Raw genomic sequence first — 72,089 nt, 5'->3', positions numbered from 1 at the left:
CCTCGCTTCTCCATTGTAGACATACAAAAAAATACCCTCTCTTCCTCCCATCCTTTGTATCTTACACACACACACACACACACACACACACACTCACACTCAGTTTCCCGTCGTGATAACAAGATGCACCTCCCTCTTCATCAGAGCATCGGACGTATTCAGACCCAGATAGTCTCCTTTTGTATCATCTCTCACGTTTTAACACGTCTTCTTATTTAATGTCGGCTGTTATTGTAAAGTAGATTCTGGTTGAAGTGAAAAGAGTTCCCTCTGACTGCTGTTGTGTAATTGAACTACTTTGAACCACTTTGAAGAGGTTAGGCTCTGTTTGATGAAAGCAGCTGAGGAGAAAAAGAGCTGACTGCGTCTTGTTGGGTTAGAGATGTGGATAAGATCGATGTCTGTGTCCTTTTGTTCCAGAATACTGCAAGATTTCCACCATTTGACTGAAAATTGAAATTACAACCTTTCTGCCAAAAGTGTTGCTGATGTTGATGCATGTGGGAAAGTGAGGCGTCACTAACTGTTTGTTAACCATCTGCTTACAAGTCTTTTTTTAAGAAGGATATTTTTAAAGTGTCAAAAGCTACGGAAGCCCTGAGAGGACAGTGAAAAACAAAATCGAACTCCGATCTAAATAGTTTTCTCTCTTGTGTTTACTCAAGAAAAAGTTAAAGACTACACGTTTTGCCATTATAATCTTTTTAAGTTCTTTACATTTGACACAAAGTTTTGTGGGGATAAATGTCTTCGTGAGTGTTGTAGTACTCATTTTAGCCACAAGAGGAAGAAGTGCACCAATACCCCAACTCTTTTTTAAAAAAGGACTAAAAGCATTCATGTTTTCTTCAAGGTGAACTTATATTTACATAAATTGCTAACACACAATATATGTACTTTGTGTTTTATGAAGAAATTAAAACTCCCGGCAAACAAGAAAATGTAACTTTATTTCCCCACTTTTCTCTCAGATAAAAAAAACATCAGCAACCTTTTTTTCACCTGTTCTTAAAAGGTGATTTACATCCAAATATGGATTACCAGAATCTATTTTCTCACTTTGCAAACTCTCACAAAGAAAAGCAGTAAATATTGAGATTCAGACTTTTGACTCATCTGATTTTTACGTTTCCTGTTTTCATTTACACAAGTCTTCTCTCTGTCTGGTTGTAGGAGGTTCACAGCCAGCTGTGTAACCAGAAGGCTTTGCTGCAGCGCATCATGGAGAGCCTGAAGATGAAGTACTCCGACATGTACACTCTGGTCCCGGTGGAGATCGACAGCCACATGCAGGAGGTCACACAGTCGCTGCAGCAAGTAGAAGTCAAGGTACACGAGGAAAATTGATTTTAGCAATATACACAACACAATGAATCACAAAAACAAAGATGTACAGGGAAGAGTTAGTGTTTGTGCCATAATACAGGGAGAGGTGTTACACATCAGAACTACTGCACGAGGTACTTGTTGTTATTGTTATACTAGTGGTAGCTTGAACCAATGATCTGATGGGATCACATTTGTAAGTTAAGGATAATTACATCCAGACATTGTTCACAATGCTGGACACTCAATAAACTGACCATTAAGACACATGCATTTAAACAGTGTAGACAGGATGATCACGTGTCAGAGCTCTACAGACCTGACGACTAAAACAAAACCTGTTGTCCTCGTGTATTTGTTGACGTTTGTGCTCGATTCATCCGTCAGGTGGGGGAGGCTGTGGAGATGAGCGGCCCCATCTACAGGCTGGGGGCCAAGCTGTCTGAGATCCAGGCCGGCCTGACGTCGGTTCAGAAAAGACTTGAACAGAGAAGTCCCAACGTGGCTCAAGCTAAGGTCACCCAGAAGGTGGGCAGCTGACGTGGCCGGATTATTGTCCCTTCTTTCAGATAAGAGAATGAAACGACTAGTAATGTGTAGAAATCAGGTGGATAATTAAGTGTAGGGACAAACTTTGCTTTCAGATGCTGCCGTTTAAGTCTTGGAAAGCTTGTAGCTGCATAGCAAAGCTTTCTCAGAGCTGCAAAGGATGAGGAATGTTAGTTCTGCATTCAGTCATTTGGAAGGGCATGAAAAGACTTAAACTTAGTCCTGATAGTTTTACAAAGCCTGTAAAGATTTCAATTTGGTTTATAGTGTATTTTGGGGCTTTGTCAAGAACAAATAGGAACATTACATAAGGGACATGCACCTGATTCTGTTTAAGTAGACTCACATTCTCACGATAATACCCGAAGTCTCTCCCAATGCAGTTTGCTTGTATTTCAGATTAACCACCTTTGTAGGTTTGTGATCTTCGACTGGTTGTTTTTGGCTCATGTGGATACATGATTGATTCATTATGTTCGTGTCCAACCCTTGTGGGTTTTGTAAGACACCAAAGATCCAGCTGCAGCGGTCAAACATTTCATTACATTACAGAAGGAGATGTTATATCACCACTCAGTCTGAAATGAAGTATTCTGCCTTCTCTCCCGGGCTTGGCCAATAAAATGTGCTACAAGAAAGCTTCCTTTCCTGCAGCACAACTCAAGTTTTCCGTAGTCCTCCAGCCAAAAGAAATCAACATAAATTTAAGCTTACACATAAACCTCAGAATCTGAATGCTGTTTAAGAGCTTGACAGTTTTTTTTGTTATTTTAAATAAATCTTGACGTGTGTCTGCGCTCAGCGTGCGTGGGATGAGCTGGACGTGTGGCACTCGTGTGTGGCGGCGATGGAGGTGGACATGCAGGACTTGGAGAAGCCGGAGGAGGTGCTGATCCTCACCGAGAGGCTTGTGGAGGTCCAGGAGCTGCACTCCCTTCTGGCCAAACAGGCGGAGCAGAGGACCACCCTCATCAGCAAGGTCAGAAGGCGCCTCATATCCCATCAGTCCTCTTTTCTTCACATCTTACACCGCTTGTGTTTAATGTTATCCGTCTAATTCCCTGCTTAAGATTTCTGAGTCATAATTACAGGCTTTCAAGTCTCCAGATTTGTTTGGTGTCAAACAACAAATGTGTGTATCCATTGTTGCCTAAATCTTAAATCACGCATCCCAGAACTGTGCATTTCATTCATGTTTATACGGGCTAACATCTGATGCTTAGTATCACTCATATTCTTCCATCAGCACTCGTTAGCAGACCATCTAACACTAAGACCGCCAGGATTCAGGAAGCTTTCTAAGAAGAATCCATGAAAATGAATCCAACACTGAATGTTTCCTGTGATTATTTCTAGATGTTTTTCTGTGATGAAAGCGATAATGGAAGCTGTTTTATCTGATCAAACTCCCAAGTTATCGATAATAAATGTGTGTCAGTTGTTTGTTCTTTCTCGATGAAGGTTTTAAAGTGAATGCTGTTTTGTGTTGGTGGTCAGATCCACACGTGGCTTCAGCAGCATCAGGAGATGATCAGCAGCTCTAAGAGCTGGATGACCGAGGCCAAGTCGTGGCTCGCTACCCCCTGCACCTACACCACCGCCAAATGTCTGAGCAGCCATGTTCACACTCTGCAGGTCGGTGCTCCACCTTTTACTTCACTCTATTTCTAAGCTACTCTATGTAGCGCATTCTGCAGGAGAATTGTCTGTAAAGAAATCAAAAAATACTTCTCGATGGCTCGTAACTGAAACACGTTTGTCTTGCGTTGCAGATGGTGCTGGACGACTCGGCACAGATCCGAACCACGCTGCAGGGCTTCGGCTCCGTCCTGAAGGAAATGTCTCAGGTTTGCGACGTCACAACTCTCCAGGAGCAGCTGGACGAAGCCGATCACCAAGTGGCCATCGTTCAAGACGGCTTCACCGCTCCTCTGTCTCACCTGGGCCACGCTGCTGCTGTGAGTCGTCCTCTTTATCCTTTTTTATTATTATTTGAATCCTCTTTGAACTCTTCAACCCCGAGATGTCTCGCTAACCCCTCTGCTCGTGTGCTTATCTGTTTTGGAAATGGTCAAATGTATGGATCGCTGTCTAGGAGGTGGAAGCCATTGAGAGTGAAGTCAGACGGATGGAGAGCGATGTGGCTGAGGTCAAGACCTTACTATTGTCTCCAGAGACTTTCCCCAGCCCCAGAGAAGAACGCCTCAAGGTGAGACACGGCGAAGGAAACATCCTTTTCATCTGAGCTTCTCCTTTTATATCAATGTGGTTGTGATTGAAACTGATAAAGTGATTTTCAACTCCAGAGTCAGTCAAAGGCGAGTTTCTGAGGTTTTTGTCCAGTGTCTGTTTTTCTGAAGGCCCTTGTTGTGTGTACAGCTCATCGAGCAGAAGATCCAGTCCATGAGGAGGACCATAGCTGAGATCCAGAAGTGCAAACCAGGCCTTTGTCTTCCAGAGAAGGCTGAAGAGACTTTGGTTGTCTTTACTGTAGTGGACCAGCTCCAGACTCATCTGCTGGAACTGGAGAAGGTCAGTCAGTCAGTCAGTGAATCAGTCATTTAGTAAACTAGAAGTGGCCTTCACTGAACCCTCTGCTCTACTCCTCTTGTAGAAAGTCCCTGCTCTGTTCTTCCAGCAGCCTGCGACTCCGGTCCAATCCAAAGCTCCGTCAGCTCAGCAGAAGACCTCTCAACCTCGACTCCTCAAATCCGCTTTATCGGAGGCCGAGGTGAGTTTACTTCACTTTCCATTTTAAAAAGTCATAAATGTTGTCAGTGTTTGAGGAGAAATATCAACGTAACTTTTTTGAATGTGTAAGTTTTATCCAAAGTACAACGACTGCTTTAGTTAATTCAGAGCGTTGATACAGCAGCAATAACTATTTTCTGTGTAAAGATTTAGTGGATTGAAGCAATTTAACAAAAGCTGCACTTTGTGCGTTCTCTCAGAAGAAAGACGTGGAGCAGGGACAAATCAGAGTTGTCCATGTTAAAGAGGACATATTAACGGGATCCGGAGCGTCGCTGCTGACCGTGGAGCGGTCCTCACCTGAGCAGACACCTGGCAGCACTCAGGTAAGGAAGCCACAGAGCCACGCTTCTGCTTTTGTGAAGCACTTTGTTCTGCTGTATAATAAATACTTAGTGTCACCAAGCATCACGGTGAAAGAAGACCTGTGATCTCATCACCTACAGTGTTGAAATGTGCCTCTCTGATGGTGGAACACAGTGTGGAGGGATTGAGACTAACATGCCAGCTAACCCATCCGTCCATGCGTTTTAAACAAAGTTATTTAACAAATTGTAAATGGTGTGTTTTTCCCTCTGCATGCTTTATACCGCTGTGTTTTGTTCTGTTGCAAATTGTTACGGGTGCTCCGATCGATCGGCCAATTTTCAATCGATTTCTATTTTGCTTTTATTTTGCCCGGACGCATCGCATTGAGATCTATAAGGGAGGCCTGGGCAAGACGGCAGCATAAAGAGTTTCACATAAAAAGAACAAACAGACTTAAAACAAACAGCAAATTACATCAAACAATGAATTAACCGTGTTTAGCAATAGGAAACGTGCATTCAGTGGTCAAATACTCCTTAATCCTGCAGTTATAATCTTCCATGCTTACTTTATTGGCTCATATTCCTTCATATTACTTCATAGTTTGATCGGTGGTCTCTATGAAGGCCGATCAGAGTACGCAGAACAACGTGAGACAATTTCTCTACGTGACGCTAAAATGAGTTGTGAGTCTTAGACAGAGAGGAGAATATGTTGCATTTGTTGACTGCCAATAAACAAACAGCTATACAATGCTGTTAAGAATAGTTACATGAATAAATAATGCAACATGATAACCAGAGGGCGTCAAATAGACCCATGATCGGTGTCCCCCCAAAACATCCTGATCGGAGCACCTTTAGAAATGAGTGTGAGTGTGCGCTGAGTCTGTGCAGAGAGAGGGACATCGAGCTGCAGTCCGTGGTGTTCTGTGGACTTTATGAGCAGAAAGACATTAATAGTGAGATTCTAGTTGAGATCTCAGAGTTTCTAAAATAAAATACCAAATATTTTCGGCTGAATTTAGAGCAAAATTATTTAAAACTATGTGCAAAGTGTTTAGATGTTGTTCATTTGAACGATAACACAATGCAGTAGTTCATAACACAATGTTGCACACCTTCCATTTTGTTTAGTTATTTTTCAGTGTTATTATTTTGTAATAATTGCTTGATCTGCATTTTATTTAAATTTCCCGAACCCTCACAACCTCTCTTCAGAGGCGATGACGCTTCAGTTCTAACGTAAAACAATAGCAGTTATTAGCAGAAGCAGCTCACTGTTGACCTCCTCCCCTGTGACTCTGCACATGAGCGTGTTTCCGTGTCAGCAGAGGGAGCGTCCCGTCGGGCTCCAGGCTGACGGAGCCACAGAGAGATCAGGGAGTCAGGAGCAGAGAGTGGAAGGAGGTGGAGGAGGTGTTTTGTGGTGGCTCTGGGATGCTTTCCTGGCCGCTTCGCCAGAGGTAACGAAGATCTAGAGCTTCTGTGAAAAAAACAAAAACACTTTCATCCATTTTTTCTGTCTCTGTCCTACATCTGTTGTTTTGGTCGCCCCCCCCCCGGAGATCCTTGTGACCCAAGGTCAGCAATTATTGCTAATACACCTGAGGCATTATGACTAATCCCATTGGCATAAACAACAATCTGGTTCCAAATCAATCATTTCTAACAGCTATAAGATCTGACCTTTTCCCACCTGGGTCACTCTGTTCTCCACGTCACTGCTGGTCATGAGTTCCCTCAGCTTTCCTCACCTCTACTACCATCTCCCTGCTCATCACATCAGCTGCTTCCACAAACCTTCTACTGTAACCTCCCTGCACACGTGTTTCTGGATGTTGTTCTGCCTCTAGAGAGCAGTGTTGAACAGTGGTTGTAATTTGTGGCGCTGCAGAGTAAATGAATCATTTTAACTCGTAAAATGTCACCAACATCTTTCTCTCTTTCAGCCATTAAGCATATCGCTGTGGTTGTTTGTATCGACTTTAAATATATGTCGTTGTTGGTGTTAGGTACCTGAAGAGACTGAAGGTGCCACTGGACAGAGCACTGGACAGACTGGAGAAGATAGAAAGGTAACTCAACTTTTAATAGGATAACTGGTGATATTATCTATTTTCATATTGGTAACAAATCTTTTCAACAGACCAAAACCAACAATGAATTGATCCAAGTAAAGATTCTAGCCTAATATTCTATAGAGCTCCGCTATAATCTAAAAACTATTGAAACTCACTGTTCCTTCATCGCCATGAACACACACACTGTGCTTTATATTGACTCAGTCCCACACACACCGCCATGTTGCCATGTATGCTCACTAGAGCACCAAATCCTACCCAATAGTGGAGCAACAGGTCATGAGGCTCACGGTTCAGATCAGATCAAGGATCAGAGTCACAGATCGGATCAGCACAAAACAAAGGAGCAAATATCACATTTTAAAAAACTACCAATGAGAGACATTGAATTTGTTTCTCAGTACAGAAGATTATACAATATAACAATGTCAATAACATGATGTAATACAATTCCTTAACAGAGTGTATCAGTAACTGTGTGAATCCATTGCTGGTGGTAACCCTGAAGACTAAATGATCCTCGTGTTTAACTGACTGACCTGACTGATCTTCTAACCCTGCCTCATGTTTCTTCAGGATGTTGAGGGCCCCACTGAAGCAAGTTCATCTGAAGCTTTATCAAACCCCCCGGGCACAGTCACAACTCAGTCCCTGCCTGAGAGCATGGTAAACACTGCAGCCTCCACCGTTAAAGTCTCCAAAGCCGTCTCTGGGCCCCAGCAGAGCTGTGTAGTCTCCTAGATCTAGAACCTGTATCTCTAGAAACTTCTTCTTGTTCAAAGCATTTGGCTTTCAGCTTCTTGAAGAGCTGAGTACAGAAAGGCCACCCTCTAGAAGCAAGCCTAGATTCCACTGCTTCTTCTAGAATCAGATACTTTTTTTAAATGTGTTTCTCTAGAGCCAATCAAACTCCCATTTATTCATTCTGAAACCAATCCTAGAGCCTCCAACCTTTTCTAGAAGCTACCCTAGGATCCCCATGTGTTCAGACCTGCCATTCCTTCTAGAACCAAGTCTAGAACACCAATGTTTACAACCTATCTTAGATCTCCCACCTTTATCTAGAACCAATCTTTAAATGCCTCTTGAATTATGTCCTCTAGAATACTAAAGAGGACACTTAAGAATCCCCTTTCTTCTACAAGAAACTAAAGTAGAGATAGATCCAGGTCTAGAATTACCACTTCTCCGAGACACAAGTCTAAAGCTCAGTTGTCTATTAACAGTACAACCTGTAGATCTCCAAAGGATCTCTTCTAGAGCCAGCCATAGAACTCCCAAAGTCTTCTAGAATCAAGCCTAGATTTCAGGACTTCATCTAGAATCTTCTAGAACAAGAACTCCTACAGTACTTATTGTGGGATTCCCTAATTCTTCTAGGCCAAAGTCTATACGCCCTTCTTCTACACTCAACTCTAGAGCTCAACATGTCCAGTAATGTCTTCCTAGAACCGATGCTTCCTTCCACAACCGAGCCTCCGAACTCCTCACATGTTCTAGAACCAAACCTAGATCCTCATTTTCTACTAGTGTCTAGAATCCTTGTAGAACAAGTCCTTCATTTGTTTTCTAAAACCGTTTTCTCTACAACCAAACTCATCGCCTTCTAGAACCAAACCTAGAACCCTCATTTTCCTAGAACCAAGTCTAGAGCACCTGAAACATTCTAGCACCGAGTCTAGTCCTTCAGGTTCTTCTTGAAATGTCTGAACCCTCAGTGCATTTACATGGCAGAGATATTCTAGATATTGGCCTCCAACAGTTTTTACATTTGAATCGGTGTGTCTTACTGCACTAAGGAAATAAAGCTCATCAGATGTGTGCCAAAGATGACTTTGTCCTAAATAACGTGTGTTCACTTGAAGGCTTCCTGAGCTTCATCCTTCATGTGGTTCAACATGACAAAGCACATTATGTTTGAAGCTATGTGGGAAGTGGTTGTCGGGGTTTCTATTTTACCAAAAAACAGACAGCAGACTGCAGCTAGTCAGCATGTCGGGTGGAAGGTTTTTGGTCTCTTATAAGCTTTTGCATGGACCTTAATTCTGATGGGTTAAAATGTTTTTTATAAAAGGCATATTTTGTGATGAATGGTGATTTGAACGAGTTTTACCTCTTTGATTGTTGACCTTTCATTTGCTATCTGAGCTCATTTACCGCTGGTGCAGAGCGCTATTTGTTACAATAAAAGTTGCTTGCCTCCACGCATTTGAATTTCCATAAGCTGAACATGATAATAAATTGTTGTTTACAGAGTTTATTGATTAAATTGCTCAGTCATTGCCTGGGAGAGAGAGATTCCCGCTTTGTTATGAATCAGAAAATTTACTTTCATTCTCCACAGCGCAGATTTAATACTGAAAGAAAGTTGCCTTCTCTTAGATGACTGTTGGCCATGAAGATGCACTGGTTTGACATGATTACTGATTAACACGCAGCTGTTAACAGGTGAAAACCATGTAACTCCAAATTCTTTTAGTTTAGCATTACTTAATTGGAGTAATTATACTCTAATAATAATACAAATGATATTGTTTTTCTTGCTCTTGTGCAAATAATTTTAAGGTTTATTTATAATTTCATCAATATCAACCCAAGAAAAGTAATAAGACAAGGTTTTCACCTGGAAGCAGCGGTACTGAGATGTCTTACGTTACATGGCATGTGCTGTACTTTGTACATTGTTCCACTTTTGTCTTTCCATTCTGTCTACATCCAAACAAGAGCACAAACACAAATAAACCCGCAGCAGTGATCCACTCCTCCGTCTCTCTTTCTCTTGTGTCAGGAGCTCATGAAGGGACAGAGGGGGCTTGCATGGAGGGGGGACGACCCAGAGGGGCTGAGGACAGTATATACACAGAGAGCACACACACCTGCCCAAAACACGCTCACAAAGGACTCGCACACACCGAGTGAGGGAGTCACAGCTGTAACAGCTGGAGGACCAGAAAGCAGTGAGGTGGACAGCGGTATGCGGCCAGTCCTGCCAACATCTGGAGAAGTTCTGGTAAAACCCAGAAGTCCTCCAGTAACGGCAGCAGCACTGCATGCATACACAACATCTCAGCCACATATAACACCAGCAGAACGAGCAGAGGCCTCAGAGCCTGCAGCCTCCCCCACCTGCACGTTCAGGCTGCAGCATCAGGACGACGCTGAGGGTCGGTGTCCTGCAGCTGCTTCGGTAAGAGAATAAAAATAAATAAAAGATCACACTCAGCGCCACGGTTTCAGTGTGACACACGAGCAGAAAGCACCGTCGTCCTCCTGACCCTCTAACCGAGCAGGAGTGGGACGCACAGTCGGGACCTGGTTGCACATAAATAACTCACTGGTGGACTCAAATGAAATTACAAGATAACCACCTGATCTTTATGTTTGACCAACAATACAACGGTTGCACCATCAAAGCCGGTGAATGCTCTATTTCTATCACTTGCATTTACCTTCAATGCATTTTGTATTTACAGAATGTAGGAAATAGCAAGAGGAGCACTTTAAAAAATCAAATCAAATCTAGAAATTGATTTGTAAGCTAAAATGACTACTTTGTACTTTTAAAATACTTATTTTGTGGCCTAAATTAAGTCATTTGTACTCTTAAGAACAGGTGAAAAAATTAACATTTTCTAAGTTTATGTTTTTCCCACCTGTGAAACAACTTTTGTCAGGTGACTGTTTTAGTGAGGATCATTGTTGGTTGTTGTAATACTTATTCTGGCCACTAGAGGCTAAAGTGCACCACCTCTCCATTAATAGGACAAAAGGCATTCAAGTTTTTTCCAGGTGAGTTTTATTTTTTCCTGTTTCACAGAATTTTAATGTGAGGAACACAGAACGATTTGCTGGCAACTCCACATCTCACCTGCTCTAAAGCTAAGAACACTGTCGATCAGACTTTAAAGATGGATCACCACAATCCTGTCCTCTCATGACTTTCTAAATGAATTGATGCACCATTCATTCTTGTTTTTGTAACCTGAAGTTAGTAAAACTATTTCCTCTGAATATATACTTAGTAGAGACAAAAGTAACAAATGGAGCGCTCTGTATGTTCACATTAGACTTCAGTGACATCAAAGAATGTTTGTCACAGGGAGAGAGAGGCCTCAGGCTGCAGGCGTGGAGCTGAGACTCACCATACAAACACTTCTCTGCTTCCTCCTCAAACTGTTTATAGCTGCCAATCATCTAGAATCTAGAGGTCCTTTTCTTTCAACTTTTGAAAGAGTGAATTATGAGCATTTTGCACGATGCAAGTTGAAAAACTCACATCAAATGTACATCCAGTTGACCAGCGAACAAGTGAGGATTTGAGGTGAACACCAAGAGTCAACAAATGTGCTGTGACAAAGAGTCGCTGTCACTGGAGCCCTGCCAGGAAACCAGGAAGTGGTTTCTGCCACAGGTGGGTGGAGCAGAGAGGGAGGGGAAGAGAACCTAAGAGAGAGAGAGAGAGAGAACCAGGCAGAGGGAAGAGGCTGGAAGTTGAGGTGTGAGAAGCATGCTGAATGATCCGTCTGGATCAATATTAGAGCTACAACTTAAAGCTGCAGCCGCTCAAGAGCCAGTGCCGCTCTCTGCCTGTGACCCTGGAGCGCAGAAGTTCAGCCGTGTTTGTGTTTATGTCCCAGGCCCCGGAGGAGCCCCGGCTCGGGCCCCGCCCCCGAGAAGGCGTCCTCCATGTGTGCCTGCAGAGGGTCGGCCAGCTGGAGCTGTGGCTGCAGGAAGCCCGGAGGAGCCCGGTAGCCGGCGGAGCCGCTGGCTCGTCCGCCATGCAGGACAACGTGGAGCAGCAACTCCTCACCTGCCAGGTAAAGCCCCGCCCACCAGGGGACTCTCAGGTCAAAGGTCCACAGTCAGGTCCAACTGGGTTAAATGAGGCGGAGGAGTTGTGAGATGTCTCATAGATTTTTGTTTCAGTTAAGGTTTGAACTTTTAAATAGTATCTGTTGTTTTCATTGTGTTGTTTTTAACGCTTTCTTTTGAAGAATCATCTTAATTGTTCCATTAATGACTGTGTCATTTTACTTTATCTTTATCTTTATTATTGTTATTTGTTAACTCCAGGAAGAGCAGCAACCACTATGTGACTCTAAATCAGGAATATAGAAGTGATGTCAGTATACCCCGTCTTTTCTTATTTTAAATCCTTCACCTTGCCAATTACCAAATCCCTGCCTCCTGAGCCGCTGTGTGATAAAAAGAAATTGGTTCTTATTGATGACATTTTGACAAGATTAAATGTCTGCTTAGAAATTTACATCAATTTAATGAGCACACTTTTAATATCATGAAGCTCTTATCTAGGAAAATACCCTCTTTAACCTTTTTGGCTCGTGAAGCCTCAAAATGAAACGTGAGAACGTGAGACGGCTCGTCACAGGTCGACCGAAGACGGATGTCTTTCTTAGTTGTAGTGTTGCATGTTTAAGAGGCCTGAAGAAGGGACATTGTCTAGTAATTGGGGGCGGCCGTGGTTCACGGGGTAGAGCGGGTCGTCCTGCGGTTGGATCCTTGGCTACGAGTCCTGTGTCATAATCACAGTAATCTTACATCGTTGGCTAACACACAATATTTCCACTTTGTGCACAGAGTATAAAGAGAAATTAAAGTCACCTGAGAGGCATACTTCAAGTTTAACTTGTTCAGATCAACAATAATGCTGCTACTGTTACAACGAGCAGCTAAGAATAGTCACAACCCCGGGTCACTGGGCGAGTCATGTGACTTTACTAACATTTCAAGTTGCACAATGTCGTGTCTAGAGCAAAATATGACTCATGGATCATTTCCAAATGATTGCCGACTGTTTCAGATCTTGCAAAATGACGTTTTTGCAGCTCAGAGGTCAGAATGTTATTCCCGTGTCTCACGTATGATGTAAGATGTGAGGACACGTGTGGCTCTGGTCACGGACGAGTCAAAGTTCAGTCGGTTCCAGTTGAACACATTCATGACCGGAAGCTTCCTCCAGCAGCTGCTGGTCGTTACTATCTCAGTGCTGATAACACGATAATGAAACAAGTGTCATATTCATATTTTGGTGCTTCCTTATTGCTCAGAATGGGCAAACATTGCACCAACAAAAACATTTTTAAACATTACATTTTACAATTTGTTAACATTTTACACAACGAGCTGTATTTAGCTTTTTTACCACATCAAGTCTTTATTATTACTATTTGCAATAACCTTTTAGAGATACAAATTACTCTCAATTCCGTGACATGATTGTAATGTAAGATGTCAGCAGTGCATTGACACCACATGATATCCAGATGAACCCTGACCCTCAGCTGCTCCCATTGTATTGCCTCTAAAGTTGCTGTGAGTCTGCTTGTAAAAGGAAAAGTGAAAGAACAAGCGTCTCACTAAACATGACCTCAAACATCAGACCTTTTAGAATCCACTCTTAGACGTATGGTAGAGTAATGCTTTAGTGAAGTGACCCCAGTGTTCACTGTGTTTACCATCAACCCACAGAACAAATGACTGTTGGGTTCACAGATTAACACACACTGAATGTCAGCTGCTGCTATTTGCATTGAGGGCGCAGCGTTCTTGCAGAGGTGGAGACCAAACTGTCAGAGATCTGAGAAATCGACCAATCAGATGTCGTAGATTTGAACTCTGCCAACGCTCCATGACGTCAAAATAAACACATGAAAACAGACGGCAGACCTCTGCTACCAAAGCCATTTTTAACACTGATGGACAATTCATATCCAATATCTGACTCTGTGTATCTGTCAGTCAACACTTAGTTGCTTCTGCTGTCCAGCGTCAACTTTCCATGAGCCACAACAGACATTTCTTCTTTTCTGATAATCCGAAAGGATAAGAAGTTTATTCAAGCACCACAGGGACAAACATGCACCGATTCATTTCCAGAGTTTGGTTTAGTTTGCTTCCAGAACATCTTTCAGATCCCAAATACACGTCCAGGTCTTTATTTCACTACTTTGTCTGTTTGCGTCTGTAGATTTCTACTGAATTCACCAAAAGTTCAGATCCCAAGAGTTTGTTTTTCTATCACTTGCCTCTCAGTGCGACATGCTCAGCACTTACATTCTTGTTAAGAGTAAAGGATTTGACATACGTGTGTGTGTGTGTGTGTGTGTGTGTGTGTGTGTGTGTGTGTGTGTGTGTGTGTGTGTGTGTGTGTGTGTGTGTGTGTGTGTGTGTGTGTGTGTGTGTGTGTGTGTGTGTGTGTGTGTGTGTGTGTGTGTGTTTTAATGTATAGGAGATGTTCCTGGAGATCGAGCAGAGGGTTTCCGGCCTGTCGGCGATCGGTCATCCAGCCGACCGGCAGCAGGACGAGGCGGCCGAGCTGCTCTCCTCCAAACTGGAGCTCCTGAAGACCAATCTGGTGTCGTTCCAACAGCTGCTGCAGGACCGACAGGGAGAGGAGAGGAGAGAGCCTCAGGAACAGGTACACACATAGGTCGAGTCTCGAGTCTTCATCTCTCGTGGGAACAAAGACGAACATGATCGGGTGTTTGTTTTTACTTCCTCAATCTACCAAAGACATAACGTATCTCCTTGTGTCTCCTCTTCACTCGTTCCTCCTCAGACGTCGGCTCCTCATCCAGAGCGTCGCTCTCAGTTGAGGCGCAGCAGCAGCGTTCAGGAGATCTTCTCCTCCCCCAGAAACAAGCTGCTCAGACAGAGCAGCCTGCAGCAGCAGAAGGTAGCGGACTCCACTGCCGGCTTTGTTAAAGGGTTTCCACTGATAGGAGCTGTGGGATTATTATTCAATACTGAAGTCGATGTCAATACATCAATGTCATATCTTTATATTTGACAATATCAATCCCTTTCAAGCTTCATTTGACCAACATGAGACACTAAAACCCTCCAATGCACTCAGAATTAATAAAAACTAATATAAGCTCTCGACAATATTAGATCTTTAAAAACAGGCCGATAGAAATGTCTTTGTAGAAGAAAACCACTGCATTGATCTTTACTGATATTCAGACTTTCTCTTTCACATCTTTATTCTCTCTAGTTTGCTCTGGAATTTAAACCAGCAGCTCGAGATGAATTCATCAACAGGAAAGCTTCAATGTAGCAAAGCCCAAAATAATCCAAAGTTAAACCTGTTGACTCAACGAACTATATATTTAAATATACGTATATAACTTATACATATAAATATGTAAGTTAGGAAACTAAGGAAGTGTTCTGTACATTAAACTATATGAAGTGGTGGAATGTAACGAAGTACATTTACTCAAGTACTGTACTTAAAGTACTTGTACTTCACTTGAGTCTACTTTTACGTCACCGCATCTCAGATGTAAATATTTTTTACTTCACGACATTTATGTGACAGCTTTACTTACTTTACAAACTAAGATTTCTGAACACAAAACATATGAAAAGCTGATAAAATAATAATGAATTGGCAGCTATTTTAATAAATGTACTTATTTTTAAAATAATGTCACTTTCTGAGTAAGTCTGACATCATTTCTCTCTATTTTCAAACCAAACACTTCATCGATTTATGGAGAAACGAATCAGCAGATGAATCCATAATGAAACTAATCAATAGTTAATAATTAAAAATGAGCCTCAACCAAAATAATACATGAGTAGAAATAATCTAAAATTATAATTTATAACAGTCACAGTTTTAACTTTACATTTTCCTGATTCTACTTACAGAACGTGTTCAGTGACTTGTACTTGTATTATTAACGTGTATTAGTACTGAAGTTAAATACTTCTTCCATTCTGACTAATGTCCTCCTCGTCGTCGTCGTTGTTGTTGTTGTTGTTGTTGTTGTTGTTGTTGTGCAGGAGTTGGAGCTGGAGCTGACTGAACAGAGAGGACTGACTCGGGCCATCGCCAGGCAGGGCAGCAGGACTCCCCTCCACAGCGGGGGAGCAGAGCACCACGGCCAGCTGTCTTCACGGTAACACACCGTACCGTCACATTAGTATTCCATGTATATTTGGTCTAAGTGTATATTACAGAGGGTAAAAGATATATTTTATATTTCTGTTTATTTGTCTCTTCTTTCCAATTCTGATATTTTCCCGACACAATAATATATCTGAACTTTAACAAGTGCTTCTATTGAGACCTCAAATATCATTCTATTAAAAGAATTTCACTTTTAGAAATGAGTGTAAGTATTTATATTCAGGGCCGAATAAGGCTGCAGTCGAATTATGAAAATAACACAAAATATAAGAAGAGCAGACATAAGAGATGCTAATAGACATCAAGCAGAGACAGAAAGATGAAGAGTTCATTTCCAGCCTCGTCTCCCTCCCTGCAGGTCGCCTCCTGCTGAGGCTGATGCGGAGGAGGACTCCGCTCAGAAGAAGTGGGCCGGCCTTCACAGCCGGCTGCTGGCTGTGGAGGAGAGCTGGCTGCTTCCTCCCTCCGAGGTAAAGGCCTTCGTCGTGAGAGCTGAAGTGCTTGATTATCACTTTTTTTTTCGAAAATACAAAAGAGAAAAGAAAAAATCTGTGCTCTCGCCGCGCTTGATTATCACCTTCTTTGAGCAGAAGGCACTTTGTTGTGTCTTTGGTGTGATGGGGAGTCCTGCAGGGCTTGATGGGAGGCGTGTGTCTTCTTCTCTCTCTTTCTCTCTGTCTCTCTCTGTCTCTCTCTCCGTCTCTTTCTCTCTGAAGGTGACAGACTCATCTACGAGGCGTAGTGATGGAACAGCAGGACGCATGATTGGCACACAGACCATGAAAGAGCTCCAAACCCACATCAGCCGTCTGAGAGAGTTGGGAATCACAGCGACAGAGCCGCTGGATCAGGTACGGCCTCGTTGTCAGGACAAGATGTATGCTGGGACGCCCCCAAGGGGTCATGAAATAAATGCGAGGGGGGGCCCCTAGATGATTAGTCGCCTACATTATTAATCCTTAACCCTTGTGCATCCCTTTAAAAAAAGTTTCTCTGCTGTCCTTAGCAGGCAGCAACCTCTGGTTCTGAAAGGTGAAGTCAAAGCTTCATGTGTTAAAGCTGCATTCTCTCTAGTGTCCACCAGGGGCGACTCCTCTGGTTGTATAGAAGTCTATGAGAAAATGACTTTTTTTGTTAATAGTTTGACTCACCTCTCTGTCTTCAGGCCTCCCATGTGGACTGCTCCCATCAGACACTGGACGAGGGTTTGTTTCATGTCCTGCGTGGGACGTCCCTGTCCCTGTCCTCCATCAACAGCCTGCTGCACTCGCCTGCTGGGACGACCCATGAGGGGGACACAGAGTGGAGGCTGCTGCAGGTGGGACTCACCAAAACAATCATTTTGGGTTAATCTCACTTTAAATGAGAGGGTGGTCCACTACTTTGGTCCAGACTGAAATATTTTAGCAACTACAAAAAGTTGAACAGACATTCATGGTCCTCAGAGGATGCATCATACTGACTTTGGTGATCCCTTGACCTTATTCTCTAGCGCCACCATCTGTTTTCCTTTGTGTGAAATATCTCATATAAAGACTTTGTTGTTCCTTCTGATCACTAACTTTTCATTTAACGCCATCATCAAGTCAAAAGGGCGGGGCTACACAATGATTGACAGGTCTCTACCACGGCGTTTTCTGGTCTGAGAGTTGTCCGTGTGTTTGTTTTACAAATTTAACCCTTTCAGTGTGTTCTCACTTCATGAAAGTTAATTGTTACATTTTGTTGTGCTTGTTTTGCCAAAATACCAGCTGACCCAAAGGACGACAATGCCACAATCAAACTCTATAAAGGACTTCCTTGTGTTCCTTTTCAGACTCTGTCTGCAGAGCTGGCTACCCTTGGCAGTGAGCTGGCCTCTCAGGGGTCAGAGGTCAGCCGTGTCCTGGGGTCAGAGTGTGCTCAGCAGTGTGTGGATGATCTGTGTCGAGTGCTTCCTGTGGTCCGGTCTGCACTGACCAGCAGAGAGAAGCAGCTCACAAACCTGCAGGAGGAGCTGACGAAGCACCAGGTCACATATTATGACACACAACACGCCCTGAAATACTGCAATCAGTCGATTGTTAAACTATGTTTTTGTGTGTCTCTCTGTGAGTTGTCATTTATAAGTCAGTTCCTCCACGTAATGAATCTTATAACTTCTCTAACATTCATAAACTTTTTAAATGCAGAAATATCCTTTTCCTGTTTATTCAAAAATCAAACACTTGTCGTTTGCATGACCAGTTTCAAGAACCAGTGTTGTGTGTTTAACCACCAGATACTACTAAATGAGTTGCATGCAGCCTTCACTTCTAACCAGGCGACGGGTCACCAGATCACTAATGAGTTCAGTGGAACCCTGGACCTTAACAAACAGCTGCAGGTACTGTTTCCATGGAGGTATTTCACTTTAACCAGCTGCATTCTGAGCGGTTTGCTAGACGTGCTTCTTACCTACAAATAGGCAAAAACTAAATAATATAAGCTGTAAAAGTAAAAAACCACATTTTGCCTTCCGATACCGGTTGGCTCTTTATATGAACGACCAGAGAAACGAGGATAATAGACTAGATTTATGAGGTGAAACCCTTCTGTAGTTTATGCACCAGTATGTACTACCTTTAAAGTTAGAGAGAGAGAGGACTTCACTCGCTACTTGAGGAATAGCCCGAAAGTCATTCACACAAGAGATTTAACAAGTTTGACTGTTCGCTAGTCAGTCAACATCATAAAGATTTTATGTGTGTGTGTGTGTGTGTGTGTGTGTGTGTGTGTGTGTGTGTGTGTGTGTGTGTGTGTGTGTGTGTGTGTGTGTGTGTGTGTGTGTGTGTGTCCGTCCCAGGCTTTGGTTGACATGCAGGAGTCTCTGCAGCAGCAGGTGGAGCAGGTGAGCTCCCTGCTGGAGGAGGCTGACCGACGCCACCTGCCTCCCTCTATCATCCAGCAGGCCTCGCAGCTGCAGGTGAGCTAACGGCTAAACGTCATATCTGGACATTTGGGAAGCTTACTCCCTAAAGATAATACTCAATAACTGTGTGATGCAGTTGCATGATTAAATCTGCGTTTGCCTCCTATGTGCAGGGGGAGATGGACGGTTCTCTGGGTGGTGTTCGCTCCCGCTGTGAGGAGCTGAAGACCAGCGTGGAGCTGCAGCAGCAGTACGAGCGGCTGGTTTACAGCCTGGAGGAGCTGCTGGCTCTGGGCTCCGAACGCCTCGCCCAGCGGCCCGACACCGAGCTGCACAGCAGAGCTCAGCTCCAGCAGCAGCTCAGCGGTCACACGGTACCGCCTGGGGAATACAGAAGAGAAAAACACAGTTGCTTTGTTAGCTAAATATAATCGTTTAACATTACGTACCCTCTCTGTTATCAGAAGTTCTTCCAGTTCCTGGGCCATCATTTTAAGATCCTGCAGCAGCTGACCCAGAGAGTCCCAGAGAGCGCCCTCCAGAGGTGGGAGGGTGTAGTGACGGGCCTGCAGGACGAGGTGGCCCGACTGCAGCAGCACGGACTGGACAAAGGCACCAGGATGCAGGAAACAATACAGGTAGTGCATGACGGGCAGTTTATCTATTTGACGAGAAGGTAAGAATGAAACGAAGCAATAGAAGATGATCTAAACAGTGCACACTTTAGCATCATCTCCGAGGCGGCTAGCATGGCTGTAAACTCTTCATTTTGTTACTGTGACATCTGAAAGGTTTCTAAGAGAGCGTTATGGACATGAATGTTGCCACTTCTGTTCTGGATCATCAAAATATAGTCTTCTGATTCATCAGCCAAGAGAAATCTGTTCAACACAGTTATATTTTGCAGACACAAGCATGCACACAACATGATGGGTTTATTCTAAGCAGCTTATATATAGAATTAGAAGAATCATTAAAAAGCACTCACAGAATTGATTTGAAGAGACAGAGACGTCTCTTCTGACCGTCATCGTCTCTCTCCGTCTGTCTCAGGTGTGGTCACAGTGGGAGGAGGACAGCGCCTGGTCAGACTCCCTGCTGAGAGCCAATGAGGCTTCATTTCCCAAGATGCACGTGGGGGTTAATCCTGAGAAGCAGATATCAGAGAAGCTCTCTCTCTACCAGGTCATTTTTATTATTGTTAATACTTATGTTCTTTCTGACTGTCTGGGTATGACTTTGATTTACCAACAAGCAGCCGACTGGAGGACGGAGCGCATTTTGCAATGTTCCGTTCTGCTCATTTGGAGACGATTGGGCGCGCTCTCCATGCTCTACTTTGTGCATTGCACTCAAAACCTAATTGGCTCAATTAAGTACAAGCGAATGGGTTGTTTTCTGTAGGGGCACACAATGTTCCTGGGCTTTGATGTAAGTTATTAGCAGAGCGGAGACCTCCAACTAGAATTCATTTTGGTCCATGGTCTCTGTGGCTCCGCTGTGGAATTGGAAATGTGTCTCTTATTCATCTGAAATGGCTGCAACTCGCTCAGTGGTCAACAAAGTGTGTGTGTGTGTGTGTGTGTGTGTGTGTAGTGAAGGAGGTGAAGACACCAGAGCTACAGTAGGCTAGCTGTCTCTCAGCTAAGCTGTCATCTAACTCTCAAAACAAAGAAAAAAGCCAATCAGCGTTTATAAGGTTTTTGTCTTTCTGACAGGAGCAGCGTGGCGTTCTGGAGGGGAACAAGGCGCGGTTCAGTCGGATGCTGGAGGCGGGGCTCTGGCTGCAGGTGGCCGGCTGTGGAGGGGTGGGCGTGTCCACCGGCGAGCTGGAGGCCCGATGGAGAGCCCTGCAGAAGAAGGCGGAGCTCAAACGCACCAATGAGGAGAGGAACAGGAAGCTGAGGAGCAGGTGGGAGATGAGACGGAGACAAACATACTTGTTTGGACTAAATTAGTTTGATCAAATATTGATTTAGATTTGACCTTATATATTGCATATATATGGGATATTTATATATATATCCCATATATTCTTTTATTGTTACAAATAAATATGAATAAGATAATAAATGAAACGTATTCAGATTACACGTTATTAATTCTAAAAACGATTCAAACATTCTAAAAACGATTAAGGTAGATTGCTTAATTCAAATGTGCTATTTTCCACCAATAAACAGGTTTTCTCGTGACTCCGCTGTGCTGGCAGACTGGATGGGCGGAGCCAGAGAGCTCATTGACGAATGCAGTCGGCTCTCCGTTTCAGCTGAGGAGGAGACGGATGCTGAACAGAGGCGTGACCGCTACCTCCAGTCTGTGGTGAGCAGGAGCTGGAGGCTCATTGCTCAGACCAGACTTCACTCATTCAAACCTGCACACATTTCTAAACATCGCTACATTTCCACTTTATTTAAATGATTCATCTTCTTTTCCTTTCTAATACAAGTTTGTTGTTGTTTTCTTTGCATTTTTCAATAAATAACATCAGCTTCAAGCAACTTCCCTTTCATATTGTAAAGATAAAGACTTCCTGAAGGGATTTCATTCACTGCAACACTACTTTAGTCACATCCCGCCCGCATACAGACACCAGAGGGAAGTTCTTTAGATTCAACGACTGGATGCGTCAAAGTCTAATCTTAATGTTAGGAGGGTTTCTGTGTATAGAGTTAGACCATCTAGTTTTAGTGTCAGTAGACCTTTAAACTAGTGTGTAGTCACGATCTCTACACACTGAAGATGTATACTATTCTTGACCACTCTCCTGTAATTGCAAATGGCAAAATGTCCAACTTTAAAATAAAATAAATCAGTTTGTATAAGCTGAAAAGTGAGTAGAGGATGGTCATGTTTGCGATTGTGGGGAACAGAATATAACCAAACATTTCTATTTTTAGACTTTGACCAAAGAGTTGGAGGCCAAATCTGAGCTGAAGGTGGCTGTCATCTGTGTTGGAACCCAGCTGGTTGAGCTGAGGGAGGAGGACCAGGAGCCTTCAGACCCAGGTCTCTGCTCCGTCCGCTCCCAGCTCAGACAGATGGAGCTGGACTGGTCCGGTCTGCTGGCCGATGTTCCTGTCGTCCAACAAGCTCTGCATAAGGTAAGAAAGATTCAACGTGTACTCCGTTACGGAGGCCCAAAAGTGCCGCCTCGTATTATTATTTTAATGAAAATTACAAATGGAATTGAGATTTTTGTCCTTATGTGTTTCTAAATATCAAGATGCGTCCCAATGTTTGCTTCTCCGTGCCCACATGTACAGTGTGGAGCGGTTTGGTATTTCAGAAACCTCGCTGCAGTCTTTTTGTCACCAATTAGTTTTAAACATCCCCGCCGTGCAGCACAATGCCATCATGAGGACTCTTCTCACGCTTATTGGTGTGAAACCATTCTCCTCTGTCTGTCCGTCTGTCTGGGTCTCCTCTTTCTTTCTCTATTCTGTTCTACTTCCCTCTCTCTCCCTCCTCCTCATTTCCCTCTCATCCTGTCTTCCTGCTGTTATTCCTTATTTTCCGTTCCTCACTTCTGTTTTCTGTCTACTTTTCTGACTCGTAGTATTTTCTCTCCCCTCCCTCGCCCACTGTGTTGCCCTCTCACTCACCTCCTATATTCATCTTAAAGGTCAAAGTAAAGAAATATCTTTAGCTTTAAATTTGAAAACTAGCCCAGACTGCTGCGTATCAAACATCTGATGTTTACCTCAGAGCACAGCCATTTACAGACCAATAACGTTATTTCATGTAGTAAATCCTCCTAAAGCTTACAGGCTGACCACAGAGGCTCCATCAGACTGGAATGATATTTTACCACAAGGGCAGAAACATCCTGGGTTAGCTGAATCTTTTTTGAGGAGAGCAAAAAGTGCTTCTTGAAGAACAGAGACTAAGTATGTCATTTTTTTCGCCTCCTCCTCCTCAGCGATGGATGAAGACGATGACCCAGCAGGGGGCGCTGCTGGAGCTGCAGGTCTGGCTGGAAGTTGCTGAGTCCCGTCTGGAGGAGCATCGCAGCAGAGTCAACCGAACCTCCTCCACCAACGCTGATCTGAGTCAGCTCCTGAAGTACTGCAAGGTAGAGAAGAGCTGAGTGATGGACGGATGTCCTGATTACTGACGTGTTGGTGGTGGGACGCTGTTAGTGCACTCATTTAAGTGCAATCTTGATTCCCTGCTAGAAGTCTTGTTTAACTTGACTTTTTATTTATTTTTATAGGAGTATCTGACAGAGATGTCGGCGCATCAGGCCACACTGGACTATGTGAGCCAGCCGTTACAGACATGCAGTACGGAGGACGGCCAGAGGAGGCGCCGTGAGCACAACCAGTTTGCAGAGGAGCAGGGTCAGCTCAGCCATCAGTGGCTCAGTTTGCAGGAAACACTCAACTCTCAGGTCAGAAAACAAACACATCAAGGTCTACTTAGAAGCTTTCTTCCCCTGATCCCAAATCCATTCTACACATCCTCTGTTCTCATATGGATTGTCTGTATTGTGATTTGATTATGTTTTGCTTTCTAACATTTTTCCCTGTTAAAGAGTTTGTTTGTGGAGTTTTTCTTTATCTGAAGCGCGGATTGAAAAGGACAGAGGGGGTTGTAATGCTGTACAGTTTGTAAAGACACCGGAGGAAGTGTGCGATATTGGGCTGTATAAAAAAACTAGTGACATCTAGTGACATCACGTCAATATACCCACAGTAGTAGTGGGGTCATGGACCTGTGACGGTTCAGAAACCTGGTCTAGAATATCCCATCAAATGAACCAAACGCTTGACTCTTCACCAAAGTTAATGCAGTTTTGGATTCCCCATTATTTTGTATTTTGCTCATGATTAAATATCCTTTCACTAAACGGTGAAGCTCAGCAAGAGCAGCTGATGATGTAATCATCATTTCTAAACATTCTCAAGTCCTTGATCCTCAGAAGAAATATGTCCGACCTGCTGCTGCTGTTTGTTTGTGGTGTTCAGCTCCAGGAGGTGGAGCAGGAGCTGAGGAGCAGAGTGGAGCGGGAGGCCCGACTGCAGCAGATCAACAGCTGGATTACAGATCAGAACCTCTGGATGGACTCGGCTCAGACGCCCAGCAGCCAGACGGAGCTGCAGAGGAGCATCAACACCTGCCAGGTCTGTGAGAACAATCACAACGCCTGAACCAAAGCTGCTGTTTCAGGTTCAATACTTGACGCAAACGGAATTTTCCGCCTTTTTTGGGTGAGTCAGGATCTTGAGGAGAAGATCGGGCAGAAGTCTGCAGCTCTTCAGGAGTTGAGAGACGGACTTGATGGAGGTGGAGGAGAAAAGAGCAGCAGTGATTTCATCTCTCGGACGGATAAATCCATCCAGGCCTGTGCAGCTCTCACACAGCAGGTAAGTGATGCTGAGGACAATGTGAAAGTGGACTTAAAAGAACGAGATAAGTGTGCTATCTCGCCGAGTTACCAGCAGCAATTTGATCACAAACAAATATATATGGCATCAGAAATGTATTTATTCCGACTTCTACTTTATAAAACTGTTGTCACAACTAGGACATATGTGAGATGTCTCGTCTGCCGGCTGTAGCTTCTTTCTTCTCGGTAATATTGGAACATCCTGTCTGTTCTTTGACAGCATGACTCAGTGAAACAGAGGCTGCTTCAGGGTCAGCAGCTGTGGGATTGTGTGCAGAAGCGACTGAATCAGATGATGCTGAAAACGGCGAGAACGTCTCAGACTCTGGATCATCACAGCAGCTCTCCGCTCTGCCTGCAGACACACAGAGATCTCCATGAAAAGCTGCAGGTAAAGGAGGACTGGTGCACCAGCTGCTTCTGGAGTGGGTAGAGTTGGACAGGAACTTTAATATACACGTGGAGCATGCAAAAAAAAATATCCCTCTAGAGTTTCTGGTTTCAGTGTGCAGAAAGAGCGTGTTTGATTTAGTTTGGATGTTGTACCGGTGATGACTGACGGTGTTCGTTGTGTCGGAGGCAGCTTCTTCACGAGGAGACGGAAGCTTCAGAGACAGAGTGGGACGAACTGAGTCAAAGCGCCTCCTCCCTCAGAGACGTCGTCAGTCCTGCTGCCGCCGCCCTCCTCACAGAGCAGCTGGACAGACAGAGAGACGGGTGAGACGGACGGCATGCAGCCACACACACACACACACAAACATTTCTTCTTGTCCCTGTGCAAGACTATTTCACAAACTGACACTGGGCTGTAACGTCACACTCCTGAATCAACCAATCCTCCTCCAGTTGGACGGCGGTGTCCGCGGCGTTGGACCAGCAGCTCCGGAGGAGTCGGGGCGTCCTGCAGGTGTGGGAGGTCTACGGCCGGCTGGCTGCGTCTTTCTCTCAGCGGCTGCAGACGCTGCAGAGCGACGTCAGGTCGTCGCTGAGCGGAGCGGCTGCAGACGAAGACACCGAGGAGCAGCTCGCTGGCAAGATGCACAGTGCTCAGGTGAGGAAATAACGAAAAACAGGAAGTGGACAAAGAAAGCGATATTCTGTCTAAATCTGCCTTTGGTTTATGTTTTTGGAAGGTTTTGTTTTGTTTTGGTATTTGCTTGTAACCTTTCTAGACGGATAACCGCTGAAAAGTTCATTCTTGACACTTGGAGACAGAATAGCAACACAAGATCCACCTTCTTGCCTTTTCTGGAGCTTTCAACTGCATCTCACTGACTTCCTTTATTATTTTTAATCAAATTTAACAGATTTAGTTTTTGCGCTTGTTTTGCTTTGTTTTTCAGATTTCACTTGTACTTGTAGTTTCAAAGCATTTAACTGACGAATCAGAGCGTTTGGTTTGAGTTATGAGCTGATTTTATGCTCCTTACTTCCCCATGGCTGAGATATAACTCCTCTATGTGTTTATTTCTTACTAGTTCTACTTCTTGAGCTGTCAAATATTGAATCAATAAATAACTTCAGCCCTCCAGTTTCAGAAAACCTCACTAATAACTACACCAACACCACATGCTGTTGAAACTCTCCGGTCCTCTTATTCCGTTTGTCCCCGTCCACCTCTGCTCCACAGAGTCTCCTGGAGAGGACGGGCACTCTGCAGTCCGGCCTGGAGGAGGTGCTGGAGGCCTCCAAGGACTTAATTGGCCACCTGGAACCTTCAGCCGCCAGTCTCGTCCAATCAGAGAGCCGGTTGTTGTCGCGTGGTGTTCAGCAGCTCAGCCAGAAGGGGACGAGGATGCTGGGTCAGCTGCAGGTAAAAGCACATCAGTTAATCTGTCTATTTATAGACGGTGGATTAGAGAGCGCTGATCGCAGAAGACGGCGTTTGACATGAGGTCGTCAGGGGAACCGTCCAATGATGAAGCCTTTTACTGTGTAACCGTTTCATTTCATAACCCAACAGGATTTTATTTACATTATGGTTATTGTTGTTTCATTGTTTTGTCATTTAATGTTTTTGTATTAACTATATCAATCCATACAAACATCAACACAACACTAGCTGCTGCATGAAAAACAAGTAACTAAATACAACTAAATATATCTGGGCACACAAAATGAGCTAAGTACAGTAACAAAAACAACAATAAGAAACCTGCCACCTGCGTGCGCTGCGTGTCACAGTGACCTGTAAATTAAGACCCAGCTGGCATCGTGTCATGTGTGTCGCCTGCGTGCAGGAGGAGCTCGAGCGGCTGCAGGAGTTTGGAGACGTCCTGGAGTCGCTGGAGGGAAAGCTGCAGCAAGCGGAGGCTCGGCCAGCGGACCAGGTGAGACGGCGTGAGAGGAGTTTATGAACGACTGCGTCTCCTTCCTTTAGATCCACAGAGCAGGAGACTTCTACTTCTCAATAACGACATCTGGACTTGTTATTTTGTTACATTCTTTGTTGTTGGAAATGTTATATTTGGACAAAGATTGAGATATTTTTTCTTTAAACTATTTTTTTAGTACAAATCAACTTTTTTGAGTTTTCTATAAGCAACTATAATTTAAAGTTTTTGTGATTCCAGTGTGTTAATCTGTCTCATAACGAGGTCCTAAGTGATCATTTCTACAGAATCTATCCAAACAGTCTCAGCACAAAGCTGCTGGAGCTTCTGCATCACAAGATCCTCTTTTTCAGTCTTCATGTAATTGCAGATTTTTAAATTCCCATTTTGTTTGGTGAGCATTTAAAAGGACTTCTGATGTTGGTGTATTTATTTCCGTCATATGTTCACAGCCAGCTGACCGACCTTTAAGAATTATTTGAAGAAAATAAGATATTTAGATGTGATATACGTGTTGGAAGGACAATATTTCTTTGCAAAATTAATGTTTAATGTAGGTATTGATGGAAATGGATCTTCAGGCCATGAATAAGGAGTTTGTCTGCGGAACAATGAGTGGAGAAGAACTAGTAAACTCAATGCAACAGAGTGTAGTGTTCCTGCCTGCAGTAGTCCAGACTCTTGTGATCCCTTGTGACCACCACATGTTCCCAGTCTGGCCTCCTGGAGCTGAGCGGCCCGTCTGCTGACCTGGACGTACTGAACGAGCAGAGCTGCAGCCGGTCGCTGGGCGACGCGGCAGCGCGCCGCCTACGATGCCTCAACCACCGCTGGGCCGTCGCCTCCGCCAGAGCCGAGGAGGCCTGCAGGTCAGATCTGAGATCAGCACACGAACACATGAACCAGGGGGCTGAGGACAGCGGTGTAACGATAGATCACAGCATCAAGTTTTAATGATAAGAAAATGGTGACACGTGCAGAATCTATTCGTGGCTCCTGTAGGTGTTGTTAGTTGAATGCAATGAAGGCCGGAAAGTGCTGTTAGTCTGGATGATTGTAATATATCTGTAGTTTAAAACCGGCTATTGTTTCATAATCGCTTACACTGGTGCAAACAATGACAACTTTCTGCTGCTACATTTTGTTTCAAAACTTCTTTTACCCCAAAATCCATTACCGTGGGCATTAAAGTTGAGGTGTGTTTTGTGTGCAGTGAGCTGCAGACAGATGCACTGAGGCAGCAGAGCTTCCAGCAGAAGTGTGAGAGCTGGATGTCTTTCCTGCAGAGGATGGAGGACAGCCTGGCTGTGGACGTCTCCGGCTCGTACATCGGCCTCAGACAGCAGCTCTGCACACACATGGTATCCTCCGTGATGCACAGACTCACACACAGACTTAACGAAAACAAAGCCCTGAACCCTGATCTCTCCTGGTGTTTCAGCGGTTCCAGGCAGAGCTGTCCACCGGTCACCAGATCCTTCACTCAGTTATCACTGAAGCTCTGCACCTGCTGCAGAAAGGAGAGGTGGAGGACAGGTAAGAAGAGCCTGCTCCTATAAAATAAAGAGGGTGGGGCAAACACAGCTCCTTACCTGCGTCAATGTGTCCAGGAGCGACTTCATCCTGAAGCTCGCCCAGCTCAGGGAGCACTGGCAGGGCGCGGTGCAACGGGCCGACCAGCGGCGCTCCCTGGTGGAGGGGCTGGTGAAGCACTGGCACCTGTACAGCCGCAGCCTGAGGAAGCTGCAGAGGTTCCTGTCGGAGACACAGACGCTCCTCCCCCCCGCCGGACCGGCCCACTGCAGCCTGCAGCAGCTGCGGCGCTCCCTGCAGGACCTCCAGGTGAGACGGACGTACAGCAGGCCGGCAGTACCAGGGGATTTAGAGGAGAGCCCAGGCAGGGGAAACGTGGGAATTTAATGGACAATAAATCATTTATAATGGCATCACTTTACAGGGATATAAGAAACTGCGTAGTGACAAACCCAGAGCTGAAGAACCACAATAAACATCAAGGACAGAATATTCTAATGTATAAAGCAGAAGTCTATAAAAAGAGATTATTATTTTATTTTTAGTTTAGAGGGTCTGATTAAAATGTTGTTTTTATATATTCTCATTATTTTCTACCAAAGATCTTCCTCATTGTCAGTGTTGTAGTTTCATGACTTCAATGCCTTCATCATTTCAAGTGTTGATTGTAAGAAGAAATGTTATTTCTGTTATTCATGTTTTTTCCATCTTAAATACAATTCACGTGAATAGAAACTGTACACGAAGTGTCTTGGTATGAGTGTGTGTGTGTGTGCATGAAGAGATAATATAAGATGATAAAGATGCAGCTCATGTGTTTGAGTGTAAAGTTCTTCCCTCTAAGATTTCACAACTAAAGTAAAGTAAAAGTACTGCGCTTGACTTTCAGCCGAATGACTTTTCAGACCTTCCAGAAACAACCAAACAGTCTTGATCCACGTGTTCAGGACTGTTTGTTGATTCAGATTAAGATCACTCATCACTGCAGGCAGGAACAAAGCAGCTGCCTGGTGCTGATGTGAGATTTAAGGAAGAAAAAAAGACTTCTGCTGATTACATTTCATTAAAACAGAAGAGGAAGAGTGCTTCCTTTCTGCTCATTTGATTACCACGGAAAGATGAGATTTGAATAGATTGTGAGTGAAGATACAATTAAAGGGAGCAGTAATCCCTTCACTCAACGATCACAGCTCCTCTTCCCTTCCTTCTCTCCTCTCCTTTCCTTTTTTAAAAATCACCTTCAACCTTTTCTTTTTCTTTCAGCACACAGAGGTGCTGTTCCAGAGGTACCAGTGCAGCTTCATCCACACTCTGGAAGTCGGCCGGCAGCTCTTCTCCATGGGGGACGAGGAGACCCAGACCCGGCTGCAGACGGACCTGGGAACCCTGCAGGAGGAGTGGGACAACCTGCACAGCCTGCTGGGCCGGAGGACGGAGCTCACCGAGGAGATCGTCAAGGTACTAAAGCGATGCGTTCAGGAACATCTTGTTAATCTCAGTCGGCCGATTCTCTGAAATGATGGATGTGGTTTCTCTCCACAGTCAGTGTTCTCCACCGCCTCTACTTGTGTCTCTGTGTTGGTGCTGGTTTTTAATGGGGCTTGGCTTGGTTTTAAGTGACCTTATTTGGATCTGGTCTGGACTCAAACACCAAGGTCCTGGTCTTGGACTCGGCCTGAAATCAATCAGTTTGAATGGTCTGTTGTCAAGGCAGAGAGGACTGCGTTTAGTTTTCTGGAGTTTTATGATTTGTTTTATTGACAAATTATTAATTGTTCAATTGGAAATAAATTGATGATGAAATTGTCAGTTGCAGCCCTTAGTCCATATTTATATATAAAAATATATATTTTTTTTTATCTCTATTGAAAGCAGTACTGTATATAACATTGCAAACATTAAAGATGCAATCATAGAGCTTTCTCTGAACTCAGGATTTCGTTTCCTTTTCTCTCTAAATTCTGCTTTATTTTTCTGTCGGCCACGTTTGTAAGAGCAGGTATCATTTGACACAGTAGAACAATCTTGGAACAGATCTTCTCAAATATCGCCCTCCTTTGTGTGTGGCTTGTGGTTTTTCTTTTTATTCTTTTGTGTTGGATGAGACCAAACCAGTGGCCTCCAGCCGGTTACGTCAGAGGGTCACAGATGCCACTGGACATCTGAGTCACAGTGTCCGGCAGCGAGAGTGCTGCACTGTTGGTCCCCTGAGACGGAGACGCCATCGTCCTCTTATTCTGTGATTCAGTTCTATCGGATATTTATCACAATTTAACGGTCCAGTCTTTCCAGTGTCTCCTCTGCTGCCCCGAGGCTGCAGGTGCAAAGCTGCCAGACACAATTCTCTCTGCGTTTTTGTTTTCTCAACGTGGACAGACGCATGTCTGAATCCTCCATCTGTCCCCTGTAGCCATGGGCGGATTATGAGACCAGGGGTCCCTGGGCACAGACATGTCAGACATTTCGTGTCTCCTTGAAGTTGTTTTGGTCTTTTTGTTGAAGTTTTAAGTTTCTACGTGGTCATTTTTTGTTTCTTTGAGGTTGTTTTGGTCTTTTTGTGTCTCTTTGGAGTAGTGTTATGTTTCTTTGTTGTCCTTTTGTGTCACTTTGAGGTTGTTTTGCCCCTTTTCATAGGCGTCCTGAGTCTCTTTGTTGCTTTTTGTGTCTTTTTTCAAGCTGATTTGGTTTCTCCGTAGTGATCTTTTGTTTCTTTGTGGTCATTTTGAGTCACGTCTTGGTTGATACGTGTCTCTTTGAGTACATTTTGAAGGTGAAGGCCAGAGGGGCCCCTGACACGTTGGGCCCCAAGGCCTGTGCCCAGTAGACCCGTTCAGTAATCCATGGCCTTTAGCTTCTGAAGGCTTCTGTTTCTCTGACAGCAGCCAAGTTAATCCAATCTGCTCTAATTAATGACAGTGGACACGTTTAGAAAGACAAAGGAGTGTGATGGCCCTCTGCTCCTTCTCAAAGCCAATCAGCTGTTTAAGAACCCAGAGCATTGATCTGCATGATCAACAAGCCTTTCAAATGTTTGTTTTTTATTTGCGTGTGTCTCAGAACTGGGAGTGCTGCGAGTCCGGACTAGCAGACCGCACGCTGCAGCTGAAGGACCTGAAGACCAGACTGAACCAGTCGATGCCAGAGTTTGACGATGAGCTGCTGAGCGCTGAGGAATACAACAAGGTAGGTCTGCAAACAGCTGGTCAACAGCTGGCTCAACTATATGTTGAATTGTTCTGTCCACTGGCAGTTTGTTTCATGCTAAACATTCAGTGGAGGGTCAGAGTCCCTCTGCAAGCAGCAGTGATCTCATTGGCTGAGTTAAACCACAGTGGGTGGAGCTAAAGGCTGATTAATTGACCAAATAAGTAATTGGTAATTACATTTGATTTAGTTCTTCTTAAAGAGTGGAATCATTTGAACCCGATTTTAACCCAGACAAAAAGCACGTTTCCCAAAATGTCGAGCTACTCCTCTAAGGTTTCGGGTTCATACTCTGCTGTGCATTCATCGTACTGGGATTATGTTTACGTACTACGAGTATCTAATCTATCACTACATATATCACAAGCTCATATTCATGTAACTTTTCATGGTAATTAGCCGTCATAACTGCCTCTTTTTTAAATATACAAACAAACAAACAGACAGACAGATACTTTATTGATCTAAAGGGAAATGTTTGAGATGGAGGTGATGCAGATGTAGACGTTTGATCAGGACATCAGGAAACATTGTAGCCTCTTTGTTCCAAGAGAGCAAAGCCAAGTTTGACTCAACTCATCCTCTCTGACCCATCACAGTCTTGATCCCCCCCCACCCCACCCCTCCCGCAATCCCCTCCTCCCGCCCCCCTCTCTCACCCCTCCCCCGGCCCGGGCCTGCAGCCTGTGGCCCTTAATCCTCTCTCTGGGCGGGGAGAAGGAGAGAGAAAGAGAAAGGGGCCGGACAGAAAGAGACATTAGGGAGTTGAGAGAGAGAGAGAGAGAGAGAGAGAGAGAGAGAGAGAGAGAGGGGGTCCCTGACGGTTTGTTGTGGCGGTTGGTGTGTTATGGTATGCAGGAGAACGAGGACTCGCTGGAGGACTGGGCTGAGAGCCTGACGGAGCTGAGCACCATGAAGACTGATCTGTCCCAGTACATCATCGCCGACGACGTCCTGCTGCTGCAGGAGCAGGTGGAGCACCTGAACCGTCAGTGGGAGGAACTCTGCCTCAAGGTGAGACTGCTGATGAACTAAAGCTGAACCCAGACGGGAAGTTCTGATCCGGCATCTCGGCTCGTCCTCGATCACAAGCTGCTTCTGCTGTTTATCTACTTTTATTTTGCTGCATCACTTGTACTTGACAGAGTAAATCACCAAGTTCATGTGCATCTTTGCTTAAAATGTTTTAAGAAATATGTACTTCGCGTGTGATCAAACTTGAATCAAGTGCAGTTAGTTTGAGTTTCATAGAACGGCTCGGTGAAGAGTGCACGACACCTCGTCACGCAGTTTCCTTTAAAAGTTTCTTTACGTTTTCGTTTCAATGGATCAATCAAGTTGAAATATTCCAGAGGTCTTGTGCATCATTTTATACACTTCTCCCCTAATTCTTCAGGTGAAACTGTTGGATCTCTACTGACACTGAGAATGAACTTCTATGACTTTGCCCAATGTTTTGCTGCGCAGCATTAGCTGCTATCGACTGCCCTGCTGCTGCACAGCTGGAACAGCTTGTATGTTAAGTGACGTGTTATTTGTCACCGGTGGCAAATGCTAACTTCCTCTTCATGTCCTGAGAACAGAGAGACCATATGAAGTGCACAGTGACGGTGCAGGAGCAGACTCACTGGTCGTCTCACGTTTTAAACCGTTTTTTAAAATTCCTCCTGTTTCTTTGGGACTACGTTTGAAAACCAAACCACAGGCCTGCTGGGTAATCATTGAAGAGCTAACATGTGTAACCAGCACAGCCCAAACACTCTCACACTTTGTGTTTTGTTAGTGAGTGTGTGTGTGTTTGTAGACAGCAGCAGGTCAGATGAGACAATCTAGCTCCTTTAAACTGCTCCAGGACGAAGACACCGAGGGAGGGGAAGTTAGTGCGTTGACTATAAAGCTCCTTGTAGAATCATTCTCTTTATTAAATCTAAGTTTTCTTCAGAAGACAGCTGTCATCTGACATGTGACAGTTCTGCAGCATGTTTGCCACCCTGCGTTTAAACCTCAGAGTTCACCGTCTCTTTGTCTGTGTTCTGGTCATTAGTGTTAAAGTCTGAGCCTCTAATGAGGACTTAAGTTAGTACATCTTGTGAGTCGTTTTAGGGAGATGGAGGAGACCAACAGGTGTGGGTGTTGGGGGGTTAGTTTGGGTGTGAGGGTCATTGTGGGGAACAGATGGTGGTAGGAGAGGCTTCAGGAAGGAGAGCTTCTGTAGTGAAGTGAGTCTGGGGGAGGGGGGGGGGGGGGGTAGCAGGGATCATACTCACTTTGACTTTTTACTGAGTCTTTGTTTGTGTATTTACACTTGTAGCCCGGTGTGGCCGTGTGCTGCTCAATACTGGAGGTGGGAAAGTTCACCCAATAGAGTTTGTACATCCTCTATTCCTTTCCTTGCCTCCTCTCCTCACGTCTTAATCTCGCCCCGCGGGAGATGCGAGCAGAGGAGGCGAGGAAGAGATACGAGGAGAGAGGAGTCGAGGCGACGGGTGTATAACAAAATGAGACATTTATCCTTTTAAAGAGACTAAATATGACATTTGTTGACATTTATAGCAATGAAGCTTATTTCCTCTCTGTCCTCTCTGTGTCAGGTGTCTCTGCGTAAACAGGAGATCGCAGATCGCCTGAACGCCTGGATCATCTTCAACGAGAAGAACAAGGAGCTGTGCGAGTGGCTGACGCAGATGGAGAACAAGGTGGCGCACAACTCCGACCTCAACATCGAGGAGATGGTGGAGAAGCTGAAGAAGGTAGGAGGCTGCAGCAAAGACACGCCCCTCTGTTGCTTAGCCACCGTTTACAGGGAGGATTGGATTCATGTCAAGATGTCTGTGAATTCATCATCCTGATGAGCTGATAAGCAAAGTTCACTGAGTGAATGAGACGCTCATTGTTTGGTCGAAACCATGAACCAGCTGAGAGAGATGTAGTTTCAAACTGGCTGTAAACGCAAGAAAGGACATTTACAACACTTTGAAGTGTTCATTCGTAGTCATGGAATTTGAAGATTGCAATTTCCAGGCCTGGAGAAGTTTCGGAAAAATAAATAAACCCGGAAAGTTTTGGAAAATACATGGAACTTATCTTCACGAATACCGTTATAATAAAGTATATCTAGTTCAGGTGAGATTGACTGAGAACACATCTGTATTACTGATGTCCTAGTATCCTAGACTTTTATTCTTATGTTTCATGAATACACGTTTCACAGAAAGAATGGTCATTAAAGGTTGCATCAAAGTCATGAAAGCAATGGTAAAAATGTGTATGAACCCTATGTATGTATGTATGTATGTGTATGTATATATATGTATATATATGTATTTTGCCTCTCTGTTTATTTTGCTCCGTCACGCTGCACTGCTCTCTGTGGGAGGACATGTCCGGCTTTTCAAAAAGCTCTGAATTCCCCCCCGATTGTTCAAGAGACAACAGCTGTTTGAGCCACGCGGGTTTGTTTTGTGTTGAACTCTGATGCTTTTATCTCTTACTTATTGCCCTGACGGGGGGGGGGGGGGGGGTTACATTGAGTGTCTCCTGCTCCGGCACACAGACTCCCGGCAGGAGTTGTGTTTCCTTTCTGGCAAACTTCCAAAGTCAGAAGCTTTCACGAGGTTTTCCTAAAGTGAAGATGAATCAAGTTAATGGTTTTACAAATTCTAGTAAAATAATTATAGGTCACATGGAGTTTTAAGTAAGCACACTTTCTTTAAGTGAGGCTGGTTTTTGTTTTCAGTGAATGTTTCATCTTCTGTTTCTTCTTACGTGAACCGTTGAAGCCATGAAGACGAGACTTAAAGAAATGATGATATGTTCATTTACAAATCCTTTAGACGAATGATTCAATGTGTAATTCATGTCTAACACACTGGTGGTTTGAGATGTGAACGTGCTGCTTCTTATTCCTGCTCTTTGTGTTTCTCCGTCAGGACTGCATGGAGGAGATCAACTTGTTCAGTGAGAATAAAACCCATCTGAAGCAGCTGGGAGAACAACTCATCACAGCCAGCAACAAGACGAAGGAGACGGGGGTCAACGACAAGCTGACGGACGTCAACGACCGCTGGCAGCATCTGTTTGACCACATCGAGAACAGGTAGGAAGAGACGAGATGGCGGGGGGAGCGGACCGGGGAGCAGTTAATGAGGCTGTTTGAGGCAGATTTTAGCTGAATGAATTCATGAGTTTTCATGTTTTCAAGTAGAGACTCTTGTCTTTCTTCCACTGTAGTCAGAGTAGTGTTGCGGCTCGTAGTATGGCGATGGCACGGTCTGTTGGTCGCTCGCCTTGTTTCATTGTGAACAACTTTGTGACTTTGAAGAACAATTTGAGCTTCAGCGTCTCAACGTTAGCATTTAGTGTATTAGCATTCTGCGTGGTATTAGATTCCACATGCCATGTATGTTGCATGCTATCTAAAGATTGTAAGCATGCTTGGGATTTCACAAAAAATATATTAATGCTTCTCAATTATAAGACTCCATTTCCCATAAAACCCTTTGATATTTCCTTCATTATAAGGCATCACAGACTCACTGCAGCAGTTCAACCTGTGCAGCTTTATCTGCGTGTTGTCGGTGTCTCCTCTGAGAACAGAGCACAGCTGTTGTATTCTACTGCAGATTAAAAAGTGACATTAATATTAATCCATAAGTGCAAATCCCATCCCGATACACAGAGCAGTGGTGGCTGTTTGCTGGAAGCTGCTGAATGCTTTGCTGCTGTTGAGCTGAAAAGCGTCCGCTCATGTTATCGTCCTCCTGGCCGCGTCACAGCTGCCCTTTGGATCTCTCTTTAGAACGATGCACGCTCTGGGACGGTCTCTCCTGGAGGACGTTGGTGGTGCTGCTCTCGGTTGTACACATGGAAAGTGATGAAGCGGTTGTAGTGAGAAGTCCCAGCCCTGCTCACTGTCTCTCCTCCGAACACCAATCATTGCGTAACTCAGGCGAGATTGTTGCATTATTGGGTTCTTAAAGTTATGGACATTACTGTTGCGACCGAGGCTGTATTTATGTCACAGATTTGGACTTTTGGCTTCTCCTTTTGAATTTATACCATAATATGAATCTTCTGCTTTGATTTCCTGGATAATTATGTGTTGTCAACACACAGTTGATGTCAGAAGCTCTTTGCTCTCTTTTAGAAACTTTGCTTTCTCACAGTCAAACAGCAGAGTAATTATTCCTGCAGGGTGGATGCAGGGTGGCGGAGTGCACAACAATTACCGCTACATCTCTGGCCAAACAACAGGGCGGAGAGTTTTAACTGACTTCTGCTCCTGATAATTTGTCTGTTTAGTGACCGTAAAGGACTCTATGTTCATAGATCCACATTGAATCACAGCAAAGTGAACTGAGTCAAGCTGAGTGGACTGTTTTCATGGAGCCAGATGGGTTAAAGCAGTCAGGGGGGGGTGGGGGTGGGGGGGGGCTTATCCTTCATGGGAATGACTGACGTAGATCGGCCATATGGTGGCTGCTTAGTGACCCCGGTTACGCTGTCTGTCCTCTCGGTTTCTCTCACACTTTGATATTTCATATCCTGACAAATGTGTCTTTTGAGACTCTTTGAAGAATCTCTGACATAAATGATCATTTATACACAGAAAGATGCAAAGAGCCGGCCTGGAGCTTGTGAGCTTGTGATTTACAAACCTAACTCCAGTTGTTTCTGAATGAAAGTGGTGCGTCTCCGTGCCGGTCCAGATGTTTTGTAGATCGATAGATTCTTTATTTTCCTTTCGCAATGAAACTCGCCACAGTGTGTACGAGTGTTGTTACGACACTGGAATCTCTAACTTTGATGCAAAACCTTCAAAAACATCAATATTCGATACCACGCAGAAAAATCGAGGGGATAGGATTTTAGATTTTTATTAAAAGATAAATAGCGGTGTGTGTCAAGTCACAGCTGGTACTTGTGTATCGATACGGTTCACTAGTCTGTAAAACCTCACATAAATACATTATACACCACAACATGAATAGTAGAATATAAGCTCCTTTTGTTTACGTAGAAGAAACCTCCATGGACTGTTTTTAAAAGCATTCCTGTACCGGTGTAGCCGGTGAACTCTGTGTTCCATTGAAAATCACATCGTTCAGACTGTTCTGGTGAACACAAGCTCACGTAATGGCCCCTTTAATGTGGAAACGTGTAAAAACATCCCATCTACTGTGGACACGGCCCGAGGAGGACCTCCAGTCAATGCACATATTGACAGAGGAAACAAGGTGGACGAGGGTCTGCATCGTGATGATGAGATGCGCCCTCCGTCTTAAACAACAGCGGGACCGGAGTGGAGAGGGAGAGCGTGACACACAATAGTGGATTTGCCCCCCCCCCCCCCCTCAGGGACTGACCAGCATAACGAGGCTAAGCCGGTTAATGAGGCACGAGCCTCCAGTCTGTGACGGAATGTGCTGCTGTCACACTATTAATGTAGATGTTATGATGCCACAGCCATGGACAGCACCTGTTCAGGTCGGTTCAGTTCACCCAAAGGTGCTGGATGGGGTCGGGGTCGAAGCTCTGAGCAGGCCAGTCCAGCTCTTTATGGACCAGGAGAGGGGCTTCCTCACTATGTTGACTAATAGTTGGAGGAACACTATTGTCTATAATATCATTGCGTGCTGAAGCATTGAGATGTCTTAGGGACCTCAGTCAGGAGAAGGTTTGTGGACAGCCGTGCGTATCTCTAACCTATCAGCACTTCACTCAATATGTGTCACATGCTTCATGTTATAATGATCATCTTCTGAGGCTCAGGGTCAGTAGACTGCAGCCGCTAAGCTGATGAACGTGGGGGGGGGGGGGGCTGCTTAACACGACCAGGGAACCATCGCTCCATCGTCTCGTCCATGTTGTTCTCCTCAAAACCTCCAGAGCAGTTTTAGGAGCAGCTACAGGATGAAATGAGATTATTCTGTGTTTACAACCAGCCCAGCAATTCATTAATGATGACCAGCTTCAAAGAAAGTAGAAAGAAAGAAACAGGAAGTGCAAACTGATTCATTTCCTGGTTTCCCAACTCACCGCTGCATTACACTATGAACGTCAATCTGCAAAGTCTCTCTACTCTTAACCCCGTCTGCATTTCACTATTCACCTCCATGTTATCCTCTATCTGCCCAACATGAAGAGAAGTCGTTTACTTCACAGACATGAGGTCTGCAGTAATGTGTCACACGTTGTGATAAGAGGAGCTGATTCAGAGTCAGTGACGACTGCCCCTCAGCCTTTTGTCTGCATCTCGCCGAACTAAGTAACAGCAGCTGAGCGCTGAGGTTTGACTTGTGGAGGGATTAGACGCGTTGACACTGGCCCGCCGCTCGCCTTTGTCCCCCAAAACAAACCGGGTGCTCCGTCACCCGGCGCAGCAGCTGCCGTCTGCTGACACGGGCCTTTGTGCTGACGGGCCCTCGGCCTTTGGGGGCCACTGGGGGGTGGAGGTGGGGGGGGCACCGTCCTCTCTCGTCATTGTCTAAATAAGACGCACGCAAGGCAGATGTTTTTCCTTAAAACACACTGTTCCTCCTCACACCTGGCGCAGCGAACGTTACTTAAAGTGTCACACTGCGGGCTTTTCTTTCTGAGCTGCAGTTTGCTGAGTCGTTAATTTCAAGTGGAGCTCTTACATATTATTGAGTGTTTAGTGTTGTTTGGCAGTTTAATGCTGATGAATTAAGACGACGCAGTTCTCACTCACGGCTCTCTTTTCAAGAGATGGTGTCGGTTAACACGTCGGTTTGTTGAGTCCGAACAAAGGAGGAAGTCGTGTGTGTGTGTGTGTGTGTGTGTGTGTGTGTGTGTGTGTGTGTGTGTGTGTGTGTGTGTGTGTGTGTGTGTGTGTGTGTGTGTGTGTGTGTGTGTGTGTGTGTGTGTGTGTGTGTGTGTGTGTGTGTGTGTGTGTGTGTGTGTGTGTGTGTGTGTGTGTGTGTGTGTGTGTGTGTGTGCGTGCGTGCGTGCGTGCGTGTGGGGCAAATAAGGTGATTTAGATTCCTGGTGTTTAGACGAGATGACTGACTCCTGCCCTGCGGACTGAAGGTTGTGTTATTCTTCAGTTGACTGCATGTCAACTGAAGATGTGTGTTTTTGGTATAAAGCTTCCAACACATCTGGATCCTGAAGCCACTTTAAGACGTTCAGCTTGTTAAACAAATGTTTTGACGCCCGAGAACCTTTTACACAAAAGTCACGCTGGTAAATGTGAAGACGGTCGGATCGGGTAACGTTTCAACATCTCTGTCAGATTAACACAAAGAGGCCGAATACACAGAGAGATGCTAAATGTTCATTTATCAAGAGAGCTGTAAAACTCCATACCTTTTATGAACTTGCGAGAACATTTGAATTGAACATGCACTTTCAATTTCTGTCCACACCAGCTGCATGAAAGCATGAATGAGTAGACGATAAAAGCACGAACACAAAGCATGAGAAGAAGTAGGAGGAAAGATACAGATAAAGAAAACACTCAAGTGAATCTCTTTAATATTGTCACATGATTGACATTATTAAAAACTGTCTAGCTTGCCATCGTAGTAGGAAAGTAAAAAAAGACTTGCACCATGTTATGATTTTTTTATTTATGCTTATGATTGACGATTACCTTATTCAAGCCTGATTGTTTGCTTTGCACTAAAAAGATGCCTCCTATCTGCGATGGATATTAGGCATAATATTGTGTATTGTAATTATTGTGGCCGGTATAATCGTCTCATGTATCGCGCCACACCTTTGTCCTTTCAGTCCATGCTGGTGCACTGCATGGACATTATGAACGAGGCTGCAGAACTCTGTAATACATAAGTGATGAAATGTAGGATGAGAACAGGTATCGGATGATTCGGGGAAGCGGTGGCGAGTCTCCTTTTGGGCTCACGGTCGTTAATTAAGGATTCAACAGCAAGAATACTTCAATTTAATGAACTCATTCTGCCCGTCTTTTACATCTCGCTGATGTGTTTTCAGACGTTTCTCTCACCAGCTGCTGAATATCACGTGATCTCTGTGTCTCGTGTCTGAATCCAACCATTACTGTAACAGACAGATGAAGAGCGGCGATGTAATGTAGGCTGTGTGTCTGAAAGGGGCTTCAGATTTACGGTTTCTTTCTCCGTACTTGTGTGCCATTCCTCTTCCTCCTCCTCCTCTTCCTCATCCAAACCTCCTTCATCATTCCCTCCTGGTGATGTATCACTGAACCCCAGGCTGGTTTATTGGAAATGGAAGAAGGTGGCAGATGGAGGTTTTCTGCACACTGAGGCTCCCCCGCTGGCCCTGTTGGTCCAAACACACTGCCAGCGATCGGCAGCTGCACCTGTACTCAGCTCTAGAGCTGGACTCACTTTAATGGGCTTCTGGTTCTTTGTTGCTGCTCGTTGGCTGTTTGTTGTTGTTGTTATGTGATATTAGAGTTTCACAGATGTTTTGTTTCCATCTTGAAGATGTACTTTTCTCCTCATAAGTGCCCCAATGAAAGTCTTTGGTCCTGTTAAGCTGTTCATCCAAACATACACATAAAAACAGACAGTTGGACATATAAACACACCAAACGTAGGATTGGTGCATTAACAAGTATTTTATTTTTTACCAACATTTTGTTGCATTCAAATTTACTTTGTGATCATTTAACATTTTCTTTCAAAAGTGGAATTTTGAATATATTTTGTGGATTAAAAAAATAATCCTGCACTGATTTACTCTTCAGTGACATTCTGAGGCAAAGCTTTATTAACTATAAATACATAATATTTATCGCACTCACATGTTTAAACTCTCAGATTAAGGAGAAAAGAAGAAGAAGAAGAAGAAGAAGAGGGTACAAAGACAATAATGATGTGGGACTGAATAATCATATTAACGATACAAATGATCAAAACATGAATCGATAATGAAAATGATTTGGCTAGCTCCTGTTGCTCTGTGTCCTTGAGTGAACCTGTCACTGCATCCAGATGTTTGGCGAGAGGAGGAGGAGGAGGAGGAGGAGGAGGAGGAGGAGGAGACAGGCGGACTGCAGGGGAGGAAGGGGAAGGGAGGGATGGAGGAAATGGGGGGGTTGTGCTTGCTAGCGGACGAGCCATCACCATGGAGTAGCCTCCTCTCACCAGCCCGTAAGTACCTTTCGCCCTCATCGCGACCCGGCCAGCATGAGACTGAGGCGGGCGGATGAAAGGGGAGCAGATCGGGTGTTTTGTTGTGATAAAGAGGAGGAGGAGGAGGAGGAGGAGGAGACACGAAGATCAGGAGCGAAGGGGGATGGGCTGGGCTTTTGTCGGTGCAGGCATGTAGACATGCAGAGTCATTCAGAGCAAATTGAATTGAGACCGCCGGCTCCCTTCTTCTTGTGTGTGTCGGAATTTAGGTGGCAGCTTGGACGGCAGGTGTGTGTGTGTGCGGTTGTGTGTGTGTGCGGTTGTGTGTATGTGTGTCGATGCAACGAGCACCACACATACCATGATCGCAGCACCATGTCTTATATGTCGCTGATGCATCTCTCCGCTTCGTCGTTTACTGCCACATCCTCAGATACTGTAGAGACATGAAACGCCTGCACACACACACACACACACACACACACACACACACACACACACACACACACACACACACACACACACACACACACACACACACACACACACACACACACACACACGTGTGCAGCTGCATCAGGAGCCAAAACACATCCCTACAGTGTCTGCTGTTGCAGCATCTGAGATTGTTGTTGCTTGTTGCTGCTGTGTTGCATCATTCTGCTTACATGGATACCTGGAAGCATCTGAAGCGTACACACGTATCTCCAGTTATTGAGGTCATTAATGGTAATGTGCGTTGATCGTTGTGATCGTTGTGCACATCTTCAGATGAACTATTCAAAGTCATTTATAAAAGGCTCAGAAAATCCCCATAAAACCTTTTCTATTGTCTAAAAGAAGCATTTCTCCAAGATATAAAACAAGAGTTGTAGAAAGGCAAAACCTTTGGGTTGTTGACGGGTCATTTGAGCAGCGCTGGCCCTTTCTTTGCTCCTGTGATTGAGCGTCAGAGAAAAACGTTTTTTCAACTCAAAGTGCTGAGAAAGTATCCTCAGGGTTCCCAAGCATCCTAGAAAACCGGGAAAACAGTTGACCAATATTCCAGTCATGGAAAATGAGAGAATAAGTCCAAATGTCCTGAAGAATCTTATTTTCCTTTAGCTGAGAAGGACCTACTAGTCTGTCTATCAGAACAGGTTGAACTTGTGTTCAGGATCAGATCAACGTTTGAATGCTGGTTTGTGTACGAGAGTGCTGTGAACAGGTTCTTATGGAAACGCTGTGAACACGTCACATGCTAGCACATGGTGGTTGGACGTCAACTTGAAAATCGGAATAATGTCAGTTATACATTATCCTTCAAGTGTAGTAATCAGTAGGTCACTGCTGGCTGGTAGCTCTCTTTAATATACAATGTTAGGATCAATTTGTCATAATTTCTAAGCACGTAGGATCTGATTTCATGGAGAAGGACTTCCTTGCCTCTCATAACAGCAAGATCATCACTGGAAATGTCACGGAAAAGTCCGGAAAAATATTTCTAGAACAGAGTGGGAACCCTGATCCCCCACTGCTAAACATGTGGTTGATCTTCACCGTCACGATCTGAACGACGTAACCTACAATATATATTTTTTGGAAATGACAGACCTCCAGACAGAGTGCAATCCACACACACACACACACACACACACACACACACACACACTGGAACTCAGCGCTCTCACCGGCTGCAGTCACATGACGGTGCAGTGTCGCCCTCTCTGCATTGTGCTGGTCTGTTAAACGATGTAGTTCACTGACCTGAGAGCTGAACTGGAATGCAGTCTCTCCACCCAGACATCCCCCGGCTCTCAGCTGGATGTAGGTCAACCCGCCGCTCCGCCATAATGGCCCCCGTTGTGTCATGACGTGAGAACGACAGCGAGCACTTCCCAGACTCTGACGAAGCTGCGGCGTAGAGCCGAGCGTCGCGCTAACCATGGTTCGGGTGATGGGTGTGATTGTCGCCGTGGGCAGCATGTCTGCTCTGGGAAGTGAGGGTTGTCTTCACACTGCATCGCACAGTGTGTCTGATTATTTTCAACTCTTATGAGACATCTGATGGTTTTAAACAGGAAAGATTTTGCTTTTTTTGTACACCAATGGAGCTCTGATACACACACAATACTTGTGATAGATAGATGGAGGAAAATATGCGATAACAATTATACAATCCTTCCTGTAACGTGACGTTTTTCTCTCTCGGCAGGGTGAGAAAGCTGAAGGAGACGCTGGTGACGGTGCAGCAGCTTGATAAGAACATGAGCAACCTGCGGACATGGCTCTCTCGCATCGAGGCGGAGCTGGCCAAGCCGGTGGTCTACAACGTCTGCCACAGCGACGAGATTCAGAGGAAACTGTCCGAGCAGCAGGTGGGCCAAGACGGAGTAGTTCTTGTTTTATGGAGCAGCATATTCCTCAGTCATGAGAGTTGTGGTCAAATATCTAGTAGAAGAGAAAGTGGAGTTTCCTTTAGTTCAGCCTCTTAGTGATGAAGACCATGAAGTCAGCTGCTGTTCAATACAGAAGCAAAGGGGAGAAGTTTTCTCAGGCCACCGTGGCTGAGGCTGATTGGTTTTGTTGTAATTAGAAGCTTTCACCAAAACCATGCTGACAGAAACCAGGGAGGTCTCCGGGACAAACAGAAGAAAACGTCCAAATGGTAATTCCCAGCGGTCCTCAGACCTCCTACCTCTATATAACAACCGAACCCGGGCATCGTCCAGGTGACATAAAGGCTTAAAAAGCTTTGAGGCAGACTGGAGACTCCACTTTGAGGGGAGACACCACATGGCACTTTGAGGGGAATTTTAGGGGCAGGGAGTATAGCTAGTGATGCACGCCTGCTTTTAAACCGTTTATGTGACGGCCACCCCGTTGTGGTCCGCAGCATAATAACAGAAGAGTAGAGTAATGCTTGCTGCAAAGTAAAATCTCAGCAAGCAGCAGCAAGATGGATATTTGTGAGGGAGCTGTCACACTGGGCTGAGAGACGGTAAATGCACTCGACAGCTCGGCCTCAGCCGGCGGCCCAGAGAAAGGAAATGGACTTTCACCAGTTTGTCCGTTCTGTATCCTACCGAACTCTGGTACCTTCCTAACAGGAGAAAGGTTTCTTGGAAAGAGAGGCGGTGGATGGATCGGAAGGTTCAGAGAGAGACATATTCAGACAGAGGAAGAATGAGATTTGATCTTTGGCTGCATGGTCAGAAGGATGGAAGCCTTCGGCTATCGCTCTGACATCAGACGAGCCTCTGGGGTCAACGGATATCGGGGCCAAAACCTCCTTTTCCTTGTGCTCATTATTTACAGTCCGAATATCAGCTTGAGATGCATAACTGGAGTTGGAGTTAAGAGACGACGTGTACGACCAGATTGCTTCAAAAGTAGCCTGTTTACGAGCTAATTTTAAAGAAATAAAAAGCTAAACTATTGTCAGACGACAGCCGGTGGGTTCCCCGATGCATCGCGCCTCTTTTACTCTCCACACGGACTGTTTATGTGCATTCAACCACGCACCACAAACAGATTCACGCATCAATGCAGAAAGCTGTTTTATAGAGATTAGAATAGAAGTGAGATGAATGAATGAATTTGCCAAAGTCACAGCAACATATCAACTCAGACAATAGTGCTCAAAAAGCACAAACTAAATGTAGCCTTTTTTACAAAGAGCATGACATGAGTAAATGGCGGGAAAATCAAAAGAATCGCTGGTGAAATGATCGCTTCAAAAGACCTTAGTCGACAGTTCCACCCTGATATTTATAACCTTTGTGATCTGTCAGCATGTATTTATAGGAACAAGAGTTCTCATCTGACTGTGCCGCTGTCTGACATGTTGTCAGACCTTCAGCCTCTTTATGATGAGCTGAGGCCGCAGTATTTGGATTATTTGCAGGGTTGATATTTGTCTGTATAGTTAACACGAGGCTTCATTCACCGACGCTCCACAGCATGAAACGGTAACGCCGGGCTGCATCTGAACGATACAATCAATTACATCAAAACAAATGACGGTTGTCCAACTTTTCCCCAGAAACTCAGTTCCTCTACCGTCACCGTGTGTCCATGACAACATCTGTTCTATCTGCGCTGACTTCGGTGCAGACACAGGAGTATTTTAAGAACACTTGGCTCTGAAACACCACAGCAACCGTGAACCAGAACCACGGCTGCGTCATTATTGGTCATCGCGGTGTTTTCTGAAAAGCTTAACATTTTCTTAGATTTCAAAGTGCTGTGCTCCGCCCAACACATGTCAAACCGAGTGCTTCCTGCAGACATTTCTTTGTTCATTGTCAAAACCTGCAGGTTCGAGGAGAGTTTGGATATTTCTTGCTCTAGTTTTATGATTGATTTTGAGGTCGGATGCACTTAATTTCACAGAATGATAATAAAGGAGGACGCTGGCTCATTAGTTGAGGCGCTGAATTATCTCTTTGCTAATCATTTTCTCTCCTCTCAAAAATACTGAAATATTTGCAATGTGGAGAGTGACAGAAGAACAATATACGCCTGAGTCTTTAACAGCCTGTCTGGATTTGGACGCGGACATATCTGAGGAAAGAGTTTATGAAAGAGAGGGAGAGAGACGTGTGACAGACACATGAGGAAGAGATACAGAACAGAGCCGGGGTGAAAGCCAAAAGAGAGAGATGCTCCCTCAGAGGAAGGCTGCAGCGCTCTCCATTAGTGGATGACGGACGGCTGAAATGACTCCTGTGTGGAGGGGCTCTTTAAGCTTTCATCTGTCACCATGGCAGCCCTGGAGAATGGTAACTGTGAACAAACGAGAGCCGATAAAAGTGCTGTCAGGCTTCACAGGGAGCTACACACACACACATACACATACACAGGCTGCCAGGCTGGTAATCAGGAAGCGGCTTTTGTTTGCCATATGGTCACTTTATATTTTGAGTAATTATGATATCGTTGTATTGATGAGCAAAAACTCGCCCAATAGCTGAGCTGCATGTGAGTCCACGTGACTCAAACTGTGCCATTTCCACCCGCAGGATCTGCAGCGGGACATCGAGCAGCACACGGACAGCGTGGCGTCGGTGCTGACGCTGTGCGACGTCCTGCTCCACGACGCCGATGCCTGCGGCGGCGGCGACTCCGAGAACGACTCGATCCAGCAGACCACGCGCAGCCTGGACCGACGCTGGAGGAACATCTGCGCCATGTCCATGGAGAGGAGGATGAGGTGAGCGGTCACAATTAACAGAAAGCTCCCTCTGAAATCTTTATTATGTCATCCCAACAAAAAACACAATACCCACAAACATAATATCATCATTGGTTCTGTTTCCTGCTCCAAAGTTGCTCAGGTTTTCTCAGTTGACTTTACACAAAAGTGAAAGGATCCCTGTTGCTTTCAGGATTGAGGAGACCTGGCGTCTCTGGTGTAAGTTCCTGGACGACTTCTCTCGCTTTGAAGACTGGCTGAAGACATCTGAGCTCACCGCAGCGAACCCGGACTCTGCCGACGTCCTCTACACCAGCGCCAAGGAGGAGCTCAAGAAGTTCGAGGTCAGGAGACAACCCCTAACTATGAATTTTAGATATTATTATTGATCAGAAGGGTCATAGAAAAAGTTGCAATTACAAATCCGTCTACTACTTCAGCACCACGGACAGCGTCATGGATTTACCGAGTCGCGGCCATCGATTCTGTAACTTTAGATTCTATTCTTCAAAGCTGCAGATTGATGCACTGCATGTGCAGATGTTCAGACGGATACATTTCTGTCTCTTTTCACTCAGTGCAACACAAACTAAAAACTAAAACAATAATTCTGTGGCTCCTCAACAGAGTAACTCATATTTCCTCTCCGTTCTCTCGTCAGGCGTTCCAGCGGCAGGTTCATGAGCGCCTGACTCAGCTGGAGCTGGTCAACAAGCAGTACCGCCGCCTGGCCCGAGAGAACCGGACCGACGCCGCCAGCAAGCTCAAAGTCCTGGTCCACGAGGGGAACCAGAGGTGGGACAGCCTGCAGAAGAGGGTGGCGTCTGTCCTCCGCAGACTCAAGGTGAGACGGGGAAATCAACACAAACAGTAGCAACAGATCGATGTATTTGCTGATGCGTGCGTCAGCAACCTGCACGCATGAAAACAAGTACGATAGAAACCAGAGAGCAAAACATCAGCATGTATCAAATCCTCCCAGCTGATCCTCCCAGCATCTCCCTGCTCTCAGCTCTGCTTTAAGCCTCCAGGATTGAGGTCACTTCTCAGACGGTAACGAGGCTGGAGGCGTCACGTTGGCAGGAAGCCGTTTTTCATCGCAGCATTTGGCGCCGAGCACATGGAGTGTGTTTATGTTGCTTCGTGAAGGTTGTGTGTGTGATCAAAGAATCGAGCTGATTGGTGCTGGTTGACCTTTGCGCGCTATAAGCGATATTTACATCCAGGGAATGTGCAGCAGACCAGGGTCAACAGTCAACAGTTATCTTTAAAACTTGAAATCACAAATTAGCCTCAGAAGGCTTTACAAGGAAGAAACCTCAGGGAGAACAACTGAAGAATGAACAACATAATAAAGTAACATATCAATCCATATGACAGAAACGATACATAGATGACTTTAGCTAAACTAAACAGCACTTGAATAATGGCGTCCGTCCTCTGCTCTGTGCTCCTGCAGCACTTTACCTCTCAGAGAGAAGACTTTGAGGGAACGCGTGAGGGGATCCTGGTCTGGCTGACGGAGATGGACCTCCAACTCACCAATGTGGAGCACTTCTCAGAGAGCGACGTCGAGGACAAGATGAGGCAGCTCAACGTAAGTTAGCACACACGCTTCTCATTTTCAAACCTTTTATTAAAGACAAACAAGCGTTCCTAAAAACTCAACTGAGTCTTTTGCTCCCGTCTGCAGGGCTTCCAGCAGGAGATCACCCTGAACACCAACAAGATCGACGCCCTCATCGTGTTCGGGGAGAACCTGATCCAGAAGAGCGCCCCTCTGGACGCCGTGCTGATCGAGGACGAGCTGGAGGAGCTGCACTCCTACTGCCAGGAGGTGTTCGGCAGAGTGGCTCGCTTCCACCACCGCCTCGTCAACAGGCGCCCGGTCAGTACTGCATGCTGTGAACACAGTCCACATCAACGTGTGCGTTCATCAATGATATGGTTTCAGGGATTAAGTCATCAGCACATTATTCTAATTATTTATTCAAAACGGTCTTGGCTTCCAACGTGACACAAAATAATAATTTAATAATAATTTATATTATTGTAATCATAAAAATATGTATTATTGCTTAAAAAGATAAAAGTGAAATGAATAAAACTAAACAAAGAAGTTAACAATACTACTCTAATAGACTACTAATGAAAATGCATAATAATTACAATAGTAATAACGATAATAATACAAATAATAACAATATTTTGAAACCTTTTGTTTCAGAGAAAGACTGTTGATGTTGTGTTTAAATTTAAGTGAAATTGGAGCTTTCTTCTTCTATGGTTTTGAAGGTTCTGGAGGAGGAGAGGGAACTGTCAGACCGGGACACCGACCTGGACGACGCAGCTGATCTAACCAACGGAACGTCCTCCTGGGAGGAGGCGAGGAATGAGGAGGAGGAGGAGGAGGCTCCAGCAGTGGGTGGAGTCTCAGCTGGACGGCAGGCCGTGTGTCACCTCCTAGTGCCCCCTCTGGAGCGGTCGGGAAGAGAGACCCCCGTCAGCGTGGACTCCATCCCACTGGAGTGGGACCACACTGTGGACGTGGGAGGGTCCTCGTCACATGAGGACGACGAGGACGACACCTACTTCAGCGCCCTGTCAGGTGATCACTGCTGCTTTTCGATATTTACCTCAACATGTCCGAGTTTATGGCGATATAGTGTCTGTTTGCGGATCAAATTTACATTTAGGTTTTTGCTTTCTTTTATTAAAATTCCTCCAGAAGTTGAATCCTTTCCTCCTCGAACCAGTTAGTTTATTAGAGGACGTCTTTGTGAGACGAGTGCAACCAAACAAACGGTCTCCTGTAAAGTCTCTCTCAATGCAGTAAACACCTTGACGTTCCTTAACTCAGGGAACCTTTCAAAGGGATTCTGTGAAGTAAATCCCTCAGCTAAGGAGAAGTTAAGCCTTAAGTGTCAAACTTAAGGTGTTTTGTGCAACCAGACTGAAGTGAGATCAAGGATCATCCTGAAAGTTATATAGGTTTTAAAAATGGTCAACGAGAATGACAAATATTATCATGTTGTACTCGGCTAAAATGAAAATGACTTTCACTTTAAATGATAAAGTTTAAGTATTTATTTATTTATGACCCATTTTTAACGACGATGCCTTCAGTAGGAAAACGATGAGCTTGGGGCTGAGAGCCACAGTCATGGTAGGAAAGTCTAAAGGTTAATGCGGACTAACGTGTTGTTCTTTATCAGATATCAGATATCACCAGCGACCCTCTTCAAGTCCTCGTCACTGAAATTACAAATTTGACGCAGATCTTCTCTGCGTCTCCGTTGTTCTGATGCTGAACGTTCCTGAAACATGAAACATGACTTCATGACTTGTGCAGAGCTCCGCCCTTTTTCCAGAGCGGCCTCCAGACACCGCTGACCTCCACTCTCTCTTACAGACGTGAATGTCACAGAGAGCTCAGAGTCCTTTGTTAGAGCGACTGTCGGAGCAGCGACGGCTGCCTCGGGTAGGCGCTCTGCCTCCTGCATGCTGTGTGCTCACGGACCCGCATTCCATCTCCTAGCAACCCCAAACCCACCCAGCTGTACCTCACCTCCCCGTCCTTCATCTAATCCACAGAAACCTTGCTTCTGCCACATTTGTACCTCAAGACACAGATGTGGCTGTGCACTAGAGCTGCAAAGATTCAATTCATCAGCAACTGTTTTGTTAATTGGTTTGAGTCATTTTGTTGGAAAAAAAATCCAAACTGCAGCTTCTTAAATGTGAATCTATTGCGGTTTCTTTACTCTATGACAGAAAACTGAATATATATTTAGTGGACGTCATCTTGGGCCAAACAACTTAATGATTAATCAAGACAATAATCAACAATGAAAATAACTGCCGCTCTACTGTGCACCACGACAACTTATCATGATATTATTTATGTTGATTATATCGTTATAACAATTGTTTACAAAGGTCGAAACTTTATAAAACTTGCATGACGTGACAGTGGATGCTATTTATCCATTTGTGTTTGTGATGCTGTTCTTTGCATGTCTTTGACGGATGTTTTGTGTGAATCACGAGGCTGAGTGATGAGTCTGATGGTTCTAGTTCTCCTGTTATTACTCTGTTCTCTCTTTCTCTGTGCTTCATTTTTGAATGAACCTTTCTGGGTTTGGCCCCCCTCTCTCCTTTTCTTCTTTCTTCCTTATTATCACGCTGCCTTCGCTAAACTTTTCCCTTTTTTCTCTCCTCAGTGAAGTCCATGACCGACCCACCCAGCTGGCACCAGCCCGGCTCCCCAGAGCGGAAACGGGGTCCCCGAGAAATCATCCGAGGTCTGAACTCGTCTCCCACACACACCACCAGTACTCCCTTCCACCAGCAGGGCTACGTAAGGACACACACGCATCAAGACCTTTGAAGACTTCAAGTGTCCATCGGCTAAAGAAATTTAAGTGTCTTTGTTTTTCACTGAAGAGGTGTGTGTTATGCTGTGTGTGTGTGTGTTCAGGCTAAGCTGATGTCGGAGTGCAGCGGCACCATCAACAGCGTGAAGAGGGTGAAGCTGATCCTGAACGACGAGGGGGATCTGGAGGATCCGGGTCTGACCAGCAGCACGGCCGACAAGCAGACCAGCACAGGTACTCTGACGCAGATGAACGGCAGCGTGAGAGGTCTCATGTTTTAGGAGAGACGCAACTAAAAAAGTGGTTTAATGAGAATCTTAAATCCTGAACACAACAAAGGACCACAATAACAACTGCTGACTCTGCAGGTGTGATCGAGCGCTGGGAGCTGCTACAAGTGCAGCAGTTCAGCAGCGAGACGGACATCAAGCAGGACCTGGAGCAGTGGCAGAAGCTGAACTCTGACCTCTGCGATGTCACTTCCTGGTTGGGCCGGGTGCTGCCAGAGCTAGAGAGGCTACAGCGCATCGAACCGTCCACCGACATCCGAGACATCGAGGTCAACATCAGGAAACTAAAAGTAAAACACCAACAGCACCGGGTAACCACGCAGGACAGTCCGATGACGAAAAACACTTCATCTCATCTTCTTCCTTGTCTTTTTTGTATTTGTTATAGGAGATGCAGAAGACCTTCAACAGCTACAAGTGTCTGATGATCTCCGCCAACCTGAGCAGCCGGCATTTCCTGCGGGGCGACAGCGCCGAGCTGCGGGAGCTGCAGGACGCTCTCGGCTCAGCCAATCGCAGCTGGACGCAGGCCTGCGGCGGCCTGGAGAGCTGGGAGAGGAGGCTGCACTCTGCACTCATGCAGTGTCAGGTCAGACATCCTCTGGTTTTCACGTGAACACATTTGAGTTTATAATAATTACTGTGGTTCAGAACATGTGATGAACGTTTAAATGACCTCTGTGTTCTTCTTCAGGAGTTTCATGAGACGCTGCACTCTCTGCTGCTGTGGCTCGCTCAGGCTGAGAACAAACTCTCTGTCGTGAATGTCGTCGACCAGTCGACGCCTCGCTCTGTCCTGCTGCAGCACCGGGACACGCTGACGGTGAGCAGACCACCCATCGGTTCATCATCACTGTCTTGAAATACTTTTATTATTTATTCTTTTATAGCGCCCATAAGCATTTTTCCAAACATCTTCCAATATGTCCGAGTCTGATTTTAGTAAGCTAAGGGAAGAGGTTTCCAACAGCTGGTGATGGGGGTTATGGGAGATGTAGTCTTTATTTTGGCACTAACAACAGAGACAGAGCTCATCATACAAAAATCTTTGTTGAACATAAAGAGGAAATACTTAACATTCCCTAACCCATAAATGGAAGGTAATGGAAAAGCTATTTACTGACTTGTTGAAAAGTGCTCTTCTCTCAGGTTAACAACGGGGATGACAGCTATATTTAGATTAGTTTAAATTGCTACATAGAGTTCAACCAAGAACAAACATAAATGTGCACATGTTCACTTGCTCCTCATTTGAAAGACATTGTTTTACCATCGAGCCTGCTCCAGAGTCAGACCTTGTTCATTAGGATGTTATTCTTCTGGTGAACTCTCACCTCCGTCTGTCCATCAGACGCGTTCAGCACCTGCTGTGTGCTGACTGCTGTGCTCTCTGTCGCCCCCTGCTGCAGGCTCTGCAGGAGGAGCTGCGTGGCCGCCAGCGGGAGGTCTCCTCGCTGCAGGAGATCTCCTCTCAGCTCCTCCTGGAGGCCACGGGGGAAGACAGCCTGGAGGCCAAGGAGAAGGTCCACGTCATCGGCAACAAACTGCATCTCCTGCTGCGGCAGGTGGCTGCTGACCTGAGCACGCTGCAGGGAAGACTGGTGGGTCCATTTGACTGCTTTAGCCTCAGTCTGGTTTGACTCTGCTGTGATTCTGGTTTCATAAACTGATGAGCGGCCGTTCTTCCTGCCAAAAAGTGTCAGAGTTAGCTTCAACATTTTGGATAATTTTTTTCTGTATTTGTGGCAAAATGACATTTGAGTTATTGTTATAAATTAATATCTCACTTAGCTGAAGCTTTCCAACAAAAACTTTACTGTAATTTACTGTAAGACTGTGATTTGGTTCCAGTTACAGAGAAATGGAGACAGCGTTGATTGTAATTTAGAGAGTATTTTAGTCAGTAGAAATCTCTATCGCCTAAAACACAAGCAATACTTTTAATGTTAAGTGCAACTTTATTATCAGTGCAGCTCAGGTGGACACAGAACAATTAAATAAACATTTTGCAGAGAATTTTGCAATTCAAAATACATAAAACATAACATTTGTATTAGTAAATGAGTAATGAAGGAACATTATCTTGGGTTGAATGATGCCAAATTACAGAGAGTTCTTTCTGAACAACGTTTTGGAAATGATTAGAAAACCCTTCAGAAGTTACAGACCCGTAAAATGGAGCATCTGTTCAAATACCAGAAAGCATAAATGAGCTGCTGTCAACAGTGCAGTAACCTGGGACCTCTGTCGGTCTCATCTGATGTGTGTTTGCTGTCTGTGTCTCAGGAGCGCTGCTCAGCCAGCTCAGAGGTGGACGGCATCGGTCTGGGAACACTCGGCTCTCCTCTGCTGCTGCACAAGGTACACCTGAATATTTACCTTTGGTGAGACGAGTTAAAGTCAAACTAACGTTGGGTTTGGTTGTTACATTTTAATGTGAAGGAATATTGCCTTAAAAAGAATTCAGCTTATTTCAAGTAAAACCTGTTTTACTCCGTATAAATACTCAATTACAAGTGAACAGTCTGCCATAAAAACGTGATAAGATTTCGAAGCAGGTCATCCAGATGTTGGATAAAATTTCAATCAGGCGTTAGTGAGATATCGTGTTCACGAGAATGGAACGCACAGACGGATAACTTTCACACATAATGCCTCCGGCCGCGGCTTTCGTCTTAGCTAAGCCATAAAAATGTGAAAAAAAGAGCAGTAAAATGCAACATACACATTAATGTAGCAGCAATATTAATCCAAAACCATGATAGTAAAACATTAAATAAATGTTAAATGAGTACTACCTTAAGTACGTTGTACATAGTAAATGTTCTGCAGGCTGTAGTGCTGGACCTTTACATTTCCCACACATCTAAAAACCACCGCAGTCATCGTTTTCTGTCGTAGATGATCGTTGATGTTTTGAAGGTAAACACAAGTCGTGTGTCTTGTTCTTGTTTGTTGCTTTAGGAGGAGGCTGCAGGTCTACAGGCAGCTACAGTTGGACAACCAGTGACTAAAAGGTAACGTTTACAAGCTGGAACGGCACTTTTTGTATTGTTAGATTTTTTTAGAAAATGAGCTTCAGGGTTTAGTTCCTCCAAATGAAATATAAACATTTCAACAGATGTGTCTTCGTAGAGAGATGTCTTTTTTTACCGTAGATTATGAAGTAGTTCCAGTGAACACAGAATAACAACATGGGAATTTCGTCAGTGTGAGGAATATTTGAGACGCAGTCTAAAGATCCACTCAAAGTCCACAAGAGCTTTTTCAAAGTTTATTTGTTGTTAAACTGCTGTTGCAAAGTCAAAAATGAACATCCACCCTCAACCATCTGCATCATCTGTCCCCATCCAGGGAGGGGAGGAGGGATTCTTCCCCACGGCGACCCTTCTTCCACCGGGTCCTTCGAGCTGCCTTCCCCCTACACCTGCTCTTCTTCACGCTGCTGGTTCTGGCCTGCCTGGTGCCTCTGTCTGATGAGGACTACAGCTGTACGCTGTCCAACAACTTCGCCCGCTCCTTCTACCCAATGCTGCGCTACACCAACGGCCCTCCGCCCACATAAAAGCTGCCAAAGCCTGATCAATCATGTGAGCTTGAAATCAAAATGGAGCCTTGAACAGTGTTAATGTGCAGGTTCAAAGACACTTCTCCCTTCCACAAAAACGAAGCCCCGCCCATCAATTTTTTTTTGGTGTATTCCAAAATATATTTATTGTTTGTGGAGTTCCACAGTTACAAAAAAAGAAGCCATATCACTGGTTCGTTTGAAAGTTTTGTGATTTTTAAATGTAGTTTATCGTCCCCACCAAACATCTTCAATACCTGATTTTGTTACCTACAGAATATTTTAATTTTTGTACTTTCACTGTTCTAAACTGAAGGAAAAGGACAGATCTAAACAAAGCATCCAGGAAACGGAGAACACGAGCCATTTTCTACCACTGCAGCTGTTTTTACTGTTTTCATAGAAGGAAGCCACTTGTTGATCGCACATTTTGTACAGAAACGTTGTTCGATTGATATTTAAAATGTGACGATCTGTAAGATATGACATTTTAAAAAATGACGGCGGTGATTCATCTGCAGACATGCCTTTCTGTAGCCAACAGAACTACCATAACTTTATCAGATAATGTAATTTTCTTGGTTTCATTGATGATGTTTGTATATAAGGGCAAACTACTGACAGAGAAATAGTTCAATTGTTGTTTCTGCATTTGAGTTTGAGTGTGATACTGATATCTGTATTTAACAATGGGGCAATAGTTTACATGCCAGTGGATTAAAATGACAGATGTTTTCCTATGCGTATGTTAACTTTACTGTCAGTGTACTGGAGGTCTTTTCTCATTATGTTAGCGGATCACAGAAATTAAAAGCTGCATTAGCAGATTCTTGACCACTAGGGGGCAGAAAGAGTCGAGACGCATCACTGATAAAGCAATAGCTAATCAACTGCTTTAAGCTAACAGTAACATAAACCGCTAACACGTTAGACATTAATCCTCAGTGCATTTGGTACCATGAGCAACAATATCACATTCAATTTTAGTCATTTGATTCTATGTTTTATCAAAAGAAATCATTGAATGAAGTTTTAAAAGTTTGTTTTTTTCAAACGCTTAATATTGATGCCACATTATTAGCTTTGGCATCACGCTGTCCCAGTTGACCCCCATGGAGTAAAGCCCTGCAGGTGTCAAAAATCCAGCAGGGTTAAACAAAGACTGATTTAAAATAGTTTGTGGTTAATGCGATAATGTACATAAATGACTTACCTGAACACTGCTTTAACACACTTTTCAGTCATGTAGTTGAAGAACTGGTATCAAAATATTACAAAACATGAATGTAAGTCATCCTTTGGGCATTGAATGTAGCTGTGTATATGCACAATCAAAGATCGTTAAATGTGTTTCATTTACAGTGTTAATATTATTGATCCTAAATGTTAAGGAGAAAGTATGATTTGATTCGAAAACTCAGTATTTGATCCCAATTTGTACATAATCTCAGCGTCACACTCAGCAGAACAGAAACAAACAACAAAATGTGCGTAAAGTTTGATTTATTTTGTGAACTATTATTTATGGGATGTATAGATTGACAATAAACCATGATTTGCCATGATTTGCAGCTGTATGTTTACTGTATCTCTGGGCTAAAAACTTTCAGGATCTTAGATTTGAATGACTGTATGCATGCATATACTGTACAAGCTACAGACATCAGAAATCTGTATTAGCAGTGGCAGGATCATCTGGCAATAAGGCTGAATTACATTGCCAGAAAAGAGGCACAGTCAGAAAAAAAACAAGTATTAAACATGGTTACAGTATGTCGTAAATGGTCATGAAAATGTCATAGCATAGCATGTCAAAAACTATAGTATACTATAGTATTTCTAAAAAAGTCATAGTATAGTATTTTGAAAAAAAGTCATAGTATAGCGTGTCGAAAAAAAGTCATAGTATAGCATGTCAAAAAAAGTCACAGTATACTATGAAGAAAAAAGTTACAGTATCGTATGTAGAAAAAAAGTCATGAAAAAGTCTCAGTACAGGGTGACGGCCCGGCCTCTGAGCAGTCGTGGCTGATTACCTGATGCAGAGCACCTGCAGAGTGACCGCCCTGCTCCAGTGTTGCTCTGCCCTGGTCTTTCTCCGGCGTACGTGGTGTGATCTCTGCCAGTGGCTGCCAGTTATATTTTGGTCTTCTTTGGTTTCGCCGACAACACCCCACACTTCATCACACACGCATCCACGTTCACATTACTGATGTTACTGACTGACACACTTCACAGAGGTACTTAGTTCTTTATTTAGTTAAAATAAATACTTTACCACCATCCCTTGTGTCTCGTCCGTATTTGTCATAGCCTAGGAGCCCGGTTGTGACAATAGTATGTCGAAAAAAATCATAGGATAGTATGTCGAAAACAGTCATAGTATTTTGAAAAAAAGTCATAGTATAGCATCTCGAAAAAAAGTCATAGTATAGTATGTCGAAAAAAAGTCATAGTATAGCATTTCGAAAAAAAGTCAGTATAGCATTTCGAAAAAAGTCATAGTATAGCATGTCGAAAAAGTCATAGTATAGCATGTCGAAAAAGTCATAGTGTAGCATGTCGAAAAAAGTCACAGTATAGTATTTTGGAAAAAAAGTCATAGTATAGTATTTTGAAAAAAGTCTAAGTATAGTATTTCGAACAAAAGTCATAGTATAGTGTCAGTATAGCATGTCAAAAAAAGTCATAGTATGGTATTTTGAAAAAAAGTCATAGTATTTTGAAAAAGTCAGTATAGCATTTTGAAAAAAGTCAGTATAGCATTTTGAAAAAAAGTCAGTATAGCATTTCGAAAAAAAGTCATAGAATAGCATGTCGAAAAAAAGTCACAGTATAGCATGTCGAAAAAAGTCATAGTATAGCATGTCGAAAAAAGTCATAGTATAGCATGTCAAAAAAAGTTATAGTATAGCATGTCGAAAAAAGTCATAGTATAGCATGTCGAAAAAAGTCATAGTATAGCATGTCGAAAAAAGTCATAGTATAGCATGTCAAAAAAAGTCATAGTATAGCATGTCGAAAAAAGTCATAGTATAGCATGTCAAAAAAAGTTATAGTATAGCATGTCAAAAAAAGTTATAGTATAGCATGTCGAAAAAAGTCATAGTATAGCATGTCAAAAAAAGTCATAGTATAGCATGTCGAAAAAAGTCATAGTATAGCATGTCGAAAAAAGTCATAGTATAGCATGTCGAAAAAAAGTCATGGTATAGCATGTCAAAAAAAGTCATAGTATAGCATGTCGAAAAAAGTCATAGTATAGTATGTCGAAAAAAGTCATAGTATAGTATGTCGAAAAAAGTCATAGTATAGTATGTCGAAAAAAGTCATAGTATAGCATGTCGAAAAAGTCATAGTATAGCATGTCGAAAAAGTCATAGTGTAGCATGTCGAAAAAAGTCACAGTATAGTATTTTGGAAAAAAAGTCATAGTATAGTATTTTGAAAAAAGTCTAAGTATAGTATTTCGAACAAAAGTCATAGTATAGTGTCAGTATAGCATGTCAAAAAAAGTCATAGTATGGTATTTTGAAAAAAAGTCATAGTATTTTGAAAAAGTCAGTATAGCATTTTGAAAAAAGTCAGTATAGCATTTTGAAAAAAAGTCAGTATAGCATTTCGAAAAAAAGTCATAGAATAGCATGTCGAAAAAAAGTCACAGTATAGCATGTCGAAAAAAGTCATAGTATAGCATGTCGAAAAAAGTCATAGTATAGCATGTCAAAAAAAGTTATAGTATAGCATGTCGAAAAAAGTCATAGTATAGCATGTCGAAAAAAGTCATAGTATAGCATGTCAAAAAAAGTCATAGTATAGCATGTCGAAAAAAGTCATAGTATAGCATGTCAAAAAAAGTTATAGTATAGCATGTCAAAAAAAGTTATAGTATAGCATGTCGAAAAAAGTCATAGTATAGCATGTCAAAAAAAGTCATAGTATAGCATGTCGAAAAAAGTCATAGTATAGCATGTCGAAAAAAGTCATAGTATAGCATGTCGAAAAAAAGTCATGGTATAGCATGTCAAAAAAAGTCATAGTATAGCATGTCGAAAAAAGTCATAGTATAGTATGTCGAAAAAAGTCATAGTATAGTATGTCGAAAAAAGTCATAGTATAGTATGTCGAAAAAAGTCATAGTATATACTATATATACTATGACTTTTTAGACATGCTATATACTCACTTTTTCCAGAGCTTTCAACTTCCCCAGGAGGGGAGAGCCGGTACGAAAGTGAAAATGTTCAGGTAAACGTCATTTTGACAACTTTTTACGCTGTGAGCAACAACTCACATGTGTGTTCAATGAATTCCAGGTGCTTTTTTTGCACAAATGGAACGACTTCGGTATGATTTGTCTTTGAATCGTTACTTTTGACTTGTCAGTCGGGACAACGGTAACACACAGGTGACCCAATTCAAAGTTATATCGTATACATTTTTAATTGTTTCTTGTTCTTGTTTTTATCAATAATGTCTGACAATGTCCTTGTCGATGTTTAATTGTAACAAATTATGGCTTCAACAATGAACTTTCACCCTCTATAACATGTGTCCATATTCAGTACCGACTACTACAAGCTGCATTTCCCCTACACCCATTCTTCTTCATGCTGTTTATATTAAAAATGTCTGACAAAGTCCTTCTCAATATGTTATTATAACATATTGTGGACTATATTTTAATAACTTTACAGCCAGTGTTTTGGAGGTGTTCTTTAGCAAATGCCGTTTGATGATTCCTGACCACTAGGGGGCAGAAAGAGACACACCCGTGATATAACAATAACTAATCGTGTGCTTTAAACTAACATGGGAGCATTACGTTTACTTAAAGGTCATTTGTTTCAATGGAATATCAAAAACATCACTTTAAGTTGGTAGTATTTTTTTAAATTCTGTTTAATATTGATGCAGCAATATTAGCTGAGGCCGGGAGTCCTGTGTCAAGACATTAACAGCAGCAAACACATATCACTCTGCCATTAAGCTAAAGAACAACCAGCTACACAACATCTTGTGTCATCTTTAAGAGGTTTGTGGTTTATGCTGCAATAAACATGAAGGATTTACCAGAACCGCTGCTTCTGAAAAACCTTTCAGTCATGTAGTTGAAGGACTGATGTCAAAATCTGACGAGCCAGAACGTGAATGTTAGTGATCCTTTATATCTACAGCTACATTTAATGCCTAAACAATCAAAGATCTCTCAATGATTTTCATTTACAGTGTTAATAGTATTGATCCTAAATGTAAAAACTCTCAAATAATCTCAGACCCATGCTCAGCAGAACAGAAACAAACAACAAAAAGTGTGTAAAGTTGGATTTATTTTGTGATCTCTTATTTATGAGATGTATAGATTGTCATTTTTGATTGACAATAAACTGTTTGGCATGATTTGCGGCTGCATGTTTACCGTATCGCCGGGTCAGAGAAAGACCAGCGTTGACAGGTTTAACAGGCAAATGATCTGTGTGTGTGTGTGTGTGTGTGTGTGTGTGTGTGTGTGTGTGTGTGTGTGTGTGTGTGTGTGTGTGTGTGTGTGTGTGTGTGTGTGTGTGTGTGTGTGCATGCATGCATGCACAAGCTACAGACATCAGGAAAGAAAGGATAGTGGACATGTATCCGTCTATTAGCAGTGGTAGGATAATCTGGCACTAAGGCTGGATTTACATTGGCAACAAAATGGCAGAACTTCGACCAGACGTCCAAAAAGGACCTAAATGATGCGTTCAGGTTATAAATCCAATATTCTGAAGGATTCACTCTTTCACTTTATTTGGCCTGGATCAAAACAAACCTATTTGAACTCGGATGGCACCAAATAACAAGAGAACAGCGGTGTGGTTTAAAAACAACACAGCAAACAAGCCTGAAACACGAGGCAGGGAGACAAAAAGTTCAAGGACTCAAAGCAAACAGTTCCTCGTGTCTGTAGAGCCAAGAACAACTAAACAAGCCAGTTCTGGACTGATGCTCATGTTCAGGTTCTTCTTCATGTGGGAAGGTGCATAAATTACAGCAAATAACACTGAGGATTCCATCATGTTTAGTTACTTGGTTTCATAAGGCTACTTTACTTTAGGCGGAGGCTCTTCGTCAAAATAAACGACAGCAGCAGAAAAAGGGAATGTTTACTAAAAAGCACTCTACTGTATTCATCCCTACTTACTTTGAATTGAATACATCTGTTATCATTTGCAGTGTTCATTAGCTGAAGGTGTCGTATGAATAAGTGGACACCTAAAGGAGACGTGATGTAAGTTGAAATTGGTCACTGACCTAAATGGGAGGTTTGTTCCAAAATAATTGCCAATAATGAGCTTTATTGATATATGTTCTACGATACTTAAATATAGTATCCAAATGGAACTTTGTGTGCAGTCAGTACTTTTATACAACTTTGATTTGTACAGAGAATCCTTTTTCTTTCTTTTTTATGTCCCACAACTTGTTGCAAAAAAAAATGTTTTCTCTAAAATGACAAAATGTATGTGTTAAGTTAATCGTGAATATGTTTTACATTCTCTTTTCTTTGCAGAAAAACAAACAGTTTCACATTTTCGAAAGAAAAATCACAAAATCGAATCTCATAAACTCTAAAAATAACTTGTTTCAGCTGTAGACTGATGCTAGCATAACAACATGCATTAGCATTACCCTCGCAGTACAGCTACAGCTAAGCATAATTCAGTCTTTAGCATCACAGGTATTAAGTCATGAATTAAGAATACAAATGTGATGTACAGACAAATGTGCAGCATTTTAAACAGGACTATGTTTCTTTTACCAGTGTAGCTAGACTGTTATACTTTAGCATGTTAGCACTGTGTCAACATGCATACAATAAGCATGTTAACATACTAATGTTTAGCATGTTAGCACTGTGTCAACATGCATACAATAAGCATGTTAACATACTAACGTTTAGCATGTTAGCACTGTGTCAACATGCATACAATAAGCATGTTAACATACTAATGTTTAGCATGTTAGCACTGTATCAACATGCATACAATAAGCATGTTAACATACTAGTGTTTAGCATGTTAGCACTGTATCAACATGCATACAATAAACATGTTAACATACTAGTGTTTAGCATGTTAGCACTGTATCAACATGCATACAATAAACATGTTAACATACTAATGTTTAGCATGTTAGCACTGTGTCAACATGCATACAATAAGCATGTTAACATGCTAATGTTTAGCATGTTAACATATACAGTTAGAATGGTAATATGCTAATATTTGGTATGTTAGCTTAAGTCTTGAAGTGAAGAAGTTTTTCTGAGCTGGAACGCACTCCAAAGACAAAAATTAACTTCAATGTAAACTTTTGAAGTTTCAATAATCTTCAAATGTATTCATAATGAGAATAGCTTACTGCAACTTTTTTGACTTGCAAAATGATCTTTTAAATTGACAAAAAAGATGAAAGAAGTTATTATCTCTCACAGTTGAATACCGTACATATTCTTTCCAAAATAAGGTCCCACTGGAAGGGGAGGGACTTGGCCTTTCTATACAATTAGAAAGTAATGTTTAGCATGTTAGGAATATATGTACAGTTAGCAATTTTATATATTTACATAACTTTTAATAACCCTTTAAGAGTTTAGCCCGTTACGTAACTCAAGTTAAATCATTTTTTTTGAGCCGATACCAGGTTTTGGGAACAGGTCTGTGCCCCACATTGTACTGTGTAAATACAGCCTTAGTTTAACCAGATGAACCGAGAAGACAGCTCGCGTTAACAGTCATCTTGTTAAAAGGCCACAAACTGCTGCTTCTTGACTCCACTGAAACGTGTAGTTTTGTACAAAGAGAGTAGAAAAAAACCTGGATGAACAGGCGCCGATTAAAATACCAAAGTACACGGTAGAAGTGAAGGAGAAAAACACCAGTGGGAGAGAAAGCACTGCCCTTTTTTTTTTTTTGAGCTATACGACTAACAACCGTTATGGAAATGGACGTGAACTGTGTTGACCACATGCACCTTTCTGTAAGTCACTGCAGACTGTAGGCGGCTTGTTCCGGATGTTACACCGAGGTGAAAAAAGAAAGATACAAATACTGTATATCAAAAAGGAGCTCAAACTGACTGGCAGAGGTTCAGTGATGTTCCCATGAACACCGGCTGTAGTGCACGTTCACAAGAAATATTTACGCACACAAAATATACATTCGATGAAAAACATTTTTTTTTCTTCTTCAAAGACTAAAAACATCTTAATAACAGTAGAGGGAAAAATACCTCCGAACAGCTCTTTCTGTTTGTTTTTTAATCCTTTTTTGTCGTTTCCGTCTCTGGATCTTTGGGGGGATGAAAGCCTTTAAAAGGTTCAGTCTCAGTTCGTCTCTTTCAGTCACATCACCCCTCTAAGGCCGTTTCCATGACGCCACGATTGGCGATGATGTAATCCGTCGGTTCTACCGACGGACAGTCGTCTCCTGCGTGCAGTGACCACGGGTGGATGTAGCTGTGAGGAAAGTTGTCACAGTTATGATTCATTAGGAACCAGTTTGACATACTGAATATTTTCTTTCCTTCCAACTTTCCTTTATTTTCCTCCCAACCTTATTTGTTTCTTGTACTTCTTACTTCCTGTCCTTATTATCCCTTATTTTCTGTCCTTTCTCCATCACTCCATAATCTTCCCTTCCCTTCTAGCTACCTTTTTCCTTCCTTCATCCCTTTATTCTTACCTCCTTTCATCTGTCCTAATTTCTTTCCTTGCAATTTTTATTCCTAACCTTTCTCCTTTTTCTTCCTCCTTTTCCGTCATTGTTTCTTTCCCTGCAATTCCTTCCCACGTTCCCTTCTTCTTTCCTTCATTCCCTCTTTTTTACCTGCCATACAACTGTCCTTATTTCCTTCATTCTGTCCTCCGTCCTTTCTTTAGCCTCTCCTTTCTTTTCCTTCTGTCGTCAACTGATCCGAAAGCATGAAAATCCCCCAAAACTCGTAACATGAGTTTCTACCTCACACAAAGGCCGTGGTTACACTTGTCTTTTCGATGTATTTAAATGGTAACGCCTGATCGGAAGCACAGACTGTATATAAGAAGTAGACGTGGTCGTCGTGACGTCACCCATTGGTTTGTGGACTGATGTTTGGAAGCCTTGAGTTTGTGCTTTATGGTCTGTTTGACTCTAAATGGACCATAATTTACTAAATGAAGAACATTTCAAGAACATTTCTGAATCCGGCACCTTTAACTGGTAACTAAAGTGGTGGTATACTACCCCTGGTGGTATTACTTCTGAACTAAACTAAAGGATCAAAGTGTTTCCTCCACCACTGTAACTTACTCATTGCTGTCCATGTGAGACACCCCTGAACTCTGAAACGGAGGTGAGGACTGGACGGGCAGAGCCTGCAGGTGTCCGTCCAGGACCGGCTCCTCAAGAGGTCCACGTGGACCGTCAGCGTCCGGCTGCTGGTGAGACGGGGGTTGGGCGTACTGGTTCTGGTCAGAGTAAGTGTCGGAGCTCGGTGAGGAAGACGGTTGACTGCCGCTGCTGGTGGTGTTGGCGTCCAGCATCTCCAGCAGGAGGTCGTACACCAGCACCACGTTCTTCCTCTTCATGGTGGACAGGTGGTCCATGCCTTTGTTACTGCAGAGGAAGAGGAGACGACAGCGAAGCAGAGAGAGCACAAAGAGTGAATCACATGTTACAGATGGTGACCGGAAGAAAAAAAAAAGTCTCACAAATCATGACAAAGTTGTGGTTGTTTGAAGCTTTTGGCTTTATTTAGTATCATTAGGTGGTTTGGGATGGAGGGAGAGCCCTTATGTGTTACTTTCTTGTATAAAACATTTATAAAACATTGTGATGTTCTTCATCATCACTGTCAAACAAGGAAGTTTTTATTGGTTTCTCAAACATCTTTCCTAAAGATCTTTTCATCAATCAAGAACTGTAACTTCAAGTATTCCTTGTATGAGCATATTATTACCAGTAAGAGCATTACTGTACGAATGTGTTTGTGGGAGTGTACTAATCACAAAGACAGAACGTTGGATCGTGTTTAAAGGTCTCTGTGTGCTTTTTTGATTCTCTCCTCTGGACTCTGCTGCGGTTTCACGGCTTCCTGCCGTCCCTGGCTGTACCTGACGTGGCGGATGTGGGAGAGCAGCATGGTGAGGTGTCCCAGGCGAAGCGTCTGCTGCTGGGTCGACAAGCCCAGTTTGGAAATGGCCCAGACCAGAGCATCGATCACCGAGTCCAGCAGACGCAGCAGCTTGTTCCTGCTCTCCAGCTCCTCGGCCGTCTGAGGGGAGCTCGTACACAGATCTACAACACAGATTTATCATTTTTACTTCAGAGGTAGACGAACACAAGTATTGGGCCAATATTGACCTTTAATTCATCTTTTTATATAATCAGTTATGTGTATGCCACTAAGGCTGCGGCTCTTCTATACCAAAGTAAGAGAAAAGAATATGAAAGATGAATCTATTCTTAAAGACTTGCAGACAGGATTAAGAGTTTAAAATCCCCTCTGGCAAGCATGAACGTGCGCCGTAATTTTATAACAACTGCCATTTTGAATTATGAGAACATTGACATTTTAGCCTGACGGTGAGCTCAGGGCTATTCATCCTCTCGACACCATAAACACTAAAACTAAACTCCAGTCATTAGTTTTTGTGCTGCCTTGGACCAAAGTGCTGGTCAAAGGGAGGTGTGTCGGCCCGATAGTGGAGCTCGAGCAAAGGCCAAGAAGTTATTCAGCGATCGTCCACTGGAGATCGGTGATATTCAAACGACAAATAACTGTTGAGATATCCGACTTTCAACCGAAGTATTGGACGAACCGACACACTGACCGCTCCGGAAGACGGCGATGGAAATGTGAGTGAGAGTTGGAGAGGTGTTGTGTTGGAGGTCAGAAGATGTTCAATGCCTTGGCTGAATATTCAGCTGATTTCAGCAATGCGGATGAGATGATGCCAGATTTCAGGAAACTTCAATAACAAACAGACGAGATAAAGCGAAATGTAAATAAAAACATTGTATTTCTCTGTAGGGTTCTTCATCCTCGTCCACTGCAGGTAATATTAGCGATGCCATTGGGGGGTTTGCTAATAAGAATAGGCTAATAAATTAAAGCTAATAACTTAGCCAATTGTTTAGCTGCAAGATTTTGGAACTTCTTGTATTGTTTTTATTCTCACGATATAATCAAAAAGAACCGATAAGCAGTGTCGATAAGAATAGTATCGCTAAAACCCTGACGATACCCACGAATAATTAACAATCTGAGCCAGTCAGCGGCAAAAACAAGCACTTTTAGGGGTCCGTGTCCTGTTTGCTGGCTCTTTTCTGTCTTTCAGGATGTTGAGCGTCAGCTGATGAGCCACACCTGAACCTGGTGCGTTCCAGCTTTAACGTCTCTCCACCTGATCTTTGACGGGCTCTTCTCTGGCTGACACAGCTGCTGTTTAGGTTTGTTTGCTCCACACGTCCACACATGCTGACATCACCGACTACTGACTTTCCACGGTTGTTTTGTTTAATTAATATGATCCGTTGTATAAATGTGGTTATTTATTACTTGTAACTCGTCTGTTCTCCCATTTAAATGTTGCATCCTTTGAGTTGTAACAACGATGAAAACCAAAAGATTTGATGTGGCAACGCAATCCATGTTTCAATCAGAGTTGCGACATTTACACAAACAAAAACTAATCACAAGTTTAATTTGAGTTTCTTTAATCGAACAGTGACCACGTCCTTGTAAACATCTGGCTCATCGAAGACCACAATGATGGACATTCCAGATGAAAGAGGCGGGGGAAGCTATAGATCACCCGGTCCACCCTCCGGGACCGAGGACGTACTGAGCAGTTGAGCCACAACTTCCATCTGTCCAAATGCATAAATCCTAAAATCCCTCCCCTGCTCTCTTTGACGTTTTCAGACTCGATTTCACTTCTTTCGCAATTTGTTATTTTCTTTTTCTTTTTTTGTAAGGCCAGCTGCAGTGGAGCAGAGTCAACAGAGAGGACAGAGTCGGGCAGAGACGCCGTGTGTGCGTCTGTTAGGGAGTAACTTTGTTTAACATGCAGAGAGGTCGGTCACCTCGATGAAACCTGCACAGTGGCTGCTGCTGGTGCTGCGTGAGGACACCGTGACCGCCGGGAACACACGACGGGTTTAAAAAAAGAAGAAGAAAAAAAGACAGCCGTAGAGCAATAAAGTCCATCTTCAGAGCTCACTTCATCCAAAACCAACAGTTCTGCAAATGCAACTTGTGTGGAAGGATCACCTGCACTTTACTGAGACAGCATCCAAAGACTAGTGTAGTGTAACCCTGGAGCACAAGATGTTGTGAAATGTCTGTTATTGTGAAGTTCCCAATGACTCAAACTTAACTTCAACTCAATGAAATACTAGAAAACGTGAAGGCACCCAAAGAGTGCACATCTCTGCTAAATTGGTTATTTTAGTATATACACTTTTTTTAAATCAGATTTGGATCAAAATAATCACCATGATAGATATTCTTACCGATGTTATTTATACTACTTAATCCTGAATATGAACGCTTGTATCAATGTGTCGACTCAGTCATTCAAACTTAGTAAGTTGCTGTAATGACATATCGGCAAAATATCATCAACTTCTGCAGGACTGCTTGAAGCTGATGAATGCTTGTATCATGGCCACGTTAAATAATAATGGTAGTTATTGTCAGAGAGGACACAAGTACAAAGATATAGAGTTATTATAAACTATTAAGGTAGAGTTGGTTTCAGCTCAAATAGCAGGTGTCATTTTAACAAATCTCCTCATCGAGACTTCCATCTCTCCTTGTTAGTTTTATGTAAATATTAAATTTATGCAGTACGCTTCAATTTCACCATATAAAATAAATACATTTTTCAGACCAACAGATTATTTATCTGATCATGCCACACAAAAATAATAATTCAGCAGAATCTTCCAGGATCGTCAATATTTGAAGCAGGTTGCTCCTGAAAACACAAGTTATAACTATAAGAGAGCTGCAGCTGTTATTTCAATGTGTCAGGTACGTTTTTTATCAGTATCTCATACGTCATGTTGCACATCTCGTTTTGGGCGCAAGACATCATCTGGTAGCCTCTGGAGCTCATGCTCGCTACTTTCACTAAACACAGACTGTAAACTGTAAATGGAGCTTTCATTTCCCGGGCACATCACACCCGGTGGCACACAGAACTGCAAAGTCATAATCTAAACGCTGATGGTGTCGTTATTCTGTAGCGATTACATTGTGTGTGTAAGTAACCACAAACAAGCAGAGGCACAAACTTATCTGGGTTATGTAAGAACCAAATGTACCGATTGGACAGAATCGAACAGGATTAGTCGCTTGCTGCAAACCAACTCGTCCGTCGTAGAGAAAATAAAGTGAAGACTGCGGTTTGTCTGCGTCAGCAAAACTCACTGGAGTTGAGGAGGATCATGGCCTTCAGACAGACGTACTCCTCCCTCTGAAGCTTCAGCTCACGAAACCGGGAGGTGGCGGCCAGCAGCATGTCGAAAATCTCCATGATGCCCTCCACACACTGTCCCTCCTCCCTAGATACACAGAGAGAAGGTGAAAGGAAAAGGCTAAAGGATGAACAACAACACAGAGGGGAAGACAAAGGCACGGAAACAAAAATGTTTTCTCTCAGAAAAACTAGTCCCCAAACCACTTTTCAGCTGAAAACCAATGTATGTGTGCATTTAGCAGGCGGCAACCTCCGGTTCTGCTGACTGAAGCCAATGCAGAAGTGTCTTAAAGCTGCATTCTCTCTAGTGTCCACCAGGGGGCGACTCCTCTGGTTGTATAGAAGTCTATGAGAAAATGACTCTACTTCTCTCTTGATTTATTACCTCAGTAAACATTGTAAACATGAGTTTATGGTCTCAATCTCTAGTTTCAAGTCTTCTTCAATACAGCATGATGTTCATTTAGTACATTATGGTCCATTTAGAGTCAAACAGACCATAAAGCAGGGGATGCCTTAGGGCGGGGCTACACGGTGATTGACAGGTCTCTACCAGAGACGTATACGGCGTCTCTACGTCACTCCTCCTCAGTCCTAATATGGTCACTTCCGTTCATGGGTTGCATAATTTTTTTTAAACATACTTGCTGCTACTCTACTACTTTGTGATTGTGTGTTATCATACACTTGATAACATACTATTAGTTTGCACAAAGAGCAAACTAACTGACGTAAGTGCTTTGCTGCTGTTGTTACTCTGATAAATGAACAGCACATCAAAGATGCAAAATAAACTCGGAGGATCTGGATCGGACCACGGGCGTCACAAACTGTGATGCTAATGTATGTGGTGAACTGGAGTCTGGGGACGAACCCTCCTTTCTTCAAGATTCATCAAACCTGTTCCCAAAAGCAATATCCCAAGTGTTGATTAGCTACAACGACATTAACTATGGTCCGTCCCGTTATCTCTCAAATCTTTGCACCTCTGACTTGACAGAGACACCAGCAGATAATTCACACACTGCGACATCTTTCTCTGAAACACTTTCAAAAAACACGCGGCTAATTAAGTGAAATGGTGGAGGAGAAAGAATGTGTGACAGAGAGAAGCTCTGCAGCAGCAATGAGCTGATTAGAGAAAGAAAATGAGTGAAAACGACTTTCTGCCTCTAGTTGAGTAAGTGGATGGATTAGCATCCAGGATGTTGTCCTGAGCTAACACAGGCTAACGGGGACCTCTCAACAGAGAATACTAAGGCTGTGTTATGAAAACACACCAAGGTTAACCTAACCCTATGGTGATAGTTTCCGTGGCAGTGGGGAAAGAAAGGTCAAACATGAAGAACTCATCCCACCAGTCACGAAAAAAAGACTTTCTATTGTCCTCAAATACATTCACTCTTATAATCTCACTCTACTTTCCCATCAGGATCACTTCAGTTCTTCTTGTCAACAAAGACCAAAGACCACACACACACACACACACACACACACACACACACACACACACACACACACACACACACACACACACACACACACACACACACACACACACACACACACACACACACACACACACACACACACACACGCTATTTTTTTCATCCCGTTTGTGGGATGTTCGCTGAAAACTACCAAACTGTCCAGCTGTTGTAGGACATAATAAAAAAGAAACACTATGTATATAAAGAGTCACATCTTCAGCAGGAACCAATGGGCTCGCAGCTGAGAGCAGACAGCGACAGGAAGTCATCGAGTACTGAGAGACGAGCTGACGCACCGTCAGTTCGGTTGCATTTGTTGAAAATCGGTAAAACTGTAGAATAACAGCTGGCCCCAAAAGAATGACTTCAGAAATAAAAAGGTGTATTTATACATATAAAATGTGTCACCTTCATAGTGTTTGTGTAGGTTCGATATGGTCATGCACACTGCTGCACAATGAATCAACAACAGCTACAGCTGATAATCCGAGTTGTCACTCTGCTGCACTTTGAACACCAGAAAGAACACTTGGCTTTAATGTTGCAGTAACTGCTGCTCCTGCTGACACATTACAGGATTAAGTGCACGGGTTCATGAGCAAATCCAAACGGCTGGTAGCCTGCAGCAGCCTGATTACAGCGTGTTTACCATGAATACAAAGGGTGAACCGGAGTGCCAGAAAGAGTCAATCGTTGTCTGGCTAGAGTTGAAGGCCATTGCGGAAGGGAACAGCAAGCGATAAAAGATTTTTGGCAAGAAAACGAGCCAACAGTCCAGAAGAATCGGAGATATATCTGCAGCAAGGGTTGCTGATATCTTTACCGTTTCAAGGTCTGAGTGAAGCTCGTCAACTCAGCGCAGTGTAACAATGCGGCTTTAAGATTACACTGTGACCACCAGCACTGTTATGGCAAACATGGCAGCCGCACACGAGACTCACATTTAGAAAAAGCAGTTCAAGTCCCATAAAATCTCACATAGAGGCGTCAGCCTTCAGTTCATCTCGAGGGACGAGAGAAACAGGCTTTTCTATGAGGCAGATGTTATTAGAGACAGATGTTTAGTTCTGATTCCCAACACAGTCGTGTGTGAGAACATTAAGCTCCTTTAAATAAGAAAAAGTAGCAATTAAATAATGTTAAAATGTATGAAAAGTAAAGTGAAGCAGAGGGGTTCTCAAAGTGTTGTCCTATACATTATTATCACAACTAAACATGTTGATGTTGCAGCTGGTCAAGTTGAAGCTGTTTTCATTTGTAACAATGCATTCAAATAATGTATCTGCCAAAACATTAGTAAGCTGTCAAAAAGTAGTTTTAGTAGAATGAAAAGTCAAACAATTCCCTTTGAAACACAGAGAAGTAGAAGTATAAAATACTTAAGTACCTCAAAACTGTATTAAAGTACAACACTCACTGTCCTACAAACTTTATCAAATGTATCAGCGGCGTACTTACTCTGCTGCTGTGACTTTCCTTCTTTCACATCAATTAGTGAGTGAGAGCAGCGTTTCTGTCAATTCATTCTACTTTAACTTCCTCGATGTCGAGCTGCTGTTAATGAACTACTTCGCTTCTTGCTGATGTTTCACAACAAAAGCTTTCCTGGAAAGCAATGTGCTGAATTACTTCTGATATGGACCAGCACTGACCAGCGAATCATCACGACAACATAGGAGCAGATCAGACAACATGGGGCGGTTCTGACTCAAATATGATCCAACATACTTAGAAGAATATATTATAAATCTCCGTTGAAGTAAATCAAGAACCACTCATCTAGTGACATAACGAGAACCTACATTTAAGGGTTACTTACTGAACGGTTTAGATATAAAAGTAAACGTCCAGCAGAGGCCTGTTTTAGGTGATTCAGCTCCTTTCTCTAGTTTCACGCTCTCCGGTTGGACTGTGTTGGTGTGACATGTTTGAATGGCTACCTTATGCTCTGGTAGGCAACAGGTAATGTTAGCTCACTGGTCTAGCCGTCCCATCACAGCAAGGCAGCTCGCTGGAGAGAAGAATAACTGTATATGTTGTAATTCACTTGATAACATCTTAAATTGATTTGCATTAACAACACTATGACATTAAGCCAGAAATAAAGCAAAACAACATGCTTGTACTGCACATTCATTTGGAAAAGCACTCATTGAAACATACTACTGTAAGAGGCCTCTGCAAGCAAATCAACAGCAACTAAACAATTAAACCTGCAAGCTGGCCCATGAACAGCTTCATAAAGAGCTCTATAACGGATCAGCTACTTGTGCA

The 72,089-nt window shown here is 43.4% G+C and overlaps 2 protein-coding genes across 3 annotated transcripts in view; one reads left to right on the top strand and one right to left on the bottom strand.

Annotated features, from left to right (window-relative positions):
• The first annotated feature begins 29,581 nt into the window (after positions 1 to 29,581).
• Positions 29,582 to 54,821, top strand: LOC142967710 (nesprin-2-like). The gene is made up of 20 exons (XM_076107204.1): positions 29,582 to 31,290; positions 32,170 to 32,325; positions 33,903 to 34,061; positions 35,241 to 35,407; positions 43,609 to 43,771; positions 46,418 to 46,608; positions 46,784 to 46,934; positions 47,252 to 47,434; positions 48,050 to 48,187; positions 48,284 to 48,478; positions 48,886 to 49,198; positions 50,814 to 50,950; positions 51,071 to 51,233; positions 51,335 to 51,546; positions 51,645 to 51,846; positions 51,907 to 52,079; positions 52,666 to 52,857; positions 53,543 to 53,617; positions 54,221 to 54,273; positions 54,611 to 54,821. The coding sequence occupies exons 1-20, from the start codon at positions 31,054 to 31,056 to the stop codon at positions 54,819 to 54,821; spliced, it is 3,471 nt and encodes a 1,156-aa protein (XP_075963319.1). The 5' UTR covers positions 29,582 to 31,053.
• Positions 54,822 to 63,206: 8,385 nt separating this feature from the next.
• The window catches only part of esr2b (estrogen receptor 2b), a 14,293-nt gene continuing 5,410 nt past the window's right edge, over positions 63,207 to 72,089 (bottom strand). For both annotated transcript variants that reach the window (XM_076107364.1, XM_076107363.1), the window contains exons 6-9: positions 68,277 to 68,410; positions 64,951 to 65,134; positions 64,148 to 64,453; positions 63,207 to 63,315 (exon numbers count right to left, since the gene is read on the bottom strand). In XM_076107364.1, the coding sequence (XP_075963479.1) occupies positions 63,207 to 63,315; positions 64,148 to 64,453; positions 64,951 to 65,134; positions 68,277 to 68,410 (733 nt within the window). The remainder of the gene's footprint in view (positions 63,316 to 64,147; positions 64,454 to 64,950; positions 65,135 to 68,276; positions 68,411 to 72,089) is intronic.

Source organism: Anarhichas minor, unplaced genomic scaffold (assembly GCF_050575085.1).
Source record: "Anarhichas minor isolate MPS153535 unplaced genomic scaffold, ASM5057508v1 ptg000038l, whole genome shotgun sequence".
NCBI lineage: Eukaryota > Metazoa > Chordata > Actinopteri > Perciformes > Anarhichadidae > Anarhichas > Anarhichas minor.
Note: the sequence above shows the minus strand (reverse complement) of the source record. Positions and strands in the feature narration are given on the sequence as shown.

Excerpts from the sequence above, each read along its gene's own strand:
- LOC142967710 (XM_076107204.1), top strand. The coding sequence starts at position 31,054 with ATGGCCCTCTGCTCCTTCTCAAAGCCAATCAGCTGTTTAAGAACCCAG. Across the intron at positions 53,618-54,220 it reads CTCCTCTGCTGCTGCACAAG|GAGGAGGCTGCAGGTCTACA; the intron begins GTACACCTGAAT and ends TTGTTGCTTTAG. Across the intron at positions 54,274-54,610 it reads GGACAACCAGTGACTAAAAG|GGAGGGGAGGAGGGATTCTT; the intron begins GTAACGTTTACA and ends GTCCCCATCCAG.